Source organism: Mus caroli, unplaced genomic scaffold (genome assembly GCF_978045245.1).
Source record: "Mus caroli unplaced genomic scaffold, Mus_caroli_1 scaffold_11, whole genome shotgun sequence".
Classification (NCBI taxonomy): Eukaryota; Metazoa; Chordata; class Mammalia; order Rodentia; family Muridae; genus Mus; species Mus caroli.
This window is the reverse complement of record NW_028227266.1, coordinates 37,817,800-37,889,888: the sequence shown is the minus strand read 5'-3', so window position 1 is coordinate 37,889,888 and position 72,089 is coordinate 37,817,800. Positions and strand designations below refer to the sequence as shown.

Below are 72,089 nucleotides of genomic sequence, written 5' to 3'. Positions count from 1 at the left end.
AGCAAAGATCTCTGGGAAATTACAAATTGTACCTTGAGCTGTTATCTTGTGGATTTTTTTTGTTATTATTATTTTCCAGATAACATCCAGAGGACAGTCTCTGCCAGGGAAGGTAAGTTGGCCTTCACATTTTCCAAGGTATTTCCAAGGGACTTTACAATCCCTCTATTTTTAGTAGATGTCATATTGTAATAATAAAAACCAACATGTATATACATGTATTAAGTTATTTACTTAGGAAGTTAATGAAATGAAATTGTACCAAGTTACCCCTGACCTGGTCACTGTGGGGAATGTTGTAGACCTTTTTTTCCCCCAAAGGTGCCCCTTTTTATAGTTAAATTCCTGTAATTTTTACTCAAAAGAAAACAGATGAAGCTGGAGCAATGGCACAGTGTTTAAGAGCACTTGCTGCTCTTCAAAGGACTCAGGTTTGATTCCTTTGGGGGTTTCCCATTTTGCTGACTCAGCTTATATCAGAATACACTATCTCTCTGATAAGGGTTCTGGACCCTACACTGTCACATGGCAGAGAACCTTTATAACCATCTGTTCACAAACATCTGTAACTCTAGTACTAGAGGATTTTACACTGTTTGCTTGCCTCTGTGGACTCCTGCACACATGTGGTGCTGTGGTGGCTTGAATATGCTTGGCCCGTGGTATATGGCCCTATTAGGAGGTGTGGCCTTGTTGGAACAGATGGGCCTTGTTGGAGGAGGTGTGTCACTGTGTAGACATGCTTTGAGGTCTACTACTTCTCAAGTTCTGCCCAGTGTTTTAGAGATCCTCCTCTTTGCTGCCTGTGAAAGACAGCCCTTTTTGGCTGCCTTCAGATCAAGTTGTTGAACCCTCCATTCTAATTGCACCATGTCTGCCTGGATGCTGCCCTGCATCCCACCACTATAATAATGGACTCAACCTCTGAAAGTGTAAGCCAGCCCCAATTAAATGGTGTCCTTTATAAGATTTGGCTTGGTTGTGGTGTCTCTTCACAGCAATAAAACCCTAACTAAGAAACATGCACATACATGTACTCAAGTACAGGTACACACCAAATAAATGTTTTCAAAGGTAGCTGACTTATTATTTATGAAAAATGTGTATTTCCTGTAAGTGTTATCTTTGTGCTGTCCTGCAATATTCTATGATGTGGATGGGATGAGCAGGTTTTTGAGGCTTTGCTGTGCTACAAACTTCCTATGTCAATCATAGGAACATTGAGGTCACCTGAGTTTTAAAACATGAAATTTAGTGTAGGTAATTTGAGCATGGAGGCACCCCTTTTTTGACATAACATTTTTTTGATTCTCTGTGACTTTCACTTCCTGCTCGTTGATGACACTCATTTCCCAGTCCCTCCATGTCTTCCTTCCTGCCAAGAAAAGTAAATATAAATATAATAATAATGAAAAGCAAGTCCAATTTTTGTCATTTATAGACTCACTGGAGCATGGTCAACTCTGATGGCAAGCCCCTTATCTAGAACTGAGTCACCCCCCTACCCATCCCAGAAGCTATGAATTGTGATCAGCTACACTTCAGCATTCTCATCACCCTTCTTAAAAGAGTTCCATTTTGTTGCTTCCTGTCTAGGCTGTTAGTTTTGGGTAACGGTTGAGGTTGGGGTGAGGGCAGGGGTTGTCAGAGAAGCTCCCATATCCCTCCTCAACTGTGCATCTGTGGTCATCCATATCACAGCAAAGGAGCCTCTTTCTTCACAGCCAGGGTGCACACAGATCATGGGCCATGGATGCACTTCTTAAACGGGACTCATAAGAACAGGTTGTTACAAAGTTTCTTTGCCCTGTGACAGTGTAGCATCCAGAACCCTTAACAGGGTGATAGGGTGGTCTGATTTGGGCTGAATCAGGGAAAGTGTGAAAAATAGTTCTGTCACAGAGTATCCAAGTTCAGACAGATGTTTTTACATCAAAATCATATGACTAATACAGAATCTTCGTCTTGACTAGTATTTCCCATCCTAATTATAATTACATAAGTACGAAAAGAGGAAGTAAACCATTTAGAATTGGAACTCCCTATGTTCTGGACCTAAGAATTTCTTTTCTTTAAATTGTAGGTGTGGCCAACCAAGAAATGATATCGTATGTATTGTGGAGCTGTTTCCTTAAGACCTATTTAAGATAAGAGTTATATAAGCACTGCCCATCTTTTGTCAGGTGTTCCATTTCTATCACCAGCTGGCAGGGACTGTCAAGACTTTCATTTAAAGAAAACCCCCAACCTCCCCAAACCAACCTACAAAGTGATATCCCAAGTAACAAATTGTGAGCATGTGTACTCTGCATGCATTTAGTTGTGATAAACATAGTTTGAGATCTTATGCACCAGAATGTATCTATATTTATATGTCTCCTAGTTAGAAATCCCAATTATTTAAAACCAATTTCTCTTTTTTCTTGTATCATATCTTTTCTTTTCTTTTAGTTCTCTCTTTCTGACTCTTTCTTTCTTTCTTTCTTTCTTTCTTTCTTCCTTCCTTCCTTCCTTCCTTCCTTCCTTCCTTCCTTCCTTCCTTCCTTCCTTCCTTCTTTCCTTCCTTCCTTCCTTCCTCCCTTCCTCCCTCCCTCTCTCTCTCTCTCTTTCTTTCTTTCTTTTTCTTCCTTTTTAAAGATTTATTTGTTTATCTTATGTATGTGAGTACACTGTAGCTGTCTTCAGACACACCAGAAGAAGGCAACAGATCTGATTACAGATAGATGTGACCCACCATGTGATTGCTAGGAATTGAACTGAGGACCTATAAAAGAGCACTCAGTGCTCTTAACTGCTGAGCCATCTCTCCAGTTCCTAAACCCTACTTCTAACATCAATTTTCTCAAAAAAAAAAAAAAGTACACACTTTCCCTATGTTAGTTCAGACCTCATCACAGACTTGCATACTGGCTCTATTTGTGTATTGCTCCATAGAAGTGACCAAGACACGGAGGTAAGTGAATAGTCTACCTTCATAGGCCAAGATCACCATTGTGTACACAACATGGGCTCCAGTATCAGTATATGAGATAAAACTTCCACTGATTGCCTTATCATGATTCCATCAGTCAATATAGATGATTTTCAGCCATTAGATGCACCTGGTACAAGTCAAATCTGCAGAGATAGAAAACCATAACAAAATTCCACTTAAGCATCCATTTGCCTGGGTGCAGACTTTGCACAAGTGTGAGGGACAGAGAGAATCCATATATGCTGGAAAACAGCTTTTGTGGTAAAGTGCATACTTGGGATGTAGGAGGCCCTCAGTGTGAGCTTCAGTGCCACACGAATCTGAGTGGTAGTCTCATGCCCATTACCTCAGCACCCCAGAGGCAGAAGCAGGGGATCTGGACTCCATGATTATTTGCAATGCTACAGTTTCTGGGCATCCTGGGCTGTCCATGAGACCACGCCGAACAACAACAAGAACAACAAGAACAACAAGAACAACAACAAAATAGGAAACAAAAATGATAAGCAGGGAATGAATGAGCCGACTTGCCTAGTGAGAGCATTCATTGTAACAATGGAAGATCCAGCAAAGATGGCAAACTGCATGTGTGTCCCATCTTAATTTCATTTGTTGTAACAGATCACAGTAAGAACTGGTGACAGACTTTAAGTTGTCATCATGAGCTCAAAGCATCACACAGTTTAGAGCCCAACTCCAATCAATGCAGTTGGAAATCTAGTCACAAGAATTCTTTTTTTTTTTTTTGATTTTTAATATTTTTATTACATATTTTCCTCAATTACATTTCCAATGCTATCCCAAAAGTCCCCCATAGCGCCCCCCACTTCCCTACCCACCCATTCCCATTCTTTTGGCCCTGGCATTCCCCTATATTGGGGCATATAAAGTTTGCAAGTCCAATGGGCCTCTCTTTCCATTGATGGCCGACTAGGCCATCTTTCGATACATATGCAGCTAGAGACAAGAGCTCCGGGGTTCTGGTTAGTACATCATGTTGTTCCAACAATAGGGTTGCAGATCCCTTTAGCTCCTTGGGTACTTTCTCTAGCTTCTACATTGGGAGCCCTGTGATACATCCAATAGCTGACTGTGAACATCCACTCCTGTGTTTGCTAGGCCCCGGCATCGTCTCACAAGAGACAGCTATATTTGGGTCCTTTCAGCAAAATCTTGCTAGTGTATGCAATGGTGTCAGCGTTTAGAAGCTGATTATGGGATGGATCCCTGGATACGGCAGTCTCTAAATGGTCCATCCTTTCATCACAGCTCCGAACTTTGTCTCTGTAACTCCTTCCCTGGGTGTTTTGTTCCCAATTCTAAGAAGGTGCACAGTGTCCACACTTTGGTCTTCATTCTTCTTGAGTTTCATGCGTTTATCAAATTGTATCTTATATCTTGGGTATCCTAAGTTTTGGGCTACTATCCACTTATCAATGAATACATATTGTGTGAGTTCTTTTGTGATTGTGTTACTTCACTCAAGATGATGCCCTCCAGGTCCATCCATTTGGCTAGGAATTTCATAAATTCATTCTTTTTAATAGCTGAGTAGTACTCCATTGTGTAAATGTACCATAATTTCTGTATCCATTCCTCTGTTGAGGGACATCTGGGTTCTTTCCAGCTTCTGGCTATTATAAAAAGGGCTGCTATGAACATAGTGGAGCATGTGTCCTTTTTACCGGTTGGGACATCTTCTGGATATATGCCCAGGAGAGGTATTGCTGGATCCTCCGGTAGTACTATGTCCAATTTTCTGAGGAACCGCCAGACTGATTTCCAGAGTGGTTGTACAAGCTTGCAATCCCACCAACAATGGAGGAGTGTTCCTCTTTCTCCACATCCTCGCCAGCATCTGCTGTCACCTGAATTTTTGATCTTAGCCATTCTGACTGGTGTGAGGTGGAATCTCAGGGTTGTTTTGATTTGCATTTCCCTGATGATTAAGGATGTTGAACATTTTTTCAGGTGCTTCTCTGCCATTCGGTATTCCTCAGGTGAGAATTCTTTGTTCAGTTCTGAGCCCCATTTTTTAATGGGGTTATTTGACTTTCTGGAGTCCACCTTCTTGAGTTCTTTATATATATTGGATATTAGTCCCTTATCTGATTTAGGATAGGTGAAGATCCTTTCCCAATCTGTTGGTGGTTTTTTTGTCTTATTGATGGTGTCTTTAGCCTTGCAGAAGCTTTGTAGTTTCATGAGGTCCCACTTGTCAATTCTCGATCTTACAGCACAAGCCATTACTGTTCTATTCAGGAATTTTTCCCCTGTGCCCATATCTTCAAGGCTATTCCCCACTTTCTCCTCTATAAGTTTCAGTGTCTCTGGTTTTATGTGAAGTTCCTTGATCCACTTAGACTTGACCTTAGTACAAGGAGATAGGAATGGATCGATTCGCATTCTTCTACATGTTAACAACCAGTTGTGCCAGCACCATTTGTTGAAAATGCTGTCTTTCTTCCACTGGATGTTTTTAGCTCCCTTGTCGAAGATCAAGTGACCATAGGTGTGTGGATTCATTTCTGGGTCTTCAATTCTATTCCATTGGTCTATTTGTCTGTCACTATACCAGTACCATGCAGTTTTTATCACAATTGCTCTGTAGTAGAGCTTTAGGTCCGGCATGGTGATTCCACCAGAGGTTCTTTTATCCTTGAGAAGAGTTTTTGCTATCCTAGGTTTTTTGTTATTCCAGATGAATTTGCAGATTGCACTTTCTAATTCGTTGAAGAATTGATTTGGAATTTTGATGGGGATTGCATTGAATCTGTAGATTGCTTTTGGCAAGATAGCCATTTTTACAATGTTGATCCTGCCAATCCATGAGCATGGGAGATCTTTCCATCTTCTGAGATCTTCTAGAATTTCTTTCTTCAGAGACTTGAAGATTTTATTATACAGATCTTTCACTTCCTTAGTTAGAGTCACGCCAAGATATTTTATATTATTTGTGACTATTGAGAAGGGTGTTGTTTCCCTAATTTCTTTCTCAGCCTGTTTATTCTTTGTGTAGAGAAAGGCCATTGATTTGTTTGAGTTAATTTTATATCCAGCTACTTCACCGAAGCTGTTTATCAGGCTTAGGAGTTCTCTGGTGGAATTTTTAGGGTCACTTATATATACTATCATATCTTCTGCAAAAAGTGATATTTTGACTTCATCTTTTCCAATTTGTATCCCTTTGATCTCCTTTTGTTGTCGAATTGCTCTGGCTAGGACTTCAAGTACAATGTTGAATAGGTATGGAGAAAGTGGACAGCCTTGTCTAGTCCCTGATTTTAGAGGGATTGCTTCAAGCTTCTCACTATTTACTTTGATGTTGGCTACTGGTTTGCTGTAGATTGCTTTTATCATGTTTAGGTATGGGCCTTGAATTCCTGATCTTTCCAAGACTTTTATCATGAATGGGTGTTGGATCTTGTCAAATGCTTTTTCCCCATCTAAGGAGATGACCATGTGGTTTTTGTCTTTGAGTTTGTTTATATACTGGATTACGTTGATGGATTTCCGTATATTGAACCATCCCTGCATCCCTGGGATGAAACCTACTTGGTCAGGATGGATGATTGTTTTGATGTGTTCTTGGATTCGGTTAGCAAGAACTTTATTGAGGATTTTTGCATCAATATTCATAAGGGATATTGGTCTGAAGTTTTCTATCTTTGTTGGGTCTTTTTGTGGTTTAGGTATCAGAGTAATTGTGGCTTCATAGAATGAGTTTGGTAGAGTACCTTCTGTTTCTATTTTGTGGAATAGTTTGTGAAGAACTGGGATTAGATCTTCTTTGAAGGTCTGATAGAACTCTGCACTAAACCCATCTGGTCCTGGGCTTTTTATAGTTGGGAGACTATTAATGACTGCTTCTATTTCTTTGGGGGATATAGGGCTGTTTAGATCATTAACCTGATCTTGATTCAACTTTGGTACCTGGTATCTGTCTAGGAACTTCTCCATTTCATCCAGGTTCTCCAGTTTTGTTGAGTATAGCCTTTGGTAGAAGGATCTGATGGTGTTTTGGATGTCTTCAGGATCTGTTGTTATGTCTCCTTTTTCATTTCTGATTTTGTTAATTAGGATGCTTTCCCTGTGCCCTCTAGTGAGTCTGGCTAAGGGTTTATCTATCTTGTTGATTTTCTCAAAGAACCAGCTCCTTGATTGGTTGATTCTTTGAATAGTTTTTCTTGTTTCCACTTGGTTGATTTCACCCCTGAGTTTGATTATTTCCTGTTGTCTACTCCTCTTGGGTGAATTTGCTTCCTTTTGTTCTAGTGCTTTTAGGTGTGTTGTCAAGCTGCTAATGTGTGCTCTCTCTAGTTTCCTTTTGGAGGCACTCAGAGCTATGAGTTTTCCTCTTAGAAATGCTTTCATTGCGTCCCATAAGTTTGGGTATGTTGTGGCTTCATTTTCATTGAACTCTAAAAAGTCCTTAATTTCTTTCTTTATTCCTTCCTTGACCAAGGTATCATTGAGAAGAGTGTTGTTCAGTTTCCACGTGAAGGTTGGCTTTCTATTATTTATTTTGTTATTGAAGATCAGCCTTAGTCCATGGTGATCTGATAGGATGCATGGGGCAATTTCAATATTTTTGTATTTGTTGAGGCCTGCTTTGTGACCAATTATGTGGTCAATTTTGGAGAAGGTACCATGAGGTGCTGAGAAGAAGGTATATCCTTTTGTTTTAGGATAGAATGTTCTGTAGATATCTGCCAGATCCATTTGATTCATAATTTCTCTTAGTTTCACTGTGTCCCTGTTTAGTTTCTGTTTCCATGATCTGTCCATTGGTGAAAGTGGTGTGTTGAAGTCTCCCACTATTATTGTATGAGGTGCAATGTGTGCTTTGAGATTTACTAAAGTTTCTTTAATGAATGTGGCTGCCTTTGTATTTGGAGCATAGATATTCAGGATTGATAGTTCCTCTTGGAGGATTTTACCTTTGATGAGTATGAAGTGTCCCTCCCTGTCTTTTTTAATGACTTTGGGTTGGAAGTCAATCTTATCAGATATTAGAATGGCTACTCCAGCTTGTTTCTTCATGCCATTTGCTTGGAAAATTGTTTTCTAGCCTTTCATTCTGAGGTAGTGTCTATCCTTTTCTCTGAGATGAGTTTCCTGTAAGCAGCAAAATGTTGGGTCTTGTTTGTGTAGCCAGTTTGTTAGTCTATGTCTTTTTATCGGGGAGTTGAGTCCATTGATATTAAGAGATATTAAGGAAAAATAATTGTTGTTTCCTGTTATTTTTGTTGTTAAAGTTGGCATTTTGTTCTTGTGGCTGTCTTCTTTTAGGTTTGTTGAGGGATTACCTTCTTGTTGTTTCTAGGGCGTGGTTCCTGTCCTTGTATTGGTTTTTTTCTGTTATTATCCTTTGAAGGGCTGGATTCGTGGAGAGATAATGTGTGAATTTGGTTTTGTCGTGGAATACTTTGGTTTCTCCATCTATGTTAATTGAGAGTTTGGCTGGGTATAGTAGCCTGGGCTGGAATTTGTGTTCTTTTAGTGTCTGTATAACATCTGTCCAGGATCTTCTGGCTTTCATAGTCTCTGGTGAAAAATCTGGTGTAATTCTGATAGGCTTGCCTTTATATGTTACTTGGCCTTTTTCTCTTACTGCTTTTAGTATTCTATCTTTATTTAGAGCATTTGTTGTTCTGATTATAATGTGTCGGGAGGTATTTCTTTTTTGGTCCAGTCTATTTGGAGTTCTGTAGGCTTCTTGTATGTTCATGGGCATCTCTTTCTTTAGATTTGGGAAGTTTTCTTCTATAATTTTGTTGAAGATGTTTGCTGGTCCTTTGAGTTGAAAATCTTCATTCTCATCCACTCCTATTATCCATAGGTTTGGTCTTCTCATTGTGTCCTGTATTTCTTGGATGTTTTGAGTTAGGATCTTTTTGCATTTTACATTTTCCTTGATTGTTGTGCCGTGTTCTCTATGGAATCTTCTGCACCTGAGATTCTCTCTTCCATCTCTTGTATTCTGTTGCTGATGCTCGTATCTATGGTTCCAGATTTATTTCCTAGGGTTTCTATCTCCAGTGTTGCCTCATTTTGGGTTTTCTTTATTGTGTCTACTTCTCTTTTTAGGTCTAGTATGGTTTTGTTCATTTCCATCATCTGTTTGGATGTGTTTTCCTGTTTTTCTGTAAGGACTTCTACCTGTTTGTTTATGTTATCCTGTTTTTCTTTAATGATTTGTAACTCTTTAGCAGTGTTCTCCTGCAATTCTTTAAGGGATTTTTGTGCTTCCTCTTTATTGTCTTCTGCCTGTTTAGCAGTGTTCTCCTGCATTTCTTTAAGTGTGTTATTAAAGTCCTTCTTGAAGTCCTCTATCATCATCAGGAGATATGGTTTTAAATCCGTGTCTAGCTTTTCCGGTGTGTTGGGTTGCCCTGGAGTGGGCGAAGTGGGGGTGCTGGGTTCTGATGATGGTGAGTGGTCTTGGTTTCTGTTAGTAAGATTATTACGTTTACCTTTTGCCATCTGGTAATCTCTGGGGTTAGTTGTTATCATTGTCACTGTTTAAAGATTGGAGCAGAAGCTGTGTTCCACTCACCAGCAGTTCCAAAATCCTGCGGCGGGGGTCGTGGGTAGCTGGCGGGTGTCAGGCAACCCTGCTCTCCCGCTACCCCAGCGCTGATCCGGCTGGATCAGGCCTGTGGCCCTACTCAGGCCGGTTTCTGCTTCCCTAACTAATGCAGTCTCAGGTCCCGCGCAATTGGATTGGAGCAGAAGCTGTGCTCCACTCACCAGAAGTCTTAAGATCCTGTGGCGGGTGTTGTGGGTAGCTGGCGAGTGTCAGCCGACCCTGCGCCCCAGCTGCCCCAGTGCTTTTCTGACCGGAAGAGGGTTGTGTCCCTATGTAGGCCGGATTTCTCTCTCCCCAACCAGAGCAGTCTCAGGTCCCGCGCAATTGGATTGGAGCAGAAGCTGTGTTCCACTCACCAGCAGTCCCAAAATCCTGTGGCGGGGGTCGTGGGTAGCTGGCGGGTGTCAGGCAACCCTGCGCTCCCGCTACCCCGGCGCTGATCCGGCCGGATGAGGCCTGTGGCCCTACTCAGGCCGGTTTTTGCTTCCCTAACTAGTGCAGTCTCAGGTCCCGTGCAATTGGATTGGAGCAGAAGCTGTGCTCCACTCACCAGAAGTCTTAAGATCCTGTGGCGGGTGTTGTGGGTAGCTGGCGAGTGTCAGCCGACCCTGCGCCCCAACTGCCCCGGTGCTTTTCTGACCGGAAGAGGGTTGTGTCCCTATGTATGCGGGATTTCTCTCTCCCCAACCAGAGCAGTCTCAGGTCCCGCGTGATTGGACTGGAGCAGAAGCTGTGTTCCACTCACCAGCAGTCCCAAAATCCTGCGGCGGGGATCGTGGGTAGCTGGCGGGTGTCAGGCAACCCTGCTCTCCCGCTACCCTGGCGCTGATCCGGCCGGATGAGGCCTGTGGCCCTACTCAGGCCGGTTTCTGCTTCCCTAACTAATGCAGTCTCAGGTCCCGAGCACTTGGATTGGAGCAGAAGCTGTGCTCCACTCACCAGAAGTCTTAAGATCCTGTGGCGGGTGTTGTGGGTAGCTGGCGAGTGTCAGCCGACCCTGCGCCCCAGCTGCCCCGGTGCTTTTCTGACCGGAAGAGCACAAGAATTCTTTTAACTGGCCACATTTAAAGACCAGCTAGGCTCTGCTTTAAACATAGTTTCTTTTACTGTTAGTCAGTCTCCATGGTTAGCTTGATCTGGTGTCTGAGCCATTGTGGTAGATATGATCACAAAGCACTGATAGGCAGCTTGAGGGTAGTGGCTCCTGGACTGCTTCTTTTGCAAACTCATATTCTGTGTCAGGGATTGGAAAGTAGAACATCCCTCCACATCTTACTTTTTACTTCTGTCAGGCAACTTGTTCACAGTGACATAAAAGCAAGTGCTCCAGTAGCTTCCAGGGAAATGTAAGCAATGTAATATAATTTTCTCCTGCTGTGGCCCACAGGAGGTAATACTATATGTTCTCCATGATCTGGGAAACATCATGCTGAGTTAAGAATGAAAAGCAAGCAATCACTCACTGTCCCTTTGGCTCAAGGCCAAGCAACCAACCCTTCTGGATGCACCCTGTCTAAACTAGCTGCTGGGTTTTGTCTGTTCATTTCTCGTATTTAACAAATGTCATGAGATTTCTGTGGTGCCAGTGTTTTAATTAAACCTTTAATTAATACCTTGTTAGGTATTTTCAGACTCATAAGGCTTATGAAGAGTCCTTCATTTCCAGTGCCCTAGTGCAAAGGGGAGAGAAAGAAGGAATTGTCTAAACCTCATTGCATCCATGTGGTTCTTCAAGTGCCCTAGATACTGCTCATCTGGGTTATACTGTGTTGCCACACTGATTCATGCTGCTTTTCTGTTGGTCCTGACCTTACCTATATTGACCACGTAATGTCTATACCAAGTGTACACTGATCTCTGTGATGATCCAGAAGGAAGCAATGAGATAAAATATTTAAACTCAGAGCAATGCTTAGCTGCCCTCTGTTATTTTTATGCCATTAAGGTTGAACTCTCATTGTTGGGTCTTCGTTTCTTTTTCAGGTAAGTAAAAAAGAATGTTGAGGGATGTCCAGCCCTCAGGAGGCAGTGGAAAATTTATAAAGGGGCCATATTGAGATATAGGAAACTCTAGCAGTAGCAGTGAAGGTACGGTGAAACTCAGTAGCCAGTGAGTTATTCACTGTCATTGTAGATGGTGTCGGATTCCATCTGTAAAATGATCAAACCCATGGGTATTTTCTTTTTAACATGCTTAGAAACACTCACGGAGGGAAAGCTGACAGCATGAAGGTAGTTTTAGGAGATGGCTACATATCTGACAAAGGTCTCTCATTCCTGTTTTTATTTTATTTTATATTATTTATTTTATTTTATTTTATTTTATTTTATTTTATTTTATTTTATTTTATTTGTAAATGTTTTCATTTTGGGACTGAAAAGTAGAACATTCATTCCCATCTGCTCTTTTCCCATCTGCATGACATAAAAGTAGCAGCTAACATGATTCTGCAGGTTCAAAGTAAGAGATGCAATGTTCATGAATGTAAAATACCAACTACCTTGGGTATGGAAAGAATGCTAAGAACCTCTTGAGACACAAAGTCCAACAGTGGATCAAGCTACTGCTCTCTAGAGCATTCCCCTGGCACTTCCCAGACACTATAGAGCACTTTTGTGGGGTGAGTGACTGTAAAGAAAAGATTGACATGATTTGCTTTTGTAGATTCATCAAGCTTAGTGTGAGTTGTTGGGGAACTGTGGCTTCATAGTGCCAAGAATGGAGAAGTGAGGAGCTGCACAAATTTCACAGAGGTCTCCTGACTCTTAAATCGAATTGGATGCTGGTCGTCCTGCACACTCAGTTTACAGGGCTCCTCTGTTGATACTGTGTCATTTACATGAATAGAGACCTTTCCTACAGTGACCATGTCATACCGCAACTATTGTACACCGATGTCTGTGATGGTTTATGAATAAGTTCCCGAATCAGAAGGATGTGCTTGGAAATAAGTAATGAGATGTATGTTAATATACAGCATGATCATTAGTTTACTTGTTTGTCTGCTCTGCAGCTGACCTCCTTTTGTTGTGTTTGCATTCCAGGTCCTTCTTTTGTAAGAAGAGCAGAATATGAAAACAAAGAACTGCGTAGTCACAGCACAATATCAGAGTTAGAGAGCGTGTGTACAGAAGAGAAGTCCTGCGGCCCTGCTGATGGTACTGTGGCCATTTGATAATTACTCTGAGTAACCAAATTGTAGTGGTAGATTATGTTGTCTTTTCTGTATGAAAAGAATTAAGATTCCTTGCACTGTTTTTTCATAGTGATATATTAATCTCCCTAATTCATCAGTAGAACTACAACCACAAAATCTAAAATCACATAAAAGTAAACTCTTTTGGTTCTCAGTGAATGATGTAACCCAAAGGAAGTTGAGCTTGTTCTAATGTGAGGTAGGGTGGCTCCACCTACTAGGATCACCAGGGTATGGGTCATTTACTGTCTCCATTTGCTTTCTTCCAGATATTCATATGTTAGAAGAAAACACTGAAGATGACTTGGGTAGGGAGAACAGCCTTCAAAGCATTGATCCACACTTTGATTTTCCTTCTTCTTCAGTTTCATGTGTTTTCCAAATTGTATCTTGGGTATTCTAAGTTTCTGGGCTAATATCCACTTATCAGTGAGTGCATATCATGTGAGTTCTTTTATGTTTGGGTTACCTCACTCAGGATGATATCCTACAGATCCATCCCTTTGTCTAAGAATTTCATAAATTCATTGTTTTTAATAGCTGAGAGTATAAATGAGTCCATTGTGTAAATGTACCACATTTTCTGTATCCATTCCTCTGTTGAGGGACATCTGGGTTCTTTCCAGCTTCTGGCTATTATAACTAAGGCTTCTGTGAACATAGTGGAGCATGTGTTCTTATTGACAGTTGGAACATCTGGGTATATGCCCAGGAGAGCTATTGCTGGATCTTCTGGTAGTACTATGTCCAATTTTCTGAGGAACCGCCAAACTGATTTCCAGAGTTGTTGTACCAGCTTGCAATCTCAGCAGCAATGGAGGAGTGTTCCTCTTTCTCCACATCCTTGCCAGCATTTGCTGTCACTTGAATTTTTGATCTTAGCCATTCTGACTAGTGTGAGGTGAAATCTCAGGCTTGTTTTGATTTGCATTTCCCTAATGATTAAGGATGTTGAACATTTTTTCAGGTGCTTCTCAGCCATTATGCATTATTTCAGTTTCATGGCATCAAATATGCTATGCTAACCTCTGATATCATCAGGCATGGAATTGGTACATAGACATACAGGCACTCCAGGCACTCAGATAGACATTCAAACAAAACAAAAGAAAACAAAGCTAAACAAAAATGAAAAGAAACAAAACAAAACAAAACAAAACAAAAACTTAACCAATATGACTAGTTTGATTTCCAGATCTCATGTAATCCATGAAGGAGAAAAGAAATTCTATAAAGTTGTCTTCTGGACCTAATTATACATAGCATGCAGAAGCACACACTGCATTTACACAAACACACAATACAATATTAAGGTAATATATCATTAAAAATCATATACCTTTAATGCATGTGGAATCTAGATGCTGTACAATGGAGTTAAAAGAGGTCTGACTGATACCTAGAAGGAAGTACCAGCTCTCCTGATGTCAAAGTATTTTGAAGAAGTAGCAGAAACCTATCATTAACATTTATTTCATTGTCTCCTCAACACAATGCTTTCAGGTAGCTGCAGATTCACATTATATAGAAGGGCAAAACTTTAGGTTTCTATTTCTCCAGCTCCTCTCTTAAAATTTGTTTTCCAGCCAAGAGGGTGTTTTTTGCATCAGCGTGACCATATTTATTAATGAACTATGTTCATTCAGCCTGAATGTTTAGACTAAATCCAAAGAATCCTGTCGACATCAAGCCAAGAGCCCCTGTTATGCACTAAGTGGTATAACTATGCAATAGCTAGAACTATTTTGTGTTCTTCTAGTGTTGTCTGTCAACCTCCAGATGAACATCCTCCAAGTCACCTATATCTCTAATTAAGGTAAAATACCTTTTTCCTTTTCCTAAGACACAGAAAGGCAAGGTTTAGGATTCCTTTATATTCTATTTTATGCCAACTGAGTGATAAATCAGATAACATACACTGTAGGTATTCAAGAATATTCTTAGTAAGAGGAGGATCTGGAACAGGATTCTGTCATTCTTAATGGAGGACTATATACAAAAATGCCAGTGCCACCTTCTACAGATTGTTTTCAGGGAGCCTTTCTTATGACAGAAGGTTTGTTTGTTTAGATTAAAACTAGAGTTATTTTCACTCTAAGATTGTCTCATATTACCTGTTAAAAGTTTGTTTCTCTCAAACTATCCTCTTATCTTTCTTCAGGAGATTTCTAAGACTAAGGCAGTTGGAAAGTATTTCCCCAAAGATTGATGTGGTAAAAGATTTTTATGTCCATGATAAGGACATCGAGGCACTGAGACTTTTAAAGCATGAAGTTAGGGTAAATATCCAGACACAGAGGCACCCCTTAATAAACAGGGATTCATTTCCCAAGACCCAGCTCTCATAATAGTTCTCTGCTGTGTCCCAACAAAGCTTTAAGGAATCTCTTAGTATAGGACAAAGAGGTAAGATTGTCTGATATGGGCTAAATAGGCTGCAGTGTGAAAAATCCTATTTTAATTTAAATTGTACCCATCCTCAGGTGTTTTGTCATAGTATCACACAATGGGACTAATATAGAATCTTTCACTTGGCTACTCTTCCCAGTTCTGTCTACCACTGCTCGAAGTGTCTACAAGAACCATAGACAAACATAACTCAGTGTGATCTGATCCTAAGAGTTTTTTCTCTACATTGCAGATTCAGTCCAGGAAGCACAGATTCTGTATGTATTCTGGAATGTCTTTCTTAAGACACATTGTAGATAAGAATTAATCACTTACTGCACCATCATTTTCAGAGTGACCTGATAGCCACGAGAAGGGCAAGCATAATTTAGAACAACTGGTATTCCAAGAGACACACTCAGAGTTATGTGTTTTTAGTTCTGTCATTTATTTTAGTAGTCTTTGGATTTTGTATCACAGATCATATTTGCATATGTGTCCTTCCCCAAAATACCATCATTTGCCAGTCAATTTTGTCAATTTGGTTAATGAAAAAAAAGTAAGGGTTCACACTTTCGCCATATTAGTTGTAGCCACAGACATTCTCGATTTCGTTTCTCAGGATGTATCCTGTTAAAGAAAGACCTACCAGGACATGGAGGCATGTGACCAAGAGTGGTAGCTAGCACAAGAACAAAATGTTTTTCCAGATGGGATGTGTGAAACTGACTTTCCTCACTATAAACTGTGCCTTTTATTCTATCAAGGTTTGGGTAGAAATTATGGAGAAACCCTAGCTTTCCTGAATAAGTCCAACACACAGTGAACTCTGAACAGTACCTCAGCTGTCTTGGTGGTCAAATCTGAAAGAACATCCATTCATTGTGCTGGAGATACAAGTTTAAAAGCTAGAGAAAGCCCAGGTAGGCCCAGTTTGTTTATTTTACAGAAAACTGGGCTACCATGCAGAAGGCATTGGGTTAAATCCTTAGCACTGCATAGCTGGGGAGTTGGTGCACAGTCTTGTAATCCTAGCACTGTAGTGAGGAATGCATGGTGATCAGTATGAGGAATTTCCTGGCCAATCCTGGTTGTGACAGGAGACCCTGTCTGGGAACAATAAAACAGACACCAGAAACAAAACAACCCAGAAAAAAAAGCTTTTCTGCTTCTTGTCAAATTGATTTTGACAATGGGAGACTCTACATCAGAAATCATGGTGGGCAGTTGTCATCAATGGGTATTTACTTCAGCATGGCTTATTCTAGACAAATGGTTTAGTGCTATAGATGCTATTAATGTAAGTCCAAAAGCCACACATTTCAGAGCTCATGTCCACTATGTAATAAATATGGTCTCATTATTTTGACCCTACTTCTTTTCATGATGAGCTATACTTTATGCCTGAAGGCTACTTCGCCTCAGTGCTGCTATTACCATCTTGACTATTATGAGTGTATAGGGAGCCAGTACACCCAGTGGATGTATACATTCATTATCAAAAAATGTGACTTCATGTCACTATTTTTAAAATGCCTTGTGACTGTGGGCACATATCTAAGTTGACATTCACTACAGATTGTTGTGGTTAAAGGCAGATAAGACTGTGTATCTTGTTCAAGATTGCAGTAAGGATAGTAGAGCTTTTAGTTTAGAAACTGAACTTTGTTGAGGAAGAATGCAGATGAGAGGGGCATACTCAGACTTAGTGAAGGCTCTGACCTTCTCTGGGACTCTTCTTCGTTATGTCTTCACAGACAGTGTTGATGGCAGTAGTCATCTAGAAAGTGATGTACACAGACACATCCATTAAATCACCAAATCACCAGAGTTCTTGTCTTGTTCATTGAGTCTGAAGGCTTATCCAGAATATATCAAATCAAGGGAAATACTCTCCCCTGACACTATAATATAACACCTGTGTTAGCATGGCTTGGAGTCCAGTCATTGTGGGGTCATTGCATGGTAAGCATTCATTGCAAATGGAGGCATTGGAATTATCCAAACTCTGTCTTATCACTTCTCTTGGAGAAAATAATTAGTATTTATTTAGGAACTGAAAAAAAAGTAGAACATCTATTCTTCTTCTGAGTTTTTACTTCGGGGTAATTAGGTCACAGTGGAGTGAAGACAGCCTCCTGCCTACTTCTCTATTTGAATGTGATATTATATAGTCTTTACAGGTTATAAAACATCATGGTTAGGTGAAGAATTAAAAGAACAGCCACTGCTTACTTGTCTGAAGCTGGACCCAACCACTGCTGCCCTGCTGACTCTTCAGACATTCAGCAAATACCAGAGAGCACTCCTTTAGGCCTAGTGGTGTTTTTTAAGGCTGTTCATTTACTTTCTAAGATTCATCAGGCTAAATGTAAGTGCTTGGGCTATAGTGTGTCATAGCACCAACGATGCTGTACCCAGAAGTCGTGTAAGTCTCACTAGGTTTATAGGGATCTAAATGGATACCTCACACACTGTGTCCCATTGATTCTCTGTAAATACTATGTCATTCCCATGAACTGAGACCTTAGCATGCCATACTTGTGTTAAATGTATACCGATATTGTGATATTGTGAAAGTAACAATTTATATCAGAAAAGTATGCTTGAAAGTCACTATTGAGATCACATATTATACACATAACAGTTGTTAGATTTTCTGGGTTTTGTATGTTTGTTTTTTTAAATTCAGTTGATCTGACCCTTCTTTGTTCTGAATGCATTCCAGTTAGTGCTATATTGCGAAGGCTGGGGCTTAGGCCCACTGAGTCCTCCAATATGGTTCTTGAAAGATCAACTGCAGCTATGGCAAGAAAGGCCTGTGCAATTAATGAAGGTACAGTTGATATCCAATAATTAGTTTGAAATACGTACAATACTAATGCTAACATGGAAGAGGAGACTCCCAGAGAGCCCCACCAATATGAAAGGAAGTGTAGACTACTGGAGAATAAGAGAACAGGAGAAATCGTCTTCTTCAAAGATGAACTCCTTCCTCCTACCCCTGACCTCATTGTTGGATATTGAGCGATCAGCTCTGAAAATCATATCCATACAAGTAGCATCACATAGACTGAACAGTTTATATTTACATCCACCTCACAAAAGGATGACCCAGGAAAGGAAAACTAGCAGGAGTGAAAAAGTGTGTGATGGTTATTTTTAAAATGTAAAAATGTCAGTATCTTGCACTCATCAATAATGTATTGTGTATCAAAGGTGAATAATTTAGTGTCATTGCATCTTGTGCCTGATAGTACATTAAATTTCTTGAACAATGTGTACATGTCAAGATCCAAATTCTATATGCTATAGTATTTATAGTCTATATAGAAATACAATTCAATGGCTAGCTGTATATTTCTTACAGTTCTTGGGACCTGAGTGAGAGTTCTCAGATCAATATGAAGGTGAAGGAGAGAATCAACTCCACAACTTGTCCTTGACCCCAGACAGAAGCTACATAGCATGCATTCTTTCATATACACTTTGGATGTGTAGCTCCACACACAGTAACAAATGAGCAAAGTAAAAACATAAAATGATGGTAAATGATTACAGAATCTGTGTATGTTGATCTGTAGAGGCTGGAAGAGGTTAGGAGAGATCTAGAAAGTCTTGAAAGCTTCCAGAAAGGTGATAATAATCTGTCATTCAACACAAGCTTTACTTAGTGTTGACTGTATCCAAGGTGGATTATGTCCCAGGGCTTTTAGAGTCATCTTATTTGGGAGAACAACATTTCTTCTGGAGATCTTGCACTGCTCTCCTTTTCCCAGGCTGTGAGTATGGTCCTGTAGAGCTTCAACCATGTTTGTTAATTATATGCACTGAGGCAAGACATATAGACTAAATCCAGATGTCACAGTCCCTGCCAACATGAAAACCCCTACCCATGACAAGTGGTGTCATGAGCTGAAAGTTTTTTCTGCCCCCTAGATTTGCATGGGGAGGAGCGAATGGAGGCAACACCACTGGATACTGAGGTCAGATGTCTTTTCCTTTTTTTAAAGAAAGATTACTTTCATGATACAATTTCTAGTTTAGATGAAATCATGTATAAGAGGCTGACAGGTTATTGTAGGGGGAAAGGTCCGGTTTCTTCTGCAACTGTGCTCTTGTCTTTCTGCTGGGTGTCTCCTAAGATTAATACAGGTGGAGTGAGTTTCCCCAAATTTTGATGTGGCAGAAGATTCTGATGTCCATTAAAGGACAGGGAGGCAGTGCGACCTTTCAAGGATGAAGTTAGAGTAGATAACTGGGCTGCAGAGGCACTCCTTAGAAGGGATTCATCTCAGAGCACCAGGTTGTCAGAATGTTTCCCTACCATGTTCCAAAGTAGCTTTGAGGGGATTCTTTTTTTTTATTCTATTTTTTATTAGGTATTTTATTCATTTACATTTCCAATGCTATCCCAAAAGTCCCCCATTCATTCCCCTCCACTCCCCTCCCCCCTCACTCCCATTTCTTGGCCCTGGCATTCCTCTGTACTGAGGCATATAAAGTTTGCAAGTCCAATGGGCCTCTCTTTCCAGTGATGGCCGACTAGGCCATCTTTTGATAAATATGCAGCTAGAGACAAGAGCTCCTGGGTACTGGTTAGTTCATCATGTTGTTCCACCTATAGGGTTGCAGATCCCTTTAGCTCCTTGGGTGCTTTCTCTAGCTCCTCCATTGGGGGCCCTGTGATCCATCCAATAGCTGACTGTGAGCATCCACTTCTGTGTTTTCTAGGCCCTGGCATAGCCTCACAAGAGACAGCTATCACAGTCCTTTCAGCAAAATCTTCCTAGTGTATGCAATGGTGTCAACATTTGGAGGCTGATTGTGGGATGGATGTTCCAACTGGTAAGAAGGACACATGCTCCACTATGTTCATAGCAGCCTTATTTATAATAGCCAGAAGCTGGAAAGAACCTAGATACCCCTCAACAGAGGAATGGATACAGAAAATGTGGTACATTTACACAATGGAGGGAATTCTTAGCAGGGGAAAAGCGATAGGTTTGCCTGATCTGTGCTAAATGGGCAAAAGTGTAAAAAATTACTTATTTTCTTCACACAGTACCCAGCCTCAGGTGTTTTCTAAGAGTATCACACAACAGACTAATGTAAAACTTTTGACTTTGCTATTCTTCCCAGTCTTGTTTACCACTTCCCTGAGACATTGGAAAAACCAAAGACCTGTGCAAACTCATTATGATCTGGGCCTAAGTGTGTGTTTTCTAAATTTCAGGTCCAGCCAAGGACGAATGGATTTTGTACGTATTCTGGAATGCCTTTCTCAGGACACACTGTAGATAAGATCTGTGCTCTTACTCGTTGCCTTTGTCAAGTTCTTCACTCTGTATTCCTTATAAACAAATTTATTTCCATTTTTGAGAAATCATCTTGTTTCCCTCTCCCATTTCCTTTAAGCTCTCCCCCAATCTCCAACCCATCCAACTCTGTGCCCTTTTCACTCTTTCCTTAGAAAACATACAGGCAGGAAAAAAAATGAATAAAAATAAATAAAACAATGAAAAAGCACGAGAAACACGCATACAAGCTGTTGAAACACAGAATGAAAAACCATAACATACAAAATATACAAAAAGATTATTAAGATAGAACAAAACAACATGAGACCAAAAAAATCTACAAAAATGTCAGTGAGTTATTAATTTTTTGATTTTTAGTGTGCATGCATGTGTGTGTGTGTTTGTGTGTTGGTTCTATTTTTGGGCACAGGGCATATCCGAAGTGTGGTTTATATATCTAGTGAGACTCCATTGAAGAAAGCTAATTTTTCCTTTGTAAGTGGTTGCCAGTTGCAGATAGCTTGCTTCTTGGTTAGTAACGGGAGCCCATGTCCACTTCCCCTCTAGACACAGGGACTTGCCTGGTTTGAACCTGTGGATGCTGCCACCATGCCTGTGGGGTCCTATTGGCTTCTCATTCTTTTCAAAGCAACCTACTAGCAATAAGATTGTGAATTTAGGTAAAACAGCAACTGATACACATCCTGGTCATGTGTATGTTGTTCCTCCATTCACCTTAGTGGCCTTGAGATTTCCTGTATCAGAAAATGTCTTTATGTGTTTTCTCCCAAAAGATATGCCAATCACTCCTGTCACTTTTGTCAGTGAAACTATCAGAGACTATGCTTTACCTGCATTACTTAGTTAAAATGTCATCATAGCCATGTATGGTGGGTTCATTTCTCCTTATACCCTGCTATAGAATCACCACCCAGGACAGGAGGTGAGTGTCCAGTACAAGAGCAAAATGTGTTCTCAGATATTTGGTATAAACTTGAGATTTTTAGTTATAAACTCAACTTATCTCCCCATGGAGACATGAGCTGTTATTTTTCAAGGATCCATTCATCTTTCCAGCCTGTACCCAGAAATAATCCCACCTATAGAAAATATGAGAAGTTCCTTGTCTGTTTCAGTGATCAAAACCCACAGGTAGGAGCTGGGGATCAGGTGACAGTCATTCACAACTGTGAAAGATGGAAAGCTATGGTGTGCAGGTTTTGTGGTTTTGTTTGTGTATTTGCTATGTTATTGGAACACCAGACTTTCACTCAGGGCCCTCTGGGTTTGGTATTCAATAGTGCATAATGTGTACTGGATGTTCATAGGTTTATTCACCTCCCACTCTAGCAGGGGATCTGGGATTATCAGGAAGTCAATCTCTTCCTCAGATACTGTCCTTTCCCAGCCAGGCAAGCCCCTAAGACAATACCTGAGAGACCTACTCACTATGGTCCCTTACACTACTTCTTTGGGAGGAATGGTTGGAGGAATTGAAAAGTGGGGCATCCATGTTTGTTTATTTGTTTGTTTATTAGGAGCTGCTTTGTCACAGAGACCTTAACAGGTAACTTCTACAGTGCCTTCATGTTATAACTCATGTCATAGTAGGAGGTGTTGAGTGCTTTCCACTCTACTGATGCCTTTCTTCTGTGAAGGTAATACTTCTATGTCTGTGAACTATAAAGTGTTACATTGTGTAAATAATGAGAGACACAAGTATAGCTCCTTTCCAGAAGCCAACCAAATATCATCTGTGGTTCTAACCATCACCATCCAGCTGATTTTCTGGCATCCCCAAACACAATAGAACACCTTTGTGGTGCCAGTTTTTGCTGTTAGGGACTTTTTCTTCATTAGCCTTTTTAGCTTCCTTAGAGTTAATATGCATTCCTAGGAAGCCGCATTGTTATATTTAGAGAGTGTAGAACTGAGCAATTGCACAGAAATCAGTGTGTTCATGTGGCTCTGAGAGTGATGTGGATGTTGGCTATCTCACACATTCACACTGCTCTGTTAATAACTGTCTCTCATCCATGTGAGTTGAGACCTCCCCTACACTGACCATGCCACATCTCTAATAAGTGGACACTGACTTCCATAACTTTCCAGAGGTGACATTCTGAATCAGACGAGCATGCCTGCAAATCAGTAATGAGATCAAGTGTTAAAGACAGAACAATTTTTAGTTTCTTGTTTGTCTCTAATAAAACCCATGGACCTAAGTGTTTCTGTTGTTTGTGCATTCCAGTTGCTACTATACTGAGAAACTTTGGCATTACCTGCTCCGTCGTTGACTGTATAAGACCTGTACTATCGACTGTGATTTTAGCAGAAGAGGCCCATGGCACTAAAACTGGTACTGTGTAAATTTAATAATTACATTTATTATCAGTAGTTGTGGATGATATTGTATCCCCACTATAAAAAGAATGAAGGTGTACCTTGCAGTAGTTTTAGTATGGAAGTGATTCATCTCCCTAGCCCACCAGTAGAAGTACAACCACAGAACTCAAAACTACATTTAGACGTCTCTTTTGGTTCTGATTACATGATAAGGAACCAAAGAAAAGCCGAGATGGTTCTTGTGTGAGACATTGTGGGTTCATCTGTGATCAGTGTGAGTCACTCTGTCCCCTGGTTCTTTTTTCAGACATAAGTGGCAGTGATACCAACTCTGATTTGTCTGGTCAAGACTTCCTGAAAAGCAAAGACCATGTTTCTGGTAGGTCATGGCACTGGTTGGATGTTGAGTGAGGGTCTTCCAGACAGACAGACAGACAGACACAATGATGCAACTCTCAGGGGATCATTCTGTTTTGTTGTTTTCCTCCTTGCTGTGCACTAAGAAGCACTGAATGAAGGAGGTGTTTTCTGTCATGTTTGAATCCCTGGCACTGGCAAGGATGGTGTGGGTGGCCTTGTTTGTACGAGACCACTTTGTCCAGTTGCATCCATACCAAGGAGGAAACACAATAAGCAGAAGCTGGCCCGGGCTCCAGAACCTGAAGATTTGCCCCTTGTACTCTTTTTTTTTTTTTTTTTTTTTTTATGTTCATAGCTGCCTTATTTATTTATTTATTTATTTAATTTTTAATATTTTTTTAAGTATTTTCTGCAATTACATTTCCAATGTTATCCCAAAAGTCCCCCATGCCCCCCCACTTCCCTACCCACCCATTCCCATTCTTTTGGCCCTGGCATTCCCCTGTATTGGGGCATATAAAGTTTGCAAGTCCAATGGGCCTCTCTTTCCAGTGATGGCCCACTAGGCCATCTTTCGATACATATGCAGCTAGAGACAAGAGCTCCGGGTACTGGTTAGTTCATCATGTTGTTCCCCTTATAGGGTTGCATATCCCTTTAACTCCTTAGGTACTTTCTCTAGCTTCTCCTTTGGGAGCCCTGTGATCCATCCAATAGCTGACTGTGAGCATCCACTTCTGTGTTTGCTAGGCCCCCGCGTAGTCTCACAAGAGACAGCTATATCTGGGTCCTTTCAGCAAAATCTTCCTAGTGTATGCAATGGTGTCAGCGTTTGGAAGCTGATTATGGGATGGATCCCTGGATATGGCAGTCTCTAGATGGTCCATCCTTTCATCACAGCTCCAAACTTTGTCTCTGTAACTCCTTCCATGGGTGTTTTGTTCCCAATTCTAAGAAGGGGCATAGTGTCCACACTTTGGTCTCCATTCTTCTTGACTTTCATGTGTTTAGCAAATTGTATCTTATATCTTCGGTATCCTAAGTTTTGGGCTAATATCCACTTATCAGTGAATACATATTGTGTGAGTTCCTTTGTGATTGTGTTACCTCACTCAAGATGATGCCCTCCAGGTCCATCCATTTGGCTAGGATTTCATAAATTCATTCTTTTTTTTTAATTTTTAATATTTTTATTACATATTTTCCTCAATTACATTTCCAATGCTATCCCAAAAGTCCTCAATCGCGCCCCCCACTTCCCTACCGACCCATTCCCATTCTTTTGGCCCTGGCATTCCCCTATATTGGGGCATATAAAGTTTGCAAGTCCAATGGGCCTCTCTTTCCATTGATGGCCGACTAGGTCATCTTTCGATACATATGCAGCTAGAGACAAGAGCTCCGGGGTTCTGGTTAGTACATCATGTTGTTCCAACAATAGGGTTGCAGATCCCTTTAGCTCCTTGGGTACTTTCTCTAGCTTCTCCATTGGGAGCCCTGTGATACATCCAATAGCTGACTGTGAACATCCACTCCTGTGTTTGCTAGGCCCCGGCATCGTCTCACAAGAGACAGCTATATTTGGGTCCTTTCAGCAAAATCTTGCTAGTGTATGCAATGGTGTCAGCGTTTAGAAGCTGATTATGGGATGGATCCCTGGATACGGCAGTCTCTAAGTGGTCCATCCTTTCATCACAGCTCCGAACTTTGTCTCTGTAACTCCTTCCCTGGGTGTTTTGTTCCCAATTCTAAGAAGGTGCACAGTGTCCATACTTTGGTCTTCATTCTTTTAGAGTTTCATGCGTTTAGCAAATTGTATCTTATATCTTGGGTATCCTAAGTTTTGGGCTAATATCCACTTATCAGTGAATACATATTGTGTGAGTTCTTTTGTGATTGTGTTACTTCACTCAAGATGATGCCCTCGAGGTCCATCCATTTGGCTAGGAATTTCATAAATTCATTCTTTTTAATAGCTGAGTAGTACTCCATTGTGTAAATGTACCATAATTTCTGTATCCATTCCTCTGTTGAGGGACATCTGGGTTCTTTCCAGCTTCTGGCTATTATAAAAAGGGCTGCTATGAACATAGTGGAGCATGTGTCCTTTTTACCGGTTGGGACATCTTCTGGATATATGCCCAGGAGAGGTATTGCTGGATCCTCCGGTAGTACTATGTCCAATTTTCTGAGGAACCGCCAGACTGATTTCCAGAGTGGTTGTACAAGCTTGCAATCCCACCAACAATGGAGGAGTGTTCCTCATTCTCCACATCCTCGCCAGCATCTGCTGTCACCTGAATTTTTGATCTTAGCCATTCTGACTGGTGTGAGGTGGAATCTCAGGGTTGTTTTGATTTGCATTTCCCTGATGATTAAGGATGTTGAACATTTTTTCAGGTGCTTCTCTGCCATTCGGTATTCCTCAGGTGAGAATTCTTTGTTCAGTTCTGAGCCCCATTTTTTAATGGGGTTATTTGACTTTCTGGAGTCCACCTTCTTGAGTTCTTTATATATATTGGATATTAGTCCCTTATCTGATTTAGGATAGGTGAAGATCCTTTCCCAATCTGTTGGTGGTTTTTTTGTCTTATTGATGGTGTCTTTAGCCTTGCAGAAGCTTTGTAGTTTCATGAGGTCCCACTTGTCAATTCTCGATCTTACAGCACAAGCCATTACTGTTCTATTCAGGAATTTTTCTCCTGTGCCCATATCTTCAAGGCTTTTCCCCATTTTGTCCTCTATAAGTTTCAGTGTCTCTGTTTTTTTTTTTGATTTTTAATATTTTTATTACATATTTTCCTCAATTAAATTTCCAATGCTATCCCAAAAGTCCCCCATAGCGCCCCCCCACTTCCCTACCCACCCATTCCCATTCTTTTGACCCTGGCATTCCCCTATATTGGGGCATATAAAGTTTGCAAGTCCAATGGGCCTCTCTTTCCAATGATGGCCGACTAGGCCATCTTTCGATACATATGCAGCTAGAGACAAGAGCTCCGGGGTTCTGGTTAGTACATCATGTTGTTCCAACAATAGGGTTGCAGATCCCTTTAGCTCCTTGGGTACTTTCTCCAGCTTCTCCATTGGGAGCCCTGTGATACATCCAATAGCTGACTGTGAACATCCACTCCTGTGTTTGCTAGGCCCCGGCATCGTCTCACAAGAGACAGCTATATTTGGGTCCTTTCAGCAAAATCTTGCTAGTGTATGCAATGGTGTCAGCGTTTAGAAGCTGATTATGGGATGGATCCCTGGATACGACAGTCTCTAAGTGGTCCATCCTTTCATCACAGCTCCGAACTTTGTCTCTGTAACTCCTTCCCTGGGTGTTTTGTTCCCAATTCTAAGAAGGTGCACAGTGTCCATACTTTGGTCTTCATTCTTTTAGAGTTTCATGCGTTTAGCAAATTGTATCTTATATCTTGGGTATCCTAAGTTTTGGGCTAATATCCACTTATCAGTGAATACATATTGTGTGAGTTCTTTTGTGATTGTGTTACTTCACTCAAGATGATGCCCTCGAGGTCCATCCATTTGGCTAGGAATTTCATAAATTCATTCTTTTTAATAGCTGAGTAGTACTCCATTGTGTAAATGTACCATAATTTCTGTATCCATTCCTCTGTTGAGGGACATCTGGGTTCTTTCCAGCTTCTGGCTATTATAAAAAGGGCTGCTATGAACATAGTGGAGCATGTGTCCTTTTTACCGGTTGGGACATCTTCTGGATATATGCCCAGGAGAGGTATTGCTGGATCCTCCGGTAGTACTATGTCCAATTTTCTGAGGAACCGCCAGACTGATTTCCAGAGTGGTTGTACAAGCTTGCAATCCCACCAACAATGGAGGAGTGTTCCTCATTCTCCACATCCTCGCCAGCATCTGCTGTCACCTGAATTTTTGATCTTAGCCATTCTGACTGGTGTGAGGTGGAATCTCAGGGTTGTTTTGATTTGCATTTCCCTGATGATTAAGGATGTTGAACATTTTTTCAGGTGCTTCTCTGCCATTCGGTATTCCTCAGGTGAGAATTCTTTGTTCAGTTCTGAGCCCCATTTTTTAATGGGGTTATTTGACTTTCTGGAGTCCACCTTCTTGAGTTCTTTATATATATTGGATATTAGTCCCTTATCTGATTTAGGATAGGTGAAGATCCTTTCCCAATCTGTTGGTGGTTTTTTTGTCTTATTGATGGTGTCTTTAGCCTTGCAGAAGCTTTGTAGTTTCATGAGGTCCCACTTGTCAATTCTCGATCTTACAGCACAAGCCATTACTGTTCTATTCAGGAATTTTTCTCCTGTGCCCATATCTTCAAGGCTTTTCCCCATTTTGTCCTCTATAAGTTTCAGTGTCTCTGTTTTTTTTTTTTGATTTTTAATATTTTTATTACATATTTTCCTCAATTAAATTTCCAATGCTATCCCAAAAGTCCCCCATAGCGCCCCCCCACTTCCCTACCCACCCATTCCCATTCTTTTGACCCTGGCATTCCCCTATATTGGGGCATATAAAGTTTGCAAGTCCAATGGGCCTCTCTTTCCAATGATGGCCGACTAGGCCATCTTTCGATACATATGCAGCTAGAGACAAGAGCTCCGGGGTTCTGGTTAGTACATCATGTTGTTCCAACAATAGGGTTGCAGATCCCTTTAGCTCCTTGGGTACTTTCTCTAGCTTCTCCATTGGGAGCCCTGTGATACATCCAATAGCTGACTGTGAACATCCACTCCTGTGTTTGCTAGGCCCCGGCATCGTCTCACAAGAGACAGCTATATTTGGGTCCTTTCAGCAAAATCTTGCTAGTGTATGCAATGGTGTCAGCGTTTAGAAGCTGATTATGGGATGGATCCCTGGATACGGCAGTCTCTAAGTGGTCCATCCTTTCATCACAGCTCCGAACTTTGTCTCTGTAACTCCTTCCCTGGGTGTTTTGTTCCCAATTCTAAGAAGGTGCACAGTGTCCATACTTTGGTCTTCATTCTTTTAGAGTTTCATGCGTTTAGCAAATTGTATCTTATATCTTGGGTATCCTAAGTTTTGGGCTAATATCCACTTATCAGTGAATACATATTGTGTGAGTTCTTTTGTGATTGTGTTACTTCACTCAAGATGATGCCCTCGAGGTCCATCCATTTGGCTAGGAATTTCATAAATTCATTCTTTTTAATAGCTGAGTAGTACTCCATTGTGTAAATGTACCATAATTTCTGTATCCATTCCTCTGTTGAGGGACATCTGGGTTCTTTCCAGCTTCTGGCTATTATAAAAAGGGCTGCTATGAACATAGTGGAGCATGTGTCCTTTTTACCGGTTGGGACATCTTCTGGATATATGCCCAGGAGAGGTATTGCTGGATCCTCCGGTAGTACTATGTCCAATTTTCTGAGGAACCGCCAGACTGATTTCCAGAGTGGTTGTACAAGCTTGCAATCCCACCAACAATGGAGGAGTGTTCCTCATTCTCCACATCCTCGCCAGCATCTGCTGTCACCTGAATTTTTGATCTTAGCCATTCTGACTGGTGTGAGGTGGAATCTCAGGGTTGTTTTGATTTGCATTTCCCTGATGATTAAGGATGTTGAACATTTTTTCAGGTGCTTCTCTGCCATTCGGTATTCCTCAGGTGAGAATTCTTTGTTCAGTTCTGAGCCCCATTTTTTAATGGGGTTATTTGACTTTCTGGAGTCCACCTTCTTGAGTTCTTTATATATATTGGATATTAGTCCCTTATCTGATTTAGGATAGGTGAAGATCCTTTCCCAATCTGTTGGTGGTTTTTTTGTCTTATTGATGGTGTCTTTAGCCTTGCAGAAGCTTTGTAGTTTCATGAGGTCCCACTTGTCAATTCTCGATCTTACAGCACAAGCCATTACTGTTCTATTCAGGAATTTTTCTCCTGTGCCCATATCTTCAAGGCTTTTCCCCATTTTGTCCTCTATAAGTTTCAGTGTCTCTGTTTTTTTTTTGATTTTTAATATTTTTATTACATATTTTCCTCAATTAAATTTCCAATGCTATCCCAAAAGTCCCCCATAGCGCCCCCCCACTTCCCTACCCACCCATTCCCATTCTTTTGACCCTGGCATTCCCCTATATTGGGGCATATAAAGTTTGCAAGTCCAATGGGCCTCTCTTTCCAATGATGGCCGACTAGGCCATCTTTCGATACATATGCAGCTAGAGACAAGAGCTCCGGGGTTCTGGTTAGTACATCATGTTGTTCCAACAATAGGGTTGCAGATCCCTTTAGCTCCTTGGGTACTTTCTCTAGCTTCTCCATTGGGAGCCCTGTGATACATCCAATAGCTGACTGTGAACATCCACTCCTGTGTTTGCTAGGCCCCGGCATCGTCTCACAAGAGACAGCTATATTTGGGTCCTTTCAGCAAAATCTTGCTAGTGTATGCAATGGTGTCAGCGTTTAGAAGCTGATTATGGGATGGATCCCTGGATACGGCAGTCTCTAAGTGGTCCATCCTTTCATCACAGCTCCGAACTTTGTCTCTGTAACTCCTTCCCTGGGTGTTTTGTTCCCAATTCTAAGAAGGTGCACAGTGTCCATACTTTGGTCTTCATTCTTTTAGAGTTTCATGCGTTTAGCAAATTGTATCTTATATCTTGGGTATCCTAAGTTTTGGGCTAATATCCACTTATCAGTGAATACATATTGTGTGAGTTCTTTTGTGATTGTGTTACTTCACTCAAGATGATGCCCTCGAGGTCCATCCATTTGGCTAGGAATTTCATAAATTCATTCTTTTTAATAGCTGAGTAGTACTCCATTGTGTAAATGTACCATAATTTCTGTATCCATTCCTCTGTTGAGGGACATCTGGGTTCTTTCCAGCTTCTGGCTATTATAAAAAGGGCTGCTATGAACATAGTGGAGCATGTGTCCTTTTTACCGGTTGGGACATCTTCTGGATATATGCCCAGGAGAGGTATTGCTGGATCCTCCGGTAGTACTATGTCCAATTTTCTGAGGAACCGCCAGACTGATTTCCAGAGTGGTTGTACAAGCTTGCAATCCCACCAACAATGGAGGAGTGTTCCTCATTCTCCACATCCTCGCCAGCATCTGCTGTCACCTGAATTTTTGATCTTAGCCATTCTGACTGGTGTGAGGTGGAATCTCAGGGTTGTTTTGATTTGCATTTCCCTGATGATTAAGGATGTTGAACATTTTTTCAGGTGCTTCTCTGCCATTCGGTATTCCTCAGGTGAGAATTCTTTGTTCAGTTCTGAGCCCCATTTTTTAATGGGGTTATTTGACTTTCTGGAGTCCACCTTCTTGAGTTCTTTATATATATTGGATATTAGTCCCTTATCTGATTTAGGATAGGTGAAGATCCTTTCCCAATCTGTTGGTGGTTTTTTTGTCTTATTGATGGTGTCTTTAGCCTTGCAGAAGCTTTGTAGTTTCATGAGGTCCCACTTGTCAATTCTCGATCTTACAGCACAAGCCATTACTGTTCTATTCAGGAATTTTTCTCCTGTGCCCATATCTTCAAGGCTTTTCCCCATTTTGTCCTCTATAAGTTTCAGTGTCTCTGTTTTTTTTTTTGATTTTTAATATTTTTATTACATATTTTCCTCAATTAAATTTCCAATGCTATCCCAAAAGTCCCCCATAGCGCCCCCCCACTTCCCTACCCACCCATTCCCATTCTTTTGACCCTGGCATTCCCCTATATTGGGGCATATAAAGTTTGCAAGTCCAATGGGCCTCTCTTTCCAATGATGGCCGACTAGGCCATCTTTCGATACATATGCAGCTAGAGACAAGAGCTCCGGGGTTCTGGTTAGTACATCATGTTGTTCCAACAATAGGGTTGCAGATCCCTTTAGCTCCTTGGGTACTTTCTCTAGCTTCTCCATTGGGAGCCCTGTGATACATCCAATAGCTGACTGTGAACATCCACTCCTGTGTTTGCTAGGCCCCGGCATCGTCTCACAAGAGACAGCTATATTTGGGTCCTTTCAGCAAAATCTTGCTAGTGTATGCAATGGTGTCAGCGTTTAGAAGCTGATTATGGGATGGATACCTGGATACGGCAGTCTCTAAGTGGTCCATCCTTTCATCACAGCTCCGAACTTTGTCTCTGTAACTCCTTCCCTGGGTGTTTTGTTCCCAATTCTAAGAAGGTGCACAGTGTCCATACTTTGGTGTTCATTCTTCTTGAGTTTCATGCGTTTAGCAAATTGTATCTTATATCTTAGGTATCCTAAGTTTTGGGCTAATATCCACTTATCAGTGAATACATATTGTGTGAGTTCTTTTGTGATTGTGTTACTTCACTCAAGATGATGCCCTCGAGGTCCATCCATTTGGCTAGGAATTTCATAAATTCATTCTTTTTAATAGCTGAGTAGTACTCCATTGTGTAAATGTACCATAATTTCTGTATCCATTCCTCTGTTGAGGGACATCTGGGTTCTTTCCAGCTTCTGGCTATTATAAATAAGGCTGCTATGAACATAGTGGAGCATGTGTCCTTCTTACCGGTTGGGACATCTTCTGGATATATGCCCAGAAGAGGTATTGCTGGATCCTCCGGTAGTACTATGTCCAATTTTCTGAGGAACCGCCAGACTGATTTCCAGAGTGGTTGTACAAGCTTGCAATCCCACCAACAATGGAGGAGTGTTCCTCATTCTCCACATCCTCGCCAGCATCTGCTGTCACCTGAATTTTTGATCTTAGCCATTCTGACTGGTGTGAGGTGGAATCTCAGGGTTGTTTTGATTTGCATTTCCCTGATGATTAAGGATGTTGAACATTTTTTCAGGTGCTTCTCTGCCATTCGGTATTCCTCAGGTGAGAATTCTTTGTTCAGTTCTGAGCCCCATTTTTTAATGGGTTATTTGACTTTCTGGAGTCCACCTTCTTGAGTTCTTTATATATATTGGATATTAGTCCCTTATCTGATTTAGGATAGGTGAAGATCCTTTCCCAATCTGTTGGTGGTTTTTTTGTCTTATTGATGGTGTCTTTAGCCTTGCAGAAGCTTTGTAGTTTCATGAGGTCCCACTTGTCAATTCTCGATCTTACAGCACAAGCCATTACTGTTCTATTCAGGAATTTTTCTCCTGTGCCCATATCTTCAAGGCTTTTCCCCATTTTGTCCTCTATAAGTTTCAGTGTCTCTGTTTTTTTTTTTTTTTTGATTTTTAATATTTTTATTACATATTTTCCTCAATTAAATTTCCAATGCTATCCCAAAAGTCCCCCATAGCGCCCCCCCACTTCCCTACCCACCCATTCCCATTCTTTTGACCCTGGCATTCCCCTATATTGGGGCATATAAAGTTTGCAAGTCCAATGGGCCTCTCTTTCCAATGATGGCCGACTAGGCCATCTTTCGATACATATGCAGCTAGAGACAAGAGCTCCGGGGTTCTGGTTAGTACATCATGTTGTTCCAACAATAGGGTTGCAGATCCCTTTAGCTCCTTGGGTACTTTCTCTAGCTTCTCCATTGGGAGCCCTGTGATACATCCAATAGCTGACTGTGAACATCCACTCCTGTGTTTGCTAGGCCCCGGCATCGTCTCACAAGAGACAGCTATATTTGGGTCCTTTCAGCAAAATCTTGCTAGTGTATGCAATGGTGTCAGCGTTTAGAAGCTGATTATGGGATGGATCCCTGGATACGGCAGTCTCTAAGTGGTCCATCCTTTCATCACAGCTCCGAACTTTGTCTCTGTAACTCCTTCCCTGGGTGTTTTGTTCCCAATTCTAAGAAGGTGCACAGTGTCCATACTTTGGTGTTCATTCTTCTTGAGTTTCATGCGTTTAGCAAATTGTATCTTATATCTTGGGTATCCTAAGTTTTGGGCTAATATCCACTTATCAGTGAATACATATTGTGTGAGTTCTTTTGTGATTGTGTTACTTCACTCAAGATGATGCCCTCGAGGTCCATCCATTTGGCTAGGAATTTCATAAATTCATTCTTTTTAATAGCTGAGTAGTACTCCATTGTGTAAATGTACCATAATTTCTGTATCCATTCCTCTGTTGAGGGACATCTGGGTTCTTTCCAGCTTCTGGCTATTATAAATAAGGCTGCTATGAACATAGTGGAGCATGTGTCCTTCTTACCGGTTGGGACATCTTCTGGATATATGCCCAGAAGAGGTATTGCTGGATCCTCCGGTAGTACTATGTCCAATTTTCTGAGGAACCGCCAGACTGATTTCCAGAGTGGTTGTACAAGCTTGCAATCCCACCAACAATGGAGGAGTGTTACTCTTTCTCCACATCCTTTCCAGCATCTGCTGTCACCTGAATTTTTGATCTTAGCCATTCTGACTGGTGTGAGGTGGAATCTCAGGGTTGTTTTGATTTGCATTTCCCTGATGATTAAGGATGTTGAACATTTTTTCAGGTGCTTCTCTGCCATTCGGTATTCCTCAGGTGAGAATTCTTTGTTCAGTTCTGAGCCCCATTTTTTAATGGGTTATTTGATTTTCTGGAGTCTAACTTATTGAGTTCTTTATATATATTGCATATTAGTCCCTTATCTGATTTAGGATAGGTGAAGATACTTTCCCAATCTGTTGTGGTTTTTTTGTCTTAATGATGGTGTCTTTTTCCTTGCAGAAGCTTTGCAGTTTCATGAGGTCCCATTTGTCAATTCTCGATCTTACAGCACAAGCCATTGCTGTTCTATTCAAGAATTTTTCCCCTGTGCCCATATCTTCAAGGCTTTTCCCCACTTTCTCCTCTATAAGTTTCAGTGTCTCTGGTTTTATGTGAAGTTCCTTGATCCACTTAGACTTGACATTAGTACAAGGAGATAGGAATGGATCGATTCGCATTCTTCTACATGATAACAACCAGTTGTGCCAGCACCATTTGTTGAAAATGCTGTCTTTCTTCCACTGGATGTTTTTAGCTCCCTTGTCGAAGATCAAGTGACTGTAGGTGTGTGGGTTCAATTCTGGGTCTTCAATTCTATTCCATTGGTCTACTTGTCTGTCACTATACAAGTACCACACAGTTTTTATCACAATTGCTCTGTAGTAAAGCTTTATGTCCACCATGGTGATTCCACAAGAGGTTCTTTTATCCTTGAGAAGAGTTTTTGCTATCCTAGTTTTTTTGTTATTCCAGATGAATTTGCAGATTGCACTTTCTAATTCGTTGAAGAATTGATTTGGAATTTTGATGGGGATTGCATTGAATCTGTAGATTGCTTTTGGCAAGATAGCCATTTTTACAATGTTGATCCTGCCAATCCATGAGCATGGGAGATCTTTCCATCTTCTGAGATCTTCTATAATTTCTTTCTTCAGAGACTTGAAGTTTTTATTATACAGATCTTTCACTTCCTTAGTTAGAGTCATGCCAAGATATTTTATATTATTTGTGACTATTAAGAAGGGTGTTGTTTCCCTAATTTCTTTCTAAGCCTGTTTATTCTTTGTGTAGAGAAAGGCCATTGATTTGTTTGAGTTAATTTTATATCCAGCTACTTCACCGAAGCTGTTTATCAGGTTTAGGAGTTCTCTGGTGGAATTTTTAGGGTCACTTATATATGCTATCATATCATCTGCAAAAAGTGATATTTTGACTTCATCTTTTCCAATTTGTATCCCTTTGATCTCCTTTTGTTGTCGAATTGCTCTGGCTAGGACTTCAAGTACAACGTTGAATAGGTATGGAGAAAGTGGACAGCCTTGTCTAGTCCCTGATTTTAGAGGGATTGCTTCAAGCTTCTCACCATTTACTTTGATGTTGGCTACCGGTGTGCTGTAGATTGCTTTTATCATGTTTAGGAATGGGCCTTGAATTCCTGATCTTTCCAAGACTTTTATCATGAATGGGTGTTGGATCTTGTCAAATGCTTTTTCCACATCTAACAAGATGATTATGTGGTTTTTGTCTTTAAGTTTGTTTATATACTGGATTACGTTGATGGATTTCCGTATATTGAACCATCCCTGCATCCCTGGGATGAAACCTACTTGGTCAGGATGGATCATTGTTTTGATGTGTTCTTGGATTCGGTTAGCAAGAAGTTTATTGAGGATTTTTGCATCAATATTCATAAGGGATATTGGTCTGAAGTTTTCTATCTTTGTTGGGTCTTTTTGTGGTTTAGGTATCAGAGTAATTGTGGCTTCATAGAATGCGTTGGGTACAGTATCTTCTGTTTCTATTTTGTGGAATAGTTTGTGAAGAACTGGGATTAGATCTTCTTTGAAGGTCTGATAGAACTCCGCACTAAACCCATCTGGTCCTGGGTTTTTTTGGTTGGGAAACTATTATAGACTGCTTCTATTTCTTTGGTGGATATAGGGCTGTTTAGATCATTAACCTGATCTTGATTCAACTTTGGTACCTGGTATCTGTGTAGCAACTTGTCCATTTCATCCAGGTTCTTCAGTTTGGTTGAGTATAGCCTTTTGTAGAAGGATCTGATGGTGTTTTGGATGTCTTCAGGATCTGTTGTTATGTCTCCTTTTTCATTTCTGATTTTGTTAATTAGAATGCTTTCCCTGTGCCCTCTAGTGAGTCTGGCTAAGGGTTTATCTATCTTGTTGATTTTCTCAAAGAACCAGCTCCTTGATTGGTTGATTCTTTGAATAGTTCTTCTTGTTTCCACTTGGTTGATTTCGCCCCTGAGTTTGATTATTTCCTGGAGTCTACTCCTCTTGGGTGAATTTGCTTTCTTTTGTTCTAGTGCTTTTAGGTGTGTTGTCAAGCTGCTAATGTGTGCTCTCTCTAGTTTCTTTTTGGAGGCACTCAGAGCTATGAGTTTTCCTCTTAGAAATGCTTTCATTGCGTCCCATAAGTTAGGGTATGTTGTGGCTTCATTTTCATTGAAGTCTAAAAAGTCCTTAATTTCTTTCTTTATTCCTTCCTTGACCAAGGTATCATTGAGAAGAGTGTTGTTCAGTTTCCACGTGAATGTTGGCTTTCTATTATTTATTTTGTTATTGAAGATCAGCCTTAGTCCATGGTGATCTGATATGATGCATGGGACAATTTCAATATTTTTGTATCTGTTGAGGCCTGTTTTGTGACCAATTATGTGGTCAATTTTGGAGAAGGTGCCATGAGGTGCTGAGAGGAAGGTATATCCTTTTGTTTTAGGATAGAATGTTCTGTAGATATCTTCCAGATCCATTTGATTCATAATTTCTCTTAGTTTCACTGTGTCCCTGTTTAGTTTCTGTTTCCATGATCTGTCCATTGGTGAAAGTGGTGTGTTGAAGTCTCCCACTATTATTGTATGAGGTGCAATGTGTGCTTTGAGATTTACTAAAGTTTCTTTAATGAATGTGGCTGCCTTTGTATTTGGAGCATAGATATTCAGGATTGATAGTTCCTCTTGGAGGATTTTACCTTTGATGTGTATGAAGTGTCCCTCCCTGTCTTTTTTAATGACTTTGGGTTGGAAGTCAATCTTATCAGATATTAGAATGGCTACTCCAGCTTGTTTCTTCATACCATTTTCTTGGAAACTTGTTTTCCAGCCTTTCATTCTGAGGTAGTGTCTATCTTTTTCTCTGAGATGAGTTTCCTGTAAGCAGCAAAATGTTGGGTCTTGTTTGTGTAGCCAGTTTGTTAGTCTATGTCTTTTTATTGGGGAGTTGAGTCCATTGATATTAAGAGATATTAAGGAAAAGTAATTGTTGCTTCCTTTTATTTTTGTTGTTAAAGTTGGCATTCTGTTCTTGTGGCTGTCTTCTTTTAGGTTTGTTGAGGGATTACCTTCTTGTTTTTTCTAGGGCATGGTTCCCATCCTTGTATTGGTTTTTTTCTGTTATTATCCTTTGAAGGGCTGGATTCATGGAAAGATAATATGTGAATTTTGTTTTGTCGTGGAATACTTTGGTTTCTCCATATTCATTAATTGAGAGTTTGGTTGGGTATAGTAGCCTGGGCTGGAATTTGTGTTCTTTTTGTGTCTGTATAACATCTGTTCAGGATCTTCTTTCTTTCATAGTCTCTGGTGAAAAATCTGGTGTAATTCTGATAGGCTTGCCTTTATATGTTACTTGGCCTTTTTCTCTTACTGCTTTTAGTATTTTATCTTTATTTAGTGCATTTGTTGTTCTGATTATTATGTGTCAGGAGGTATTTCTTTTCTGGTCCTGTCTATTTGGAATTCTGTAGGCTTCTTGTATGTTCATGGGCATCTCTTTCTTTAGATTTGGGAAGTTTTCTTCTATAATTTTGTTGAAGATGTTTGCTGGTCCTTTGAATTGAAAATCTTCATTCTCATCCACTCCTATTATCCATAGGTTTGGTCTTCTCATTTTGTCCTGGATTTCCTGGATGTTTTGAGTTAGGATCTTTTTGCATTTTCCATTTTATTTGATTGTTGTGCTGATGTTCTCTATGGAATCTTCTGCACCTGAGATTCTTCCATCTCTTTTATTCTGTTGCTGATGCTCGCATCTATGGTTCCAGATTTCTTTCCTAGGGTTTCTATCTCCAGTGTTGCATCATTTTGGGTTTTCTTTATTGTGTCTACTTCCCTTTTTAGGTCTAGTATGGTTTTGTTCATTTCCATCACCTGTTTGGATGTGTTGTCCTGTTTTTCTTTAAGGACTTCTACCTGTTTGGTTGTCTTTTCCTGTTTTTCTTTAAGGACTTCTACCTGTTTGATTGTGTTATCCTGTTTTTCTTTAAGGACTTGTAACTCTTTAGCAATGTTCTCCTGTAATTATTTAAGTGAGTTATTAAAGTCCTTATTGATGTCCTCTACCATCATCATGAGATATGCTTTTAAATCCAGGTCTAGCTTTTCGGGTGTGTTGGGGTGCCCTGGACTGGGTGAAGTGGGAGTGCTGGGTTCTGATGATGGTGAGTGGTCTTGGTTTCTGTTAGTAAGATTCTTACGGATCAGCGCCAGGGTAGCGGGAGCGCAGGGTTGCCTGACACCCGCCAGCTACCCACGACCCCCGCCGCAGGATTTTGGGACTGCTGGTGAGTGGAACACAGCTTCTGCTACAATCCAATTGCGCGGGACCTGAGACTGCATTAGTTAGGGAAGCAGAAACCGGCCTGAGTAGGGCCACAGGCCTCACCCGGCCGGATCAGCGCCAGGGTAGCGGGAGCGCAGGGTTGCCTGACACCCGCCAGCTACCCACGACCCCCGCCGCAGGATTTTGGGACTGCTGGTGAGTGAAACACAGCTTCTGCTCCAATCCAATTGTGCGGGACCTGAGACTGCATTAGTTAGGGAAGCAGAAACCGGCCTGAGTAGGGCCACAGGCCTCACCCGGCCGGATCAGCGCCAGGGTAGCGGGAGCGCAGGGTTGCCTGACACCCGCCAGCTACCCACGACCCCCGCCGCAGGATTTTGGGACTGCTGGTGAGTGGAACACAGCTTCTGCTACAATCCAATTGCGCGGGACCTGAGACTGCATTAGTTAGGGAAGCAGAAACCGGCCTGAGTAGGGCCACAGGCCTCACCCGGCCGGATCAGCGCCAGGGTAGCGGGAGCGCAGGGTTGCCTGACACCCGCCAGCTACCCACGACCCCCGCCGCAGGATTTTGGGACTGCTGGTGAGTGGAACACAGCTTCTGCTCCAGTCCAATCACGCGGGACCTGAGACTGCTCTGGTTGGGGAGAGAGAAATCCGGCCTACATAGGGCCACAACCCTCTTCCGGTCAGAAAAGCACCGGGGCAGCTGGGGCGCAGGGTCTGCTGACACTCGCCAGCTACCCACAACACCGGCCACAGGATCTTAAGACTTCTGGTGAGTGGAGCACAGCTTCTGCTCCAATCCAATTGCGCGGGACCCGAGACTGCATTAGTTAGGGAAGCAGAAACTGGCCTGAGTAGGACCACAGGCCTCATCCGGCTGGATCAGCGCCGGGGTAGCGGGAGCGCAGGGTTGCCTGACACCCGCCAGCTACCCACGACCCCCGCCGCAGGATTTTGGGACTGCTGGTGAGTGGAACACAGCTTCTGCTCCAATCCAATTGCGCGGGACCTGAGACTGCATTAGTTAGGGAAGCAGAAACCGGCCTGAGTAGGGCCACAGGCCTCACCCGGCCGGATCAGCGCCAGGGTAGCGGGAGCGCAGGGTTGCCTGACACCCGCCAGCTACCCACGACCCCCCGCCGCAGGATTTTGGGACTGCTGGTGAGTGGAACACAGCTTCTGCTCCAGTCCAATCACGCGGGACCTGAGACTGCTCTGGTTGGGGAGAGAGAAATCCGGCCTACATAGGGCCACAACCCTCTTCCGGTCAGAAAAGCACCTGGGCAGCTGGGGCGCAGGGTCAGCTGACACTCACCAGCTACCCACAACACCCACTACAGGATCTTAAGACTTCTGGAGAGTGGAACACAGCTTCTGCTCCAATCCAATTGCACGCGGGACCAGAGACTACATTAGTTAGGGAAGCAGAAAAACGGCCTGAGTAGGACCACAGGCCTCTTCCGGCTGGACCAGCACCGGGGTACCGTCAGCTACCCACAACCCCCGCCGCAGGATTTAGAGACTGCTGGTGAGTGGAACACAGCTTCTGCTCCAATCTTTAAATAGTGACAACGATAACAACTAACCCCAGAGATTACCAGATGGCGAAAGGTAAACGTAATAATCTTACTAACAGGAACCAAGACCACTCACCATCATCAGAACCCAGCACCCCCACTTCGCCCAGTCCAGGGCACCCCAACACACCGGAAAAGCTAGACACGGATTTAAAAGCATATCTCCTGATGATGATAGAGGACTTCAAGAAGGACTTTAATAACACACTTAAAGAAATGCAGGAGAACACTGATAAAAAGGCAGAAGACAATAAAGAGGAAGCACAAAAATCCCTTAAAGAATTGCAGGAGAACACTGCTAAAGAGTTACAAATCCTTAAAGAAAAACATGATAACATAATCAAACAGGTAGAAGTCCTTACAGAAAAACAGGAAAACACATCCAAACAGATGATGGAAATGAACAAAACCATACTAGACCTAAAAAGGGAAGTAGACACAATAAAGAAAACGCAAAATGAGGCAACACTGGAGATAGAAACCCTAGGAAAGAAATCTGGAACCATAGATACGAGCATCAGCAACAGAATACAAGAGATGGAAGAGAGAATCTCAGGTGCAGAAGATTCCATAGAGAACATCGGCACAACAATCAAGGAAAATGGAAAATGCAAAAAGATCCTAACTCAAAACATCCAAGAAATACAGGACATAATGAGAAGACCAAACCTACGGATAATAGGAGTGGATGAGAATGAAGATTTTCAACTCAAAGGACCAGCAAACATCTTCAACAAAATTATAGAAGAAAACTTCCCAAATCTAAAGAAAGAGATGCCCATGAACATACAAGAAGCCTACAGAACTCCAAATAGACTGGACCAGAAAAGAAATACCTCCCGACACATAATAATCAGAGCAACAAATGCTCTAAATAAAGATAGAATACTAAAAGCAGTAAGAGAAAAAGGCCAAGTAACATATAAAGGCAAGCCTATCAGAATTACACCAGACTTTTCACCAGAGACTATGAAAGCCAGAAGATCCTGGACGGATGTTATACACACACTAAAAGAACACAAATTCCAGCCCAGGCTACTATACCCAGCCAAACTCTCAATTAACATAGATGGAGAAACCAAAGTATTCCACGACAAAACCAAATTCACACATTATCTCTCCACGAATCCAGCCCTTCAAAGGATAATAACAGAAAAAAACCGTTACAAGGACAGGAACCACACCCTAGAAACAACAAGAAGGTAATCCCTCAACAAACCTAAAAGAAGACAGCCACAAGAACAAAATGCCAACTTTAACATCAAAAATAACAGGAAACAACAATTACTTTTCCTTAATATCTCTTAATATCAATGGACTCAACTCCCCGATAAAAAGACATAGACTAACAAACTGGCTACACAAACAAGACCCAACATTTTGCTGCTTACAGGAAACTCATCTCAGAGAAAAGGATAGACACTACCTCAGAATGAAAGGCTGGAAAACAATTTTCCAAGCAAATGGCATGAAGAAACAAGCTGGAGTAGCCATTCTAATATCTGATAAGATTGACTTCCAACCCAAAGTCATTAAAAAAGACAGGGAGGGACACTTCATACTCATCAAAGGTAAAATCCTCCAAGAGGAACTATCAATCCTGAATATTTATGCTCCAAATACAAAGGCAGCCACATTCATTAAAGAAACTTTAGTAAATCTCAAAGCACACATTGCACCTCATACAATAATAGTGGGAGACTTCAACACACCACTTTCACCAATGGACAGATCATGGAAACAGAAACTAAACAGGGACACAGTGAAACTAACAGAAATTATGAATCAAATGGATCTGGCAGATATCTACAGAACATTCTATCCTAAAACAAAAGGATATACCTTCTTCTCAGCACCTCATGGTACCTTCTCCAAAATTGACCACATAATTGGTCACAAAACAGGCCTCAACAGATATAAAAATATTGAAATTGTCCCATGCATCCTATCAGATCACCATGGACTAAGGCTGATCTTCAATAACAAAATAAATAATAGAAAGCCAACCTTCACGTGGAAACTGAACAACACTCTTCTCAATGATACCTTGGTCAAGGAAGGAATAAAGAAAGAAATTAAGGACTTTTTAGAGTTCAATGAAAATGAAGCCACAACATACCCAAACTTATGGGACGCAATGAAAGCATTTTTAAGAGGAAAACTCATAGCTCTGAGTGCCTCCAAAAGGAAACTAGAGAGAGCACACATTAGCAGCTTGACAACACACCTAAAAGCACTAGAACAAAAGGAAGCAAATTCACCCAAGAGGAGTAGACGGCAGGAAATAATCAAACTCAGGGGTGAAATCAACCAAGTGGAAACAAGAAAAACTATTCAAAGAATCAACCAATCAAGGAGCTGGTTCTTTGAGAAAATCAACAAGATAGATAAACCCTTAGCCAGACTCACTAGAGGGCACAGGGAAAGCATCCTAATTAACAAAATCAGAAATGAAAAAGGAGACATAACAACAGATCCTGAAGACATCCAAAACACCATCAGATCCTTCTACCAAAGGCTATACTCAACAAAACTGGAGAACCTGGATGAAATGGACAAGTTCCTAGACAGATACCAGGTACCAAAGCTGAATCAAGATCAGGTTAATGATCTAAACAGCCCTATATCCCCCAAAGAAATAGAAGCAGTCATTAATAGTCTCCCAACTAAAAAAAGCCCAGGACCAGATGGGTTTAGTGCAGAGTTCTATCAGACCTTCAAAGAAGATCTAATCCCAGTTCTTCACAAACTATTCCACAAAATAGAAACAGAAGGTACTCTACCCAACTCATTCTATGAAGCCACAATTACTCTGATACCTAAACCACAAAAAGACCCAACAAAGATAGAAAACTTCAGACCAATATCCCTTATGAATATTGATGCAAAAATCCTCAATAAAGTTCTTGCTAACCGAATCCAAGAACACATCAAAACAATCATCCATCCTGACCAAGTAGGTTTCATCCCAGGGATGCAGGGATGGTTCAATATACGGAAATCCATCAACGTAATCCAGTATATAAACAAACTCAAAGACAAAAACCACATGGTCATCTCGTTAGATGCGGAAAAAGCATTTGACAAGATCCAACACCCATTCATGATAAAAGTCTTGGAAAGATCAGGAATTCAAGGCCCATACCTAAACATGATAAAAGCAATCTACAGCAAACCAGTAGCCAACATCAAAGTAAATGGTGAGAAGCTTGAAGCAATCCCTCTAAAATCAGGGACTAGACAAGGCTGTCCACTTTCTCCATACCTATTCAACATTGTACTTGAAGTCCTAGCCAGAGCAATTCGACAACAAAAGGAGATCAAAGGGATACAAATTGGAAAAGATGAAGTCAAAATATCACTTTTTGCAGATGATATGATAGTATATATAAGTGACCCTAAAAATTCCACCAGAGAACTCCTAAGCCTGATAAACAGCTTCGGTGAAGTAGCTGGATATAAAATTAACTCAAACAAATCAATGGCCTTTCTCTACACAAAGAATAAACAGGCTGAGAAAGAAATTAGGGAAACAACACCCTTCTCAATAGTCACAAATAATATAAAATATCTTGGCGTGACTCTAACTAAGGAAGTGAAAGATCTGTATAATAAAAACTTCAAGTCTCTGAAGAAAGAAATTATAGAAGATCTCAGAAGATGGAAAGATCTCCCATGCTCATGGATTGGCAGGATCAACATTGTAAAAATGGCTATCTTGCCAAAAGCAATCTACAGATTCAATGCAATCCCCATCAAAATTCCAAATCAATTCTTCAACGAATTAGAAAGTGCAATCTGCAAATTCATCTGGAATAACAAAAAACCTAGGATAGCAAAAACTCTCCTCAAGGATAAAAGAACCTCTGGTGGAATCACCATGCCGGACCTAAAGCTCTACTACAGAGCAATTGTGATAAAAACTGCATGGTACTGGTATAGTGACAGACAAATAGACCAATGGAATAGAATTGAAGACCCAGAAATGAATCCACACACCTATGGTCACTTGATCTTCGACAAGGGAGCTAAAAACATCCAGTGGAAGAAAGACAGCATTTTCAACAAATGGTGCTGGCACAACTGGTTGTTAACATGTAGAAGAATGCGAATCGATCCATTCCTATCTCCTTGTACTAAGGTCAAGTCTAAGTGGATCAAGGAACTTCACATAAAACCAGAGACACTGAAACTTATAGAGGAGAAAGTGGGGAAAAGCCTTGAAGATATGGGCACAGGGGAAAAATTCCTGAATAGAACAGTAATGGCTTGTGCTGTAAGATCGAGAATTGACAAGTGGGACCTCATGAAACTACAAAGCTTCTGCAAGGCTAAAGACACCATCAATAAGACAAAAAAACCACCAACAGATTGGGAAAGGATCTTCACCTATCCTAAATCAGATAAGGGACTAATATCCAATATATATAAAGAACTCAAGAAGGTGGACTCCAGAAAGTCAAATAACCCCATTAAAAAATGGGGCTCAGAACTGAACAAAGAATTCTCACCTGAGGAATACCGAATGGCAGAGAAGCACCTGAAAAAATGTTCAACATCCTTAATCATCAGGGAAATGCAAATCAAAACAACCCTGAGATTCCACCTCACACCAGTCAGAATGGCTAAGATCAAAAATTCAGGTGACAGCAGATGCTGGCGAGGATGTGGAGAAAGTGGAACACTCCTCCATTGTTGGTGGGATTGCAAGCTTGTACAACCACTCTGGAAATCAGTCTGGCGGTTCCTCAGAAAATTGGACATAGTACTACCGGAGGATCCAGCAATACCTCTCCTGGGCATATATCCAGAAGATGTCCCAACCGGTAAAAAGGACACATGCTCCACTATGTTCATAGCAGCCCTATTTATAATAGCCAGAAGCTGGAAAGAACCCAGATGTCCCTCAACAGAGGAATGGATACAGAAATTATGGTACATTTACACAATGGAGTACTACTCAGCTATTAAAAAGAATGAATTTATGAAATTCCTAGCCAAATGGATGGACCTGGAGGGCATCATCTTGAGTGAAGTAACACAATCACAAAAGATCTCACACAATATGTATTCATTGATAAGTGGATATTAGCCCAAAACTTAGGATACCCAAGATATAAGATACAATTTGATAAACGCATGAAACTCAAGAAGAATGAAGACCAAAGTGTGGACATTGTGCACCTTCTTAGAATTGGGAACAAAACACCCAGGGAAGGAGTTACAGAGACAAAGTTCGTAGCTGTGATGAAAGGATGGACCATTTAGAGACTGCTGTATCCAGGGATCCGTCCCATAATCAGCTTCTAAACGCTGGCACCATTGCATACACTAGTAAGATCTTGCTGAAAGGACCCAAATATAGCTGTCTCTTGTGAGACGATGCCGGGGCCTAGCAAACACAGGAGTGGATGTTCACAGTCAGCTATTGGATGTATCACAGGGCTCCCAATGGAGAAGCTGGAGAAAGTACCCAAGGAGCTAAAGGGATCTGCAACCCTATTGTTGGAACAACATGATGTACTAACCAGAACCCTGGAGCTCTTGTCTCTAGCTGCATATGTATCGAAAGATGGCCTAGTCGGCCATCACTGGAAAGAGAGGCCCATTGGACTTGCAAACTTTATATGCCCCAATATAGGGGAATGCCAGGGCCAAAAGAATGGGAATGGGTGGGTAGGGAAGTGGGGGGCGCTATGGGGGACTTTTGGGATAGTATTGGAAATGTAATTGAGGAAAATATGTAATAAAAATATTAAAAAAAAAAAAAAAAAAAAAAAGATTCTTACGTTTACCTTTCCACATCTGGTAATCTCTGGAGTTAGTTGTTATAGTTGTCTCTGTTTAGAGATTTTTCTTCTGGTGATTCTGATTAACATCTATCAGCAGGCCTGGGAGACAGGCTCTCTCCTCTGAGTTTCAGTGGTTAGAGCACTCTCAGCTGGCAAGCTCTCCTCTTACAGGGAAGGTGCACAGATATCTGGTGTTTGGACCTCCTCCTGGCCGAAGAAGAAGGCCCAAAACAGGACCGTTCCCAGATACTGTGTTGCTTTGGCAGGTCACAGAAGCTGTCAGCTTCTGTGGTGCACACTCTCACCTGTGCAGACTAAGTTCCAAAGTTCAGAGGAATCCAGTAACCAAGATTGTGCTCCCTGCTCCTGAGGCAGAGGGCTCCCATGCAGGGCGGACCACTGTCCTCCGGCTGGGAGGGTGCTGGATGTCTGCGGCCCCAAAAAGGGTGCTGCCTCAGCGGCTCTGTGGCTCCCGCCTGTCCCAGAAGCTGTCTGCCTCTGTGGTGCACACTCTCACCTGTGCAGACTAAGTTCCTAAGTTCGTCGGAGTCCCCGCCCCTCGTACTCTTAACCACTGATCCATCCCTCCATCCATGGATGCCCCTTGGAACTCCCTAAGTCAGCACAGGCCCCACACCCTAAAGCTTCGGCGCTCTCCTGGGGTAGCATCTTGTGCAGACCCAAACAAGAACACACAGATATATGCAGATTGCCCATGTCATGTCCTATAAGGTAGAGACAAGGTAGAAATCCAAGGACCCACTTTCTTTTATTGCCTTTCTGTCATCCCTTTTCCACAAAGGAAGAAAGCACATTCCAAGAAATGACTATGCTGTATGGTCAAGGTTTTTTTCTATTTTGGTGTGTGTGTGTGTGTGTGTGTATGTTAGTAAACCAAAACCCATTTTCTCTGCCTCCTTGTCCTCCAATTGCTCTCATTAATGATTATTTTAGTTCTTTCTTTCACGCCCCAGTTATGGGAAACATGCTTAGGGAATAGGCACTCTATTTTGACAAAGCTCAAGTCAGAATGAACATATTTCACACAAGCAAAATTTTTGGAATCTTAAAAACATATTGCCTAGAGACAGGTAGATAGAATGGAAAGACTTATTTTTTGTATAAAAACTCAATCAACAATAAAAGAATATTGATTCATATGTCCCTTTTACTATGTTTTTGAGGGCTAAGGGCATCTCATTTGATAAAATTCTTGCTTTGCAAACCTTCAACAATTGGCCCACATCTAGAGGGAATAGCCCTCATATCTGTGAGGCCTTAATAATGTAAGATGGAAATTTTTCTTTGTCTTACAATACTGGAAGTCATAATATACCATGATAATCCATTGTATGTTCTGAGGTTCATTTCATTCAAAAAGAAATCTATGGACCTTTGGAAAGTGCAACCTTCTGTGGAACAGTGCTGGACTGACTTTAAGAATAGATACTCTTGCCAATGCAGGAGTTATTTTAAAACTTTTATCCAATTCTGCCAAATCTGAATCTGTGAAACTAAAATTAATATTTTCCAGGATAAGCAGAGATAACTCATAGAATACCAATCACTGCAGAGCTCTGTCAGAGTATCTACGCCCCACTCCTGTGCTCATTAGATCTCACACTAACAGGACAGACACATGTCCTTCAGTTGTGACATGTGTGCCCCTCATGGAGTCAGCCAGAGATAGTGAGGCACATATCTGAGCTCCTGAAACACTTAGGTGAAGTAGCCAAGCTGGGAATCAGCATGTGACTCTTAATTCTCAGGTTCTAAACTTGACCTGTGCTCATAATTCAGGCCTTGTGGTCTTTGGCCACTATACCAGACAGGCCATCTTATGAGTAAATTTCTGCAGCCTATAGAAATACACACGATCAGGTGAATCCAAAGCAACCTAGCCCAGGGCATATTTTGCTACTGAAATGTCACAGTTCACCATTGTTCTGATGTTCAAATCTCATAGGAATATCCAAATGAGATAGGGATTGTGAAGTTTCACCATTTGTGATGCTCACACTGAGTCCTGTGGGTAGCTCCTTTCCCATGCTCTAAAGGTATTTATGAATGGAGACACCCTTTAGTAATATTCAAAATCAGAGTAACTGTGACCTTACAAACTCTGTAGCTCTGTGAACTGAATACTCTGGGAGAGTGGCAGTATAATAATAAATAGGCAGTTCAGTGTTAAATGATGGCTTTCCCTTGTGGAGAGTCTCATGGGGAGCTCCCTTATCAATCCTCGGTGACCCATGGGTGCCACTTCACCATCCTTCCTCCATTTAGTGTGAGTTGGCTGGATGAACCTGGGCAGCTGCTTCACACAATGAATAGAAGTCATGACATGATAAAGGGAAACCAGAGGGAGAAATAAATGATATGCTACGTAGCTAGATTCAGTACGTAATGATATCAGTATGTTGCACTACTCAATAAGAAAAAGTTCCTGGAGAACCATTCATCCTTGTCATAGATAGAGGCCTGGAAACACTGGTTCTTTTATCAGTGCAGGAATCAATGACAGCATTTGCAGGGCACATCCACATGGTGGCAATGGAGAAGCCATGCCTCCAGCACATTGCAAAATACCTTCCTCCTGCCATCTGTCTTTTCATCTAGGCTGCTATCAGAGCAGGCATTCTCACGAGGCCGGGTGGATCTTCTGGCATTAAATAAGGCAATCAAGACAATTCTCTAGGTGAGGCTTGCTATTTATGTGATTCTAATTTGTGACAAACAGGCATTAAAATCTACCTTAATATCAAATGTCAATTACCAATTTGATATTGCTTTTATTTCCATTGTTTAGGACAGCCATAGTTCTTCCAGTATAGAAGCCATAGTCCAGTATACATATCAGTATAAGAACCCTTGACCATGACAAGTGCTGTCATGAGGTGAAAGTTCTTTTCTTTCCTGTAGAAATGGACGATGAACAAATGAAGGCTTCAGGAAGACAGGTAACACCACCATTGACTGAGGTAAGATGGCTTTCTTTTTCCTCAGACAGAGAGGTTACTCTCATGATACTTTAGTTTTGTGACTATCACATCTCAGCAATAAAACCACTCACACACTATGGGTATTAAGTATTTACATAGGAAGAAGAACAAAGTCACCCATGATATGACACAGCATGATGGGGAAGTATAAGTCATGTCAGGTGCCATAGTTCCTGTCAGGAAGGTCTTCTGCAAACTCTTTCCTGTTTAGATGAACATAGGTATAAGAAGCTGACATCCTATTGTATGGGGAAAGTTCCTGTTTCTTCTGCAACTGTTCTCTTGTCTTTCTGCTGGGTGTCTTCTAAGATTAACACAGGTAGATGAGTTTCCACAAATATTGATGTGGCAGAAGATTCTGATGTCCATTAAAGAACATTGAGGCAGTGCGACCTTTCAAGGATGAAGCTAGATAACTGGGCTGCAGAGGCACTCCTTAGAAGTGATTCATCTCAGAGCACCAGGTTGTCAGAATGTTTCCTTGCCATGTTTCAAAGTAGCTTTGAGGGGATTCTTAGCAGGGGAAAAAGGGATAGGTTTGCCTGACCTATGGCTAAATGGACAAAAGTGTAAAGAATTACTTATTTTCTTGATACAGTACCCAACCTCAGGTGTTTCATAAGACTATCATAAAACAGACTAATATAGAATCTATGATGTGGCTATTCTTTCCAGTCCTGCTTACCACTTTCCAGAGACACTGGAAAATCAAAGACCTGTGCAAACATAACTGATTATGATCGGGGTCTAAGAGTGTTTTCTCTAAATTTCAGGTACGGTCACAGAGGTGGAGATGCTGTATGTATTGTGGAATTACTTTCTTAGGACACACTTTATATAAGAACAGTGGACACACTTGTCTTTGTCTTGTTTTCCACTATTTCAAAGACGTCTTCTGGCAATAAGATTGTGAATTTAGCTTAAAACCACCAATGATACCCCAAGAGAGTCATCATGGTCATTTGTATGTCATTCCCTCATTTACCCTAGTTGCTGTGAGATTTGAATTAGGTGTTTTCTTCCCAAAGATAACCCAATTGCTCAGCCTAATTTTCAGCCAATTTTGTAAATGAACAAAAATGAGAGACCATGCTTTACCTATGTTATTTAGTTGAATCTCATCATAGCTATATTTGGTGGAGTCATTTGTCAGCATACCCTGGTACAGTTGAACCAACCATGATTCAGGCATACACGTGACAGTCCTAGATATAACTTCCATCTATCAACACTTCAAGACATGGGTATCCAATATAGAAGAGTCCTAGCTCTTCATAATAACCCCCAAACAAGTCTAGCCTATGGAGAAATCAAGTAACCCCACAGCTGCTCCAGTGGTAGAACCCAAACATAGTTTCTACATATCAGGCTGCAGATATTCACGGCTGAGAAAGACAGAGGAAGCTCAGGTGTGCTGGGTTTTCTGTTTGTTTTGTTTTGATTTGTTTCGGCTCAGTTATTTGAATACCAGACTGTCATGAGAAAGATTTGATGCTCAATTTTGGAGAAACAAGGGTGTTGTCATATAGGTTTGTAGTCCTACTGTACTAGAAGGAATGCAAAGTAGTTGAGTTTACTGTATTCTTCAGCCTTGGGCATTTTCTGATCATTCTGGTCTGTGCCATGAGAGGTGCCTGAAAACATTAATTATTATTATGACACCACCAAAATCAACATCAATATCACCAACAGCACCAAATAAAGAAAAAAAACCCACCTGTTCCTAGCCATATCATTCTGAAAATAGTATCCTCAACATCAGAAAACTCAGTGAATGTGCATCATAATTTGGTTTTCTTTCAACACATCTGAATCCCAAAGAATTGGTGAAGTGCTTTAACATAATTACAAACTATTCCCATGACTCCAAACCCTACACACTGGTATAGGGATGCTATTCACTAAAAACTCCAGTCAACACTGGTCTCAGCCATTCTTTTTTACTTTCCAGAATAATTAGACTCTGTCTCTCAAAAGCACTTGTCCTCACTTCTGGTCAGTTCCCATATTGACTGATGACTGAGAACTCAGAGAGTCTATACACTCAGTGGATTATCCAGTCAGTACTGGATATGATCATTTCTAAATTGACTGTGGTTCAGGGTGCATCTATGTGTATAGGCAATAGCCTAGGAGGGTTTTAGTTCAGGAGGCAGTACTGCGTGTACCCTGCCATTGGACTGCATGTGGCCACGAGAGTTTTCCTGTGCTAACTGGACTGTGAAGAGGAAGCAGTGACTAGATGTCATAGTTAAGGTGTCTACTGTTGCCATAAAGTATCATGAAAAAAAGCAAGTTGGGGAGCAAAGGGTCTATTTGAATTACTCTTCCAGATCATAGTCTATTATTGGAGGAATTCAGGACAGGAAATCAGGCAGGGCTGGAACATGGAGGCAGGAGTTGATACAGAGACTGCTTACTGGCTTGCTCAGCCTGCTTCCTAATAGAACCTAGGTTGACCAGGCCAGGATGTCACCACACACCATGACTGGGCCCTCAGCACCCACCATGTCTAACCTCCCCATGCCCCACTGATCATTAATTGAGGAAATGTCTTACAGCTTGTTCTCATGGAGGGATTTTCTCAACCAAGTCTTCTTCTCTGATGATTCTAACTTGTGGCAAATTGATGCACAAAACCAGAGAAGAGCAAACTTAGGTTTAGTGAAACTTCTGCTCTTTGTTTTGTTTAGGTGTCACAGACAGTTTGGAGTGCAGTTGTCACCAAGAATGTGTGTGCACAGGCACAGTTCATTAAATCCTCTATGTTTGGTGATGTGGAGGTCTAAGCATTGTGTGCCAGCTGAAGGAAAGGGACTTTATTTGTTTACACACCTCCCATGATACCTAAAATAACTTGGAACCCGAGTCTAGTCACTGAGAGAGAGCTTATGGCATGAGGTTTGTGGGGAGGAGTGCCTCAGGTTTCCACTCACCAACGTCCCTCACATTGCTTCTTAAGGAAGAATTAGTCTCTTTTGTTGTCAGTGATTTAAAAATACAGTGTCCATCCCCATTTGCTGTTTTATTGGTTTGGAAATTTGGTCTCATGGACATAAAGGTAATAATACCGTGTCCTCAGATTAAAACTATTAGGTACAGCAAGCCTCCATCACTGAAGGCGATAGTACTTGTTATGCATGAGATAAAAAACAATGGTTAGCTAAACAATGAAAAGAAACAACCATTGTCCACTGTTCTGAGGCCATGCAACTCTGACCTGTTGATCCAGCCCTGGCTTTCTATGTGATTCTTCTAGTATCCAACAAATACCATAGACCTAGTATTATTCTTTAAGGGTCTATATTCACTTACATTTTTAGACTCATTAACTTTACTGTGAGTGCTTCAGAAATTGTAGTGTCAGAGTGTTAAGAATGCAGAACTGAGGAACAGCCCCCATTTCACTGTGTTCACATAACTCCTAAAGAGAGTTGTATGCTGATCACCCTGCTACACTACCCTTCTGTCAACACTACCTTGTACACATGAATCGAGAGCTTATCCATGTAAGGACTGACCAGTCCTAAGTACAGTAAATGATCATTGGTGCCTGTCATCTTCGAGAATTCTGAATCAGATAAGTTCGGTGTTTAAACACAGCAATTAATAAAAGATAGGCTTCCTATCTTTTAATACAGTTCAGCTGACCTAGCTTTTTGTTGTTGTTGCAAATGCATTTCAGTTTCTGCCATCATGAGAAGACAGGGTTGTGAAAATATACATTCCCAGAAAGAACCTGACATAAACCCCCTCCATTCCGCAGAAAAGGCGTGCAGCACTAAAGGTACAGTGGAAGTTCAATCATTAGTTTGAGTTATTCCCGTGAGTTGTAGGTTTATACTGCATCACCTCTGGGAAAAGAATGAGGATGTTTTGCAGTATTTTTAACATTACAAGTTTGTTCCCCCAGTACATCTGTAGAACTGCAATCCATGTCTATTGTGGTTCTCACTGGATGACAGGTGTTCTTGTGTGAGGCGAGTGGCTTCCCCTACAATAGGCACTAATGTGTGAGTCAATCTCTCCATTGACCTTCTTCCAGATATCGATGGCATGGAGCACAACACTGTGGAGACCATTCCTAGTGAGAGAATTAAGCATTCATGCAAGCAGTGGCATATCTGGTCAGATTCCATGACAGAGTCTAGGAGTAATTGTGTTGATTCTTCTGCTGGGGAGGCAGAGGAAGCCAATTCAGGAAACTTCCCAGTGGGCAAAAGATGATAAGAACTTAACATGTAATCATCCTATTTCAGTAGCTTTTAATTTTTGAGATAATAACCTGACATGAAGCATTTTAATGCAGGAAGTGTTTACTCTGGCTTCCAATTCAAGAGGATAATTCTATTATGGTGAGGAAGATAAAGACGTGACCAAGAACTGTATTAGCAAACTTCAGTCTTCAACAGGGGCCAAATCACTGCACTCCCTCCCTTTAATATCAGTTTTCTGGTCTGTACCTGGACAGGTGTTTTACACAGTGAATACAATTCGTGCCACTGTAAGGGAAAACTTGAAGTGTCTCCACCAAATAAGCTATTACTATACAACAAAGAGTGAATACTTCAGCATCATTTCATCCTGTGTTTCATAGTACTCTCCCTTTTCTAGAACAATGTTACTCTATCAGTATTGAACTTGTCTGTTTGGTCTGGTGAGATAGCTCCATTGGTAAAGGTGCCTGCCTTTTATAACTGGGACCCGATGGCATGAGCTTGACTCCTGAAACCTACATAGAGGTGAAAGGAGAGAGCCATCTCCTCCAAGTTATTCCGTGTCCCCCACACATGTGCCATGGCATGTTCTCTAACACAAATTCCATGTACATGCACAAGTATAATGACAATAGTAATTGAAAATAATTGAAATTTACATATCAATAATGAATGCAGTGTGCTAATCATGATCTGAGGTGGATAAAAAACCCCAGATGTCTCTAAATGTTAATTTTCTTCCCTCTAAAATGGCCTGAAGAAATGATAGAGATCTGTCACTTAATCTTAACATGCATTTCAGTTTACCCAATCCAAGATGAATTATTTTATATTACTTTGAGGGAAAATGCTGTTTTCCTCATTGACTTTTCAGGATTTCCTTTGCTTTTCCTTTTCCATCTGTGGGATAGTATAGGAGAAGCCTAACTTTGTTTCTTCATTATATCCATCAAGTCTAAGTGCTAGTGCAAACATATAAGTAGCTGCTTTTCTTTAATCCACTAGCTCCCAAATTATTGAGACATTGACTATTAGATTTACTTAATAAGCTTTATGGCACAGTAATTGGGAAGTTATTAATATAATACTCTAAGGTAATCTGGCTACCTCCCAAGCAATATGCCCAAGATACTTCTGTTTTGGTATAGATCTGGCTCTCTCTGCTCCATGTGTTTTCTCATGGTGTCTTCTGGGCTCTCTCCTAGATATCAATTCTCTCTTCGTCTCTCTTCCCAGATGCACCTCAACAGAGGAATGGATACAAAAAATGTGGTACATTTACACAATGGAGTACTAATCAGCTATTAAAAAAATTAATTTATGAAATTCTAAAACTGGTTGGACCTGGAGGACATCATCCTGAGTAAGGTAACCCAATCTCAAAAGAACTCACACAATATGTACTCACTGATAAGTGAATATTAGCTCAGAAACTTAGAATACCCAAGATATAAGTTACAATTTGCAAAACACATGAAACTGAAGAAGAATGAAGACCAAAGTGTGGACACTTTGCCCCTTCTTAGAATTGGGAACAAAACACCCATGTAAAGAGTTACAGAGACAAAGTTTGGAGCTGAGACAAAAGGATGGACCATCTAGAGACTGCCATATCCAGGGATCCATCCCATAATCAGCCTCCAAACGCTGACACCATTGCATAAACTAGCAAGATTTTGCTGAAAGGATCCTGATATAGCTGTCTCTTGTGAGGGGCCTAGCAAACACCTAAGTGGATGCTCACAGTCAGCTATTGGATGGATCACAGGACCCCCAATGGAGGAGCTAGAGAAAGCACCCAAGGAGCTAAAGGGATCTGCAACCCTATAGGTGGAACAACATTATGAACTAACCAGTACCCCGGAGCTCTTGACTCTAGCTGCATACATATCAAAAGATGGCCTAGTCGGCCATCACTGGAAAGAGAGGCCCTTTGGACATGCAAACTTTATATGTCCCAGTACTGGGGAATGCCAGGGCCAAAAGGTGGGAGTGGGTGGGTAGGGGAGTTGGGGGGAGGGTATGGGGGACTTTTTGGATAGCACTGGAAATGTAAATGAGGAAAATACCTAATAAAAATAAAAAAAATACAATTACGTTTAAAAATGACTTTGAATTATATTCTGATATAATCATAGATAAGTGTCTTATTTAATCATCAGTAGAAAAGCTTCCTCTGGCATCAGATGGGAGCAGATGCTGAGATCCACAGCCAGATATGTGGAGAGGGAGTCTAAATGGAATTTATCTATCACACCACTCCCCTCATATCTCAGGGAACCCAGGGGAAGCAGAAGTGGAAAGAACATAAAAATCAGAGAGGATGGAGGACACTAGGAGAACTAGGCCCTTTGGACCAGCTAAGTAAGGCTCATAGGAATGCTCAAAGGCCAAATCAAGAAGCACAGGTCTGTACCAGGTCTTCTGTGTATATACTATGGTTTTCAGCTTAGTATATCCTTCATTGTCTTTGTATACTTTCCACAAAACAGCAAGCACAGGGTCTACAGGTTCCTCCACCAGGTCCTTTGTATATATATTATGCATTCAGCTTAGTGTTTTTACAGGACTCCTCAGTGTGTGATTGAGTGGGTCTCTCTGATTTTTGTTCTGGCTATTGGGAATCTTTTCCTTCTGTTGAGTTGCCTTGTCCCACCTCAATATTATGGTTTTTGCTTTATCTTTTTTTTTTATTCATTATTTTTCAGTTTATTTACATAATTAATATTTCCCTTAAGATAAATAAAGTCTGCACGTGCTACTCATATTGGTGTTGAACTCCTGAGCTAGTTATCTTCCTGATTCAGCTTTTTTCATAGCTGAGATTCAGGTGTTTACCACTGTTTTTAGCAACATCAATTTTCTTAATTTACATTTCAAATGTTATCCCCTTTCCTGGTTTCCCCTCCAAAAACCCACTATTGTCTCTTCCTTCCCCTTGCTCACCAACCCACCCACTCCTGCTTCCTGGCACTGGCATTGCCCTATACTGGGGCATAGAACCTTCAAAGGACCAAGGGACTCTCCTCCCATTTATGACTGACTAGGCCATCCTCTGCTAAATATACAGCTAGAGCCAAGAGTCCCACCATGTGTTTTCTTTGATTGGTGGTTTAGTCCCTGGGAGCTCTGGGGGTACTGGCTAGTTCATATTGTTGTTCCTCCTACCGGACTGCAAATCCCTTCAGCTCCTTGAGTTCTTTCTCTAGCTCCTTCATTGAGGATCCTGTGCTCTGTCCAATGAATGGCTGTGAGCATCTGCTTCTGTATTTGTCAGGCACTGGCAGAGCCTCTCAGGAGACAAATTTATCAGGTTCCTGTGAGCAAGCTCTTGTTGGCATCCGCAATAGTGTCTGGGTTTGGTAGTTGGTTATGGGATGGATGTCCAGGTGGGGGAGTCTCTGGATGGTCATTACTTCAGTCTCTGATCCACACTTTGTCTCTGTAACTCCTTCCATGGGTAGTTTGTTCCCCTTTGAAGAATTATCAAGTATCTACACTTCAGTCTTCCTTCTTGAGTTTCATGCATTTTGCTTTTCCTTTATCTTATATTTTGTTTTGTCATGTTAAAAATAAATATAAAAATAAGTAAATAAATGAAAATGAGTTATCCATAGCAAGATTTTGCTGAAAGGACCCAGATATAGGTGTCTCTTGTGAGACTATGCCGGGGCCTAGCAGACACAGAAGTGGATGCTCACAGTTAGCTATTGGGTGGATCACAGGACCCCCAATGGAGGAGCTAGAGAAAGTACCCAAGGAGCTAAAGGGATTTGCAATCCTATAGGTGGAGCAACATTATGAACTAACCAGTACCCCGGAGCTCTTGACTCTAGCTGCATATGTATCAAAAGATGGCCTAGTCGGCCATCACTGGAAAGAGAGTCCCATTGGACTTGCAAACTTTATATGCCCCAGTACAGGGGAGCGCCAGGGCCAAAAAGTGGGAGTGGGTGGGTAGGGGAGTGGGGGGGAGGGTATGGGGGACTTTTGGGATAGCATTGGAAATGTAAATGAGGAAAATACCTAATAAAAAAGGAAAATGAGTTATCCATAGTCAACAAAACATAGAAAAACATTCTAACAATAAGTATATTAATAAAGTATATAAGTAAAAATGGAAATTGTGTGTTATAGAATACCTTACAGTTATACTTTGCTACTTTGCTATTCTTCTTTTTCCTACACTTTATCCTCTGGTTTCAACCCCTATCAGGGAGAGAGAGAGAGAGAGAGAGAGAGAGAGAGAGAGAGAGAGAGAGAGAGAGAGAGAGAGAGAGAGAGAGAGAGAGAGATCCCTGAATCAAATTTCTTTCTTTTTGTTTCTTCTTTGAGCATGACTACTATCAAACTGCAACTAAGCCCCTATCCTTCCAAGGACCAACAACTAACAACCATTTACTCTGCCTCTTGAGTTCCTAGCATTTATATAACTTCTGAAAAGTTCCCAAAATTCCAAATATCACACAACTGGGGAAATTGGGAAAGGGGATAACATTAGAAATGTAAATAAAGGAAATATCCAATGAAAGAAAAGAAAAAGAAAAAGAAAAAAAGAAACTATCTGAAGGCAGTAAAACCATGCCTAGGAAGAGCATGAGGCAAGTCATTACCAGCTGCTGTGGTTGGTGTAAGCGACCCCATATTCCTACACCTGGGATTAAGATGATAGTGCATTCTTATAATATTTCTGTGTCTTTTTAAAAAAAAGAATTCCAAATTCCAAAATTGTCACTACACATGCCATAAAACAGATGACCCTAAAAAGCATGTAAAGTGAAATAAAATAAGCCGCAAAATGTGTGTGTGTTTGTGTGTGTATGTATGTGTGTGTGTGTTTGTTTGTGTGTGCACACACATGCGTGTGCTTGTGTAGGGGGGTGATCATGGCAGATTTATGAAATAGAAAGTAGATTATTACATTCCTAGGGCTGTGGGTAAACATAGATTGACCAATATGGAACACAATTGTAGAGAAGTTTTAAAATATCATAGTAGGGAATGGTTGTAATCTGGTGAGTGTTTTCAAAAGAGTACATATTACGTCAAATAAACTTATAAAACATAAGTGATATGGTTTCTTGTGTAATGATTGGGTTATAGTTTATCATCTCCAAGGACCATGAACAGGTACAGTGCCTGGACAGAGGGAAAGCATGCACATGTAAGCTTAGTGTAAGCCACGAAGCCTGGTTAGGTATTTGGAACTACATGTAAATTTGCACATTTAAATTTCAATCATCTGTGACTTAGAAATGGTAATTTTAAGAGTTGATATGCATGTACATTAGCTAGATAATCCATTCTACAATTTTAAAATGTAAATAAAAATCTGTCTAGAATAGTCACTAGTGTCACAACACCAAGTAGTATATTTTGTAAGATCAAACTTTAGTTTTTCCAAACAATTATTCTAACTATTAATTTTTCTGTGACCCTTCCAATGTGAGAATATTATTACTGAATAGAAAAACGTACTCAAATATGGACTAGTTCATGTACTTGAATAGCCTTTCTATACAGTTTAAATCTGAATGCTTAAAATCTCACAATCATGTCTTTGAATCAAATGAAATAAAGTAAAATATCTAACAAATGCAAATAGAAATAAACCTTTGGAAAAAGTGAATCATACCTGATATGTTTAACTGCGTACATCATAAAGGATAGAAATGGTGGATATAACAATGTCTGGCTGAAGATTTCAATCTTTTTCTGTTAGCCCCTTTACCTCTTTCTCAAGGACACTCCCCTGACCAGTTTTGAGAGTTTTGATCAGAACTTTTTATGGGGAGCATAGGACTGGAATAGTTGTAGGAAACTTGAATCTCAAATACAGGGTCGTTGAAGATCATCTTGTTAACGTTTATTTTACTGAAAATGAATCTCAGAGAGAGTATGCCCTGCAGGGAATTTAGAAATAATGATTATCAGAGTTTCAACAACCATATACAGTTACTCCAGAAATGCTCTGAGCAGATAGAAACAATGGACTTTTGGTGACCATGCCATCCACTTGTGACAGGAAATAGTATATTGCCGTTGCATAAGAGCCTGGTGAAGTGCCAGGATAACTCGACACACCGAATAGGCATCTTCATGATCAAAGACACAGTGGATAAAATCTTAGACAAAAGTTTCTTAAAACAAAGTGAGCTCAGGTAAGGTGGCTGAGGTACTTTTGTTTGCTTACTGTTCGAGAAAACATTCGGAGATTAACCTACATAAATGTGATGAAACAGAAATAATGAACAGAAAAAACTGGTAGAACAACCCTTTTGTACTTTAAGCATATTTAAAAATTTTTATAGAAGGACGTTTGATACTAACAAACATATATTAATAAAGTCTGGATGTATATACATACCCACATGTTAATACATGCATGCATTTAAAATGATGAAACTGAAGGATCAAAAGAGGCCAGAGTATAATTATTGAAATTCTAAGTAGTGTTTAAGTACTTAATTTTCACTTATTAGTCTTGAAATAGTTACACAGCCTAACACTACTTTTGCTCTTCTTCTCTTTTTAAAGATTTTATTAGATTTTATTATTTACCAGATTTTACATCAGTATCCTCTCAAGAGGTAAAAGTTAAAAATACATAGCTGGAGAGTTCTTTGTGGTGACTGTGTGGGTAAGATGCTTCTTAACTGCGAAGAGAGAGTAAACTTGCTTCTTGGGATTTCATGTGGTACTTTTCTTTGTAAAATGATGAGTTTTCATAGAATCTTCATTAGATGAATGAAATTACAGATTAAGATGATTTTTCAGAATGTTGTGGGATGTGTTTGTCCTTGGCTTTGATGAGAGGTGATATTTTTGTGTTGACAGTAGGGCTGGTTTGGTCCATGGGGATTATCACTTAGGCTCTGGCTTCATTTTGACTTTGGAGTATGATGGCTGCCTATAGCTTTGTGGTTGCGTATATTAACCTGAAAGGTTATAATATAATAACCAATATAACATATAATTTACATGGATATATATTATATATATAAATTATGTATATAATAACCAATATAATATATTGGGCTGTTCTTTACCAGAGAGTTAATTTCCCTAGAGCATTTTTCCTCTTCCTCTTCCTCCTCCTTCTCCTTTTTCTTGTTATTAATATTATTCTGCAGGGAATTCTTCCCTTCATATGAAAAATGTCTATATTCTTACACTAACTGGGTCTTAAAATACATTCCAACTACATAATACCATATTTTCTCAGGTACTATATTTTCATAGTTCAAATTTAGTGATCTTTTCTTCTCTTCAGTTCCTAAGCAATATTAGTATATGATGAATTGTATCAATAACTTCTTAATTATTTTATCATATATTTAATCTTTTGACTCATATGCAAATGTATTTCTAGTCTGAAGATTAGAAACTCATTTAGAAGAAACCATAATGCCGCTGATTTAGAGACATATTGAACACATTAGTGCTGAGTTGAATCCATATTACTCATTCATAGAGTTTGAGATTTAACTTTGGAAGGGAACTGCATGACAATATACTTATTAGTAATCTTCCCTCATCCATCATCCTAGGTTAAAAAAGGGTCAATTGGAATTGAGTCTGGAGGATAGAGATATTCTTGGACTGTCTGTGGCCAGGTGCATTCTCAAAACCAGGACAAGTATATCCAGTGCTTAGGAGTTCCTGTTAATGAAAGACATCCTCTTAGATGCTGGCATTAGATGAACTTCAAGTCACTGATTATTTTCTGTCAATCAGTTACATACACCTGGTAACTCTGCCCCCACGCATACTCTACATCTCTGTAATGAAGGAATATAGCAGCCCAGATATGTATTTACCATATCAGACAGTCTGTTTCACTTGCATCCACAGAACATCAGAATGGTATACTTTATGCACATGGCAAGGAAACTTTTCCTTGATTCAGCTACCTAAATTTTACTAAAGTAGAGTCCTGTGAGAGTTTATCTGAATCTACTCGAGGCATTGGGCAGTGCACATGTAATAGGTCCTTCACACTGAAGTGGATTTTCTCCTTCGTGTTCAAGTACAGTGGCAGTTCTTTTGTTAAAGCAGAATGCAGAGAGAAGAGAGTTGCGAATGCTACCTTACTTCCTTGAGTTTCAGTTCCTCTGTAGGTGTATAATAATGACAATAATACTTACACAAGGTTTGTTGGTCAGGGTTAAATCTGACAGTTTACATGTAAGACATTTGTGTCAACATTGGGCTTAGAACTTAAAATGCACACATAGATGGTGGCCCAGAGAAATAGCCTTTATGTAGCCATTGTGTTTATCTTACAACTTTCCTCATAGAGCCCTCCTTTGTGCAGTGGGATTTTGATTGATTTTCTACAGTGCTGAAGGATGATACAGAAAAGCATGAGTACCAATGGGTTACAATTTAGAACTCTTTAGGTTCCCTCTTCTTCTAAAAGGTGTCCTTTCCTTCCTATACTAATTTCTCTCTCTCTCTCTCTCTCTCTCTCTCTCTCTCTCTCTCTCTCTCTCTCTCTCTCTCTCTCTTCCCTTTCCCTTTCCCTTTCCCTTTCCCTTTCCCTTTCCCTTTCCCTTTCCCTTTCCCTTTTTCCCTTTCCCTTTTCCTTCCTTCCTTCCTTCCTTCCTTCCTTCCTTCCTTCCTTCCTTCCTTCCTTTCTTTCTTTCTTTCTTTCTTTCTTTCTTTCTTTCTTTCTTTCTTTCTTTCTTTCTTTCTTTCTTTCTTTCTTTCTTTCTTTCTTTCTTTCTTTCTTTCTTTCTTTCTTCCTTTCTTCCTTTCTTCCTTTCTTCCTTTCTTCCTTTCTTCCTTTCTTCCTTTCTTCCTCTCTCTCTCTCTCTCTCTCTCTCTCTCTCTCTCTCTCTCTCTCTCTCTTCTTAACTCTTCCTAATTACTTGGCACAATGTCTCTCATCCTTGTGCTTGTGTGTATGAAAATCCTGGGTTGGGTGAAGTCATCAGGGGTGCACCTCCCTGAGGCCTCCCAGCCTCCGCAAAGCTGCCTTCATCTCTTTGTTTCGTAGTGTATAGATGATGGGGTTAAGCAAGGGAGTAATGACTGTGTAGAAGACGGCTACCACCCCATCCAGTGGCTCCTGTGAGCCAGGCCGTAGGTAAATGAAGGTACAGGGCACATAGTAAACGATGACCACCGTGAGGTGGGCAGCACAGGTAGAGAAGGCATTGCGGCGCCCATCTGCAGACCGAATTCGCAGAATGGCAGCCACGATGTAGCCATAGGAAGTGAGGATGAGCATAAAGCAGGTGAGGGCCAGGAAGCCAATGTCTACAAAGGTGACCAATTCATTGATGGTGGTGTCTGCGCAGACTAGACGGAGAACGGCAGGGATGTCACAGAAGAAGTAGTCAACTCTGTTTGGGCCGCAGAAAGGCAGCCTGAATATGAAACTCGTTTGGAAAAGTGAGTGGATAGTCCCTCCAATCCAGGTGCCCAAAGCAAGGTAGTTACAGACGCTGCGAGTCATGATGGTAGCATAGTGTAAAGGCTTGCAGATGGCCAAGAATCGGTCATAAGCCATGAGTGTGTAAAGAAAGCATTCAGTGCAGCCCAGGAAATGGAAAGAAAACAGCTGAATCACACAGCCCCCAAAGGAGATGATTCTACTATCCAAGAGAAAGCCAGATAGCATCTTTGGGACAATAGCAGAAGAGATGGTCAGGTCTAAGAAGGAGAGGTGACATAGGAACCAGTACATGGGCCGGTGGAGCCGGATGTCCACCAAGACAGTGAGGATGATGAGCCCATTGCCAGAGACAGTGAAGAGATAGATGACAAGGAATGCTAGGAAGAGTGGTACCCCGAGCTGAGGTGGGTGGTGCAGGCCCACCAGAATGAAGTGAGACACAGAGGTTTGGTTGCAGCTTTGCATGTCCTTGATAATCACATCTGGCAGAAGACAGCAGAAGGAAAGGCTCAACGTTCTTGTGAAGTCTCTAGACATGGTACATATATTCTCCATTATTCTTAAACAGGCATAAAAAAGGTTTTCTCCCTCCTCTCCTTCCCTCCCTCTTTCCGTTCTTCTCTCTTTCTCTCTCTCTGTCCTTCTTCCTCCTCTCTTCTGAATCACTCTCTTGTTCCTTACCACTCCCCCATCATCCCCCCCCCCCACTGAGATTCTATATGCATGCAGGGAACATCTCAGCATTAAAGCTAATGAGCTAATCTCCTTATTGCTTTCCTTAGTTTCAGCTAGAGACACCCATGGTCTGAAGATAGTACTTATCTTACTCTTTGAAGAAAGCGAGAACACAGAACTTTTACTACAGTATTTTATTAAGTATCAGCCATTGTTGCAAATCTTACCCTCTCAACCTTCTGTATTTCTCAGAGCCTAGTTTGCACAATACTGTATCCAGCATTGGGGTCCGTGCAATGCTCAAGAAGGCTCATGAATGGGGGTATCAGGGCCCATGTACACTTGTCATCATTGTTTAGTATACCCTGCATTTTCTGTACTAGGTCAGGTTGTCTATGAAGACGATTTGGATCAGAACACTCTGCAGCAAGATTGACCTTTGGTGAATAATGCTCAAAGTCTCTCCCCTGAAGGGTTCGGATTTAGGTCTCAGCTGTCTCCTCTGTTTCCCAAACCTGTAACATTTAATAAAGTTACATCTCAGAAGGATCTCCATTACTATACCTCTCCCTCCGCCTTGGATTCTGCTGATGAACTCTGCTTAGATGAGAATCTGCAGTGAGGCCACTGCCGGCTGTTTCTCCCAGCTTCTCGCATGCTGCTGTTCCTTAAAGAGACCCATTTCTGCAGCTTTAGGGGTAGTGCTGCTTGCTTGTGAGACTATGCTCTTTCTGCTTCACCCTTATAGCCTTTGCGATGCTACTGGCTGAGGGATCCCTTGGTTTGGGCCTCTGGGGCTTGCTTTCTGTTAAGCAAGTTCTTTCTTCCTGTAGTCTCAATGGAGTAGGAGTTAAGGGGGTGCTGGGATCATCTCTGCATTTTCCACTGGGGGCAATTAGCTTTCTAAGTATAAATAAATTTCACTGGGCTTTGTTAGCGGCAGACCCTTTGGAATTTTGCTTAATTGCTAGTAATGTCCCCGTAGTACAGGATCCTGATAAGCGGAAGTACTTGGTAATACATCGAGAACCCTCTTCCCTTCCCTTGGGTTTTAGTTTTCTTACCTTGAAACCTCAGATAACACGGAATTGTTCATTTATTCCATGAAGGTCTGGGTGGTAAATAATTTTAAAGCTAAATGTATTAAATGAATGTCATACATTAATTACTTTAAATGCACCATTCAAATTTAGCTTGGAGTACATTACTAGGGCCTTGTATTAGAGTATATTATACTGTCTGAGGATGAGTGGGGTCTGGTTGTCCAGAATGAAAACAGGGGGGTTGTAAGGGCCTTGGGAGAGTTGACTCAAATCATATACAGTGTTACCCTTAAAGAAATGGAGTTATAGAAAGTAGGGGTATCTACAAAAGTTGATATCATACAATTGGGTGAATTAATCCTATTCAAGTCTATGTAGATAATCAGTGATTCTATTCAGCTTTAGACATAGAGAAGCTTATAGTTCTGAACCAGGGTTGGAAAACTATAGATTGCAAACACTTGCTAAAACATATTTTGTCTGATGTTTAAGACAGTTTAATTATTAGATACACTGTTACTCCACATGGGTTTTTTTTGTTTTTTTTTTTTTTGGTTTTTGTTTTTGTTTTTTGTTTTAAAGGTCATTTGCTGATTTTTTTATTTGATTTTGAGATACAAGATTTGATTTTTCTTTTCTTTTTTTGCTTGGGGATGTGAGACCACAGGAAATGTTTATTGGAAGCTTCATGGAGATTTTATTACAGAAGTGAGGAATTCACCAGATCCTGGCCTGTCTAGTTCTAGTTGTAAAGCTACTGAATATTATTATTATTATTAACGTTAATTTTTTATTAGATATTTTCTTCATTTACATTTGAAATGCTATCCCCTTTTCTAGTTTCCTCTCCAAAAGTCCCTTATACCCTCCCCTTGCTGTACTGCCCAACCCACCTACTCCTGTTTCCTGGCTGTGGTATTCCCCTTTACTGGGGCATATAATCTTCGCAAGACCAAGAGCCTCTCCTTTCATTGATGGCTGACTAGGCCATCCTCTGCTACATATGCAACTAGAGACACGGCTCTGGAGGGTACTGGTTAGTTCATATTGATGTTCCTCCTATAGGGATGCAGACCCCTTTAGCTCCTTGGGTACTCTCTCTAACTCCTTCATTAGGGGCCCTGAGTTCCATCCAATAGATGACTGTGAGCATCCACTTGTGTATTTGGCTCACAAGAGATAGCTATATCAGGGTCTTGTCATCAAAATCTTTTTGGCATATGCAATAGTTTCTGGGTTTGGTGGTTGTATATGGGAGGGATCTGCGGGTGGGGCAGTCTCTGGATGCTCCTTCCTTTCATCTCATCTCCAAACTTTGTCTCTGTAATTCCTTCCATGGGTATTTTGTTCCCCATTCTGAGAAGGAACAAAGTATCCACACATTGTTTGGTCTTTTTTCTTCTTGAGTTTCATGTGTTTTGCAAATTGTATCTTGGGTATTCTAAGTTTCTGGGCTAATATTCACTTATCAGTGAGTGCATATCATGTGTGTTCTTTTGTGATTGGGTTACTGAACTCAGGAAGATATTCTCCAGATCCATCCATTTGCCTAAGAATTTCATAAACTCATTGTTTTTAATAGCTGAGTAGTACTCCATTGTGTAAATGTACCACATTTTCTGTATCCATTCCTCTGTTGAGGGACATCTGGGTTCTTTCCACTTCTGGCTTTTATAAATAAGGCTCCTATGAATATAGTGGAGCATGTGTCCTTATTACCAGTTGTAGCATTTTCTAGGTAAATGCCCAGGAGTGGTATAGCTGGGTCATCAGGTAGTACTATGTCCAGTTTTCTGAGGAACCATCAGACTGACTTCCAGAGTGGTTGTACCAGCTTGCAATCACACCAACAATGGAGGAGTGTTCCTCTTTCTCCACATCCTTGCCAGGAACTGCTGTCACCTGAGTTTTTGATCCAGCCATTCTGACTGGTGTGAGGTGGAATCGCAGGGTTGTTTTGATTTGCATTTCCCTGGTGATTAAGGATGTTGAACATTTTTCAGGTGCTTCTCAGACATTTGGTATTCCTCAGTTGAGAATAATTGTTTAGCTTTGTACCCCATTTTTAATGGGGTTATTTGATTTTTTTGGAGTCCAGCTTCTTGAGTTCTTTGTATATATTAGATATTAGTCCTCTTTCGGATTTAGGATTGGTAACGATCCTTTCCCAATCTGTTGGTGGCTATTTTGTCTTATTGACAGTGTCTTTTGCCTTACAGAAGTTTGCAATTTTATGAGGTCCCATTAGTTGATTATCCATCTTACAGCACAAGCCATTGCTGTTCTGTTCAGGAATTTTCTCCCTGTGTCCATATTTTTGAGACTTACCCCTCTTTGTCCTCTATAAGTTTCAGTGTCTCTGGTTTTATATGAAGTTCCTTGGTCCACTTAGACTTGAGCTTTGTACAAGGAGATAAGAATGGATTGATTTGCATTCTTCTACATGATAACTGCCAGTTGAGCCAGCACCATTTGTTGAAAATGCTGTCTTTTTTTCCACTGGATGGTTTTAGCTCCTTTGTCAAGATCAAGTGACCATAGGTATGTGGATTCATTTGTGGGTCTTCAATTCTATTTTATTGATCTACCTGTTTTTCTCTGTAACCAGTACCATGCAGTTTTTTATCACAATTGCTCCGTAGAACAGCTTGAGGTCTGGGGTTGTGATTCCACCAGAGGTTCTTTTTTTTTTTGTTGAGGATAGTTTTTGTTATCCTAGGTTTTTTTGTTATTTCAGATGAATTTGCAAATTGCCCTCCCCCCTTTTTTTCCCCTCGAGACAGGGTTTCTCTGTATAGCCCTGGCTGTGCTGGAACTCACTTTGTAGATTAGGCTGGCCTCGAACTCAGAAATCCTCCTGCCTCTGCCTCTCAAGTGCTGGGATTAAAGGCTTGTGCTACCATGCCCTGCCCAATTGCGCTTTCTAAATTGGTGAAGAATTGAGTTGGGATTTTGATGGGGATGGCATTGAATCTGTAGATTGCTTTTGGCAAGATAGACATTTTTACTATATTAATACTGCCAATCCATGAGCATGGGAGATCTTTCCATCTTCTGAGATCTTCTTTGATTTCTTTCTTCAGAGAATTGAAGTTGTTATCATAAAGATATTTTACTTCCTTACTTAGGGTCACACCAAGTTATTTTATATTTTTTTTATTTTTTGTGACTATTGTGAAGGGCGTTGTTTCCCTAATTTCTCAGCCTGTTTATCCTTTGTTTAGAGAAGGCCACTGGTTTGTTAAATTTATATCCAGCTACTGCACTGAAGCTGTTTATCAGGTTTAGGCATTCTCTGGTGTAATTTTTAGGGTCACTTATATATACTAACATATCATCTGCAAATAGTGACATTTTGACTTCTTCCTTTCCTATTTGTATCCCTTTGATCTCCTTCTGTGGTCTAGTTGCTCTGGCTAGGACTTCCGGTGCTATATTGAATAGGTAGGGAGAAAGTGGGCAGCCTTGTCTAGTCCCTGATTTTAGTGGGTTTGCTTCAAGCTTCTCACCATTTACTTTGATGTTGGCTACTGGTTTGCTGTAGATTGCTTTTATTATGTTTAGCTATGGGCCTTGGATTCCTGATTTTGCCAAGACTTTTATCATGAATGGGTGTTGCATTTTGTTAAATGCTTTCTCAGCATCTAACAAGATGATAATGTGGTTTTTGTCTTTGAGTTTGTTTATATAGTTGATTACATTGATGGATTTTCATATATGAAACCAACCCTGGGATGGAGCCTACTTGACCATGATGGATGATTGTTTTGATGTGTTCTTGGATTTGGTTTAAGAGGATTTTATTGAGTATTTTTGCATCGATATTAATAAGGAATATTGGTCTGCAGTTCTCTTTCCTTGTTGGATCTTTATGCGGTTTAGGTATCTGAGTAATTGTGGTTTCATAGAATGAACTAGGTGGAATACCTTCTGTTTCTGTTTTGTGGAATATTTTGAGGAGAATTGGAATTAGGTCTTCTTTGAAGGTCTGATAGAACTCTCCACTAAACCCATCTGATCCTGGGCTTTTTTTTCGGTTGGGAGACTATTAATGACTTTTATTTCTTTAGTGGATATGGGACTGTTTAGATCATTAATCTGATCCTGATTTAACTTTGGGACCTCGTATCTGTCTAGCAAATTGTCCATTTCATGCAGGTTTTCCAGTTTTGTTGAGTATAGGCTTTGTAGTAGGTTCTGATGATGTCTTGGATTTCTTCAGGTTCTGTTGTTATGTCTCCCTTTTCATTTCTGATTTTGTTCATTAGGATATTGTCCCTGTGTCCTCCTTTTAGTCTGGCTAAGGGTTTATCTATCTTGTTGATGTTCTCAAAAAACAACATCCTGGTTTGGTTGATTTTTTGAGTAGTTCTTCTTGTTTCCACTTGGTTGATTTCAGCCCTGAGTTTGATTATTTCCTGCCATCTACTCCTCTTGGGTGAATTTGCTTCCTTTTGGTCTAGAACTTTTAGCTGTGCTGTGTATGTCAAGATGCTAGTGTATGTTCTCTCTAGTTTCTTTTTGGTAGCACTCAGAGTTATGAGCTTTTCTCTTAGGATGGCTTTCAATGTGTCCCATAAGTTTGGGTATGTTGTGGCTTCATTTTCATTAAATTCTAAAAAGTCTTTAATTTCTTTCTTTATTCCTTCCTTCACCAAGGTATAATTGAGAAGAGTGTTGTTCAGTTTCCATGTGAATGTTGGATTTCTATTATTTATGTTATTATTGAAGATCAGCCTTAGTCCATGGTGATATAATAGGATGCATGGGATAATTTCAATATTTTTGTATCTGTTGAGGCCTGTTTTGTGACCAATTATATGGTCAGTTTTGGAGAAGTTACCATGAGGTGCTGAGAAGAAGTTATATCCTTTTGTTTTTGGATAAGATGTTCTGTAGATATCTGTTAAATCCATTTGTTTCATAATTTCTGTTAGTTTCACTGTGTCTCTGTTTAGTTTCTGTTTCCAGGATCTGTCCCCTGGTGAGAGTGGGGTGTTGAAGTCTCCCACTATTATTGTGTGAGGTGCAATGTGTGCTTTGAGCTTTACTAAAGTTTCTTTAATGAATGTGGCTGCCCTTGCATTAGGAGCATAGATATTCAGAATTGAGAGTTCCTCTTGGAGGATTTTACCTTTGATGAGTATGAAGTGTCCCTCCTTGTCTTTTTTAATGACTTTGGGTTGGAAGTCGATTTTATTAGATATTAGAATGGCTACTCCAGCTTGTTTCTTCCTACCATTTGCTTGGAAAATTGTTTTCCAGCTTTTCACTCTCAGGTAGTTTCTGTCTTTTCCCCTGAGATGGGTTTCCTGTAAGCAGCAGAATGTTGGGTCCTGTTTGTGTAGCCAGTCTCTTAGTCTATGTGTTTTTATTGGGGAATTGAGTCCATTGATATTAGGAGATATTAAGGAAAAGTAATTGTTGCTTCCTATTATTTTTGTTGTTAGAGTTGGCATTCTGTTCTTGTGGCTGTCTTCTTTTTGGTTTGTTGAGGGATTACTTTCTTGCTTTTACTAGGGTGTGGTTTCTATCCTTGTATTGGTTTTTTTCTGTTATTATCCTTTGAAGGGCTGAATTCGTGGAAAGATAATGTGTGAATTTGTTTTTGTCGTGGAATACTTTGGTTTCTCCATCTATGGTAATTGAGAGTTTTGCTGGGTATAGAAGCTTGGGTTGGCATTTGTGTTCTCATAGGGTCTGTATAACATCTGCCTAGGATCTTCTGGCTTTCATAGTCTCTGGTGAAAAGTCTGGTGTAATTCTGATAGGCCTGCCTTTATATGTTACTTGACCTTTTTCCTTACTGCTTTTAATATTTTATCTTTATTTAGTGCATTTGTTGTTCTAATTATTATGTGTTGGGAGGAGTTCCTTTTCTGGTCCAGTCTATTTGGAGTTCTGTAGGGTTCTTTTATGTTCATGGGCATCTCTTTCTTTAAGTTAGGGAAGTTTTCTTCTATAATTTTGTTGAAGATATTTGCTGGCCCTTTAAGTTGAAAATTTTCTATATTAAAGGAAATGAGATCGCAAATGTCAAAAAAAAAAAAAAAAAGAAAATTTTCATTCTTATCTTTACCTATTATCCTAAGATTTGATTGCTCATTGTGTCCTGGATTTCATGGTTATTTTGAGTTAGGATCTTTTCGCATTTTCCATTTTCTTGGATTGTTGTGTCCATGTTTACTATGTATTCTTCTGCACCTGAGATTCTCTCTTTCATCTCTTGTATTCTGTTGCTGATGCTCGTGTCTATGGTTCTTGATTTCTTTCCTAGGATTTCTATCTCCAGCGTTGTCTCCCTTTGGGTTTTCTTTATTGTTTCTACTTCCATTTTTAGATCTTGGATGGTTTTGTTCAATTCCATCACCTGTTTGTTTGTGTTTTCCTGTAATTCTTTAAGAGATTTTTTTTGTTTCATCTTAAAGGACTTCTACCTGTTTAGCAGTGTTCTCCTGTATTTCTTGAATTGAGTTATTAATGTCCTTCCTAAAATCTTCTACAAACATCATGTGATACGATTTTAAATCTGAATCTTGCTTATCTATTGTGTTGGGGTATCCAGTACTCGCTGTGGTGGGAATACTGGGTTCTGATGATGCTGAGTGGTCTTGGTTTCTGTTAGTAAGTTTCTTTTTTTTCTTTTTTTTTTTTTTTTTGGCTTTTAAAGGAGTTGGTTTAATTCAAAGTGGTACAGAATTCAGAGTACAATGAAGATGGAGCAGTAGGCTCTAGTGGGATTCCAGACTGAGTTCACTTTAAATTCACAGCTGAGGTAGGAATTGCTGAACACTAGAGACATCGAGCCATTGCATTATTTACTTTATTCATTTTTTTTTTTTTACAAAAGTTTATTACAATGTACAATAGGCTTCAGGATAACATTTCATTCTAGCTATTACATGGCAAAGATGTTATGACAGGGAATCCAGATGTTTGACAGGTTACAGGATAACACTTCATTCTAGCTGTAGGTGGCAAAGATGCTATGGCAGGGAATCCAGATGTTTAAATAGGAATGGAAGAGGAGGGTCACCATCACCCCAGATGTGAGGAACAGCTTACTTTTTGCCAGATTTCTTAATTCCACCTGTGGCCAGGGGGCCCTTCCCGGCGGCCTTGGCTTTTAGCTCCTCGAGTTTCTTCTGTTCCTCCTTTTGTTTCTGCTTGAAAGCCTTATCTTCCTCGTCCATCTCCTTGGCCTGCTTCTTGGGCTGTTTCAGGGGCTTCTTTTTGCCACCTTCCCGGCCCGACATGGCGCCTCCAGCCCCTTCACCGTGTTAGTAAGTTTCTTACATTTGCCTTTCACCATCTGGTAATCTCTGGTGTTAGATGTTCTAGCTGTCTCTGGCTGGAGCTTGTTCCACCTGTGAATTATTTATTTATTTATTTATTTATTTATTTATTTATTTATTTGCCTCTTTTAGCACTCCAGGGAGTCCAACTCTCCTGAGTCCCAGTGGTAAGAGTACTTTCTGCAGGCAAGCTTTCCTCTTGCAAGGAAGGTGCACAGAGATTTGGAGCTCAGCTTTACCTCCTGGCTGAAGATGAAGGCCTGAAGGTACCCTGTCCAATAAGCTCTGTTGCTTCTCAGGCCTTTGTGCTCTCCTGTGCGGACTCGTCTCTGAGAGATTCAGGATACAAGATGGTACTCCCCCCTGAGTCCCGGGGTCTGAGCCCACCCTGGAGACAGACTCTCCTCTAGAGGGGAAGGTGCCCAGAGGTCTGGGTCTCAGATCTGCCTCCTGGCTGAAGATGAAGGCCCGAAGGAACCTTGTCCAAAAAGCTTTGTTGCTTCTGCCGCCCTTGCGCACTCCTGGGAGGACTGGTCTCTAAGAGATCTGGGATACAAGATCGTTTTCCACATGTTAAGGAACATATTTGTGAAATAACACATTATCCTTTGCATGTTTTGAGTAAATTATTGTATAAGTAAGGAGTAATACCAAGTACTTTGGTTTGGGTACATCTGTGTATTTCCCTATTGCATGGATATTATTTCCATAACCTTCCAATGATGGGAAGGGTAAATGCTATTTATCTTTGATAATAAATCATTTTGCATAGGGAGAGTAAGGTGGAAGGGACTTAGGACCTCAGCTACATCACCTTTCCATTATAGGAAGCTTTGCTATTTTAATATTTCTGTGAAAAGTATGCATTTAGGGCTGATGTTTTATCTATTTAGGAAACTCAATGATTATTGTTAGTTTGTTAACTGTAGATGTCCTATAATTTGATTTTCCATGTGGATGGATATATGGATGG

The 72,089-nt window shown here is 40.7% G+C and overlaps 2 protein-coding genes across 2 annotated transcripts; both read right to left on the bottom strand.

Moving 5' to 3' along the window:
- Positions 1-61,635: 61,635 nt before the first annotated feature.
- Or10g6 (olfactory receptor family 10 subfamily G member 6) lies at positions 61,636-63,435 on the bottom strand. The gene is made up of 2 exons (XM_021173130.3): positions 63,343-63,435; positions 61,636-62,585 (listed from the first exon to the last, which is right to left on the bottom strand). Exon 2 carries the CDS (start codon positions 62,566-62,568, stop codon positions 61,636-61,638), a length of 933 nt encoding a protein of 310 aa, XP_021028789.1. The 5' UTR covers positions 62,569-62,585; positions 63,343-63,435.
- A 7,355-nt stretch (positions 63,436-70,790) lies between these two features.
- LOC110302507 (translation machinery-associated protein 7) lies at positions 70,791-71,092 on the bottom strand. The gene has a single exon (XM_021173294.2). It carries the CDS (start codon positions 71,075-71,077, stop codon positions 70,883-70,885), a length of 195 nt encoding a protein of 64 aa, XP_021028953.1. The 5' UTR covers positions 71,078-71,092; the 3' UTR covers positions 70,791-70,882.
- Positions 71,093-72,089: the final 997 nt, after the last annotated feature.

Bases quoted from the DNA above. Each gene is read 5' to 3' on its own strand.
- Or10g6 (XM_021173130.3), bottom strand. From the start codon at position 62,568: ATGCAAAGCTGCAACCAAACCTCTGTGTCTCACTTCATTCTGGTGGGC.
- LOC110302507 (XM_021173294.2), bottom strand. From the start codon at position 71,077: ATGTCGGGCCGGGAAGGTGGCAAAAAGAAGCCCCTGAAACAGCCCAAG.